Source organism: Sprattus sprattus (assembly GCF_963457725.1).
Source record: "Sprattus sprattus genome assembly, chromosome: 19".
In the NCBI taxonomy this organism is placed as follows: Eukaryota; Metazoa; Chordata; class Actinopteri; order Clupeiformes; family Clupeidae; genus Sprattus; species Sprattus sprattus.
The window spans coordinates 22,964,856-23,029,855 of record NC_137917.1 but is presented as its reverse complement, the minus strand read 5'-3'; the positions used below and the strand labels follow the sequence as shown (position 1 = coordinate 23,029,855).

At 43.9% G+C, this 65,000-nt stretch overlaps 2 protein-coding genes across 2 annotated transcripts; both read left to right on the top strand.

Moving 5' to 3' along the window:
• Positions 1-6,885: 6,885 nt before the first annotated feature.
• On the top strand, positions 6,886-14,865 carry LOC308380675 (cysteine-rich venom protein latisemin; the record flags this gene model as incomplete). Its single annotated transcript, XM_080858081.1, has 7 exons — positions 6,886-6,913; positions 12,775-12,875; positions 13,307-13,397; positions 13,593-13,738; positions 13,892-13,977; positions 14,486-14,580; positions 14,723-14,865. The coding sequence occupies 7 exons, from the start codon at positions 6,886-6,888 to the stop codon at positions 14,863-14,865; spliced, it is 690 nt and encodes a 229-aa protein (XP_080714207.1).
• A 2,287-nt stretch (positions 14,866-17,152) lies between these two features.
• Positions 17,153-50,661, top strand: plcl2 (phospholipase C like 2). Its single transcript, XM_080857920.1, has 6 exons — positions 17,153-17,504; positions 36,565-39,051; positions 40,361-40,564; positions 44,423-44,498; positions 48,792-48,901; positions 50,411-50,661. The coding sequence occupies exons 1-6, from the start codon at positions 17,265-17,267 to the stop codon at positions 50,633-50,635; spliced, it is 3,342 nt and encodes a 1,113-aa protein (XP_080714046.1). The 5' UTR covers positions 17,153-17,264; the 3' UTR covers positions 50,636-50,661.
• Positions 50,662-65,000: the final 14,339 nt, after the last annotated feature.

Below are 65,000 nucleotides of genomic sequence, written 5' to 3'. Positions count from 1 at the left end.
TGGAGAGAGGGAAGGAGGGATGGAGGGAGCGAAGAGAGGGATGACAGGGTGGGGTGCGCCGGGGTCCTTAATTAGGACCCCCTTGAAAGGCAGGGCGGATTTGTGGTGGCTGTCACGAGAACCGTCATGTGAAAATGATGGAGACACGGATTCCTGCCACGGAGCCCTGCGCGGACACTTTGTTAGCCTGCAGCCCTGCGTCCTCTCTGGGTCGGCCCTCTCTGAGTCGGCCCTAATGACATCTCACTTGATCAAACACGGTTGGTTCTTCATCGACTGTAGCGTTATGAGTAAACCACCGGGTGAGTTTGGCCCTCTTCTCTTCATGAGTTATATTTTCCACTTCTCTTTTCTCCTGAGGGTTCTTAGTCTCCGTGAAACAAGCAACCGAACGCACACAGGAAGAGAGAGAGAGAGAGAGAGAGAGAGAGAGAGAGAGAGAGAGAGAGAGAGAGAAAGGAAATATATACGTACTGACACCAGATCTTCTAAAAGTAATGTCTCCTAAACTGCCACTAAGGACTTCTCTCTGACACAACTTTGAAAACACATCAAAAAAACAAACCATGAGAGACTGACAGGATGGTCAGAAGAGGCACTTTATTTATTTATTTGTTTTATTTTTCTTTCGGTGAAAACTCAGTGTTCTTGCTTCAGACACATTACCACCAGGGGCAGCTCCCTCACCATGTTATCTACAGGAGTGGAGGAACAAAGGCAGAGAGAGAGAAAAGGAACAAGAGAGAGAGAGAGAGAGAGAGAGAGCGCAGAGAGCGATGCTCTGTTGCGGGGGGCTCCTATTAGCATACGCTTGGAGATGGGGAGCAAGCGAGTGAGCGAGAGAGAGAGAAAGAGAGAGAGAGAAAGAGAGAGAGAGAGAGAAAGAGAGAGGGAGAGGAAGAGAGAGAGAGAAAGAGAGAGAGAACTGAAGTGTGGAGGAACAGTATTTTTAGACTTGACAGAGGAAATGTGAGATGTTTATGACTGCGCAGAGCGACTGCTTTTCTTCTCCCAGATATGTTCGCTTTCACGCTGCCAAATCTTGGCAGCTTTGTTCCCGTGTTGACCGGCTACACCCCTTCAACCCCCCTTCCCCCCACCCCTTCACCCCTCTCCTGTCACCCCACCCCTCCCTTCACAAGGTTGGGACTGACAACACAATTCTGGTCCAGTGAACAACACGCCAAGGGAAAACAGGCTCGATTTTTTTTAGGTAAGTCAACAAGAATTGAAAGAGAGCCATTGTACTTACTCTAACACCTTCCAAAATCCTCCAGTCTACCTCTGTGTGCTTCAGCTTACTCTCGCTACAGTTACACAAATAAATCCAGGCTAAATCCCTGCAGCGGTATCAGAAGAGCGCTGTTGAGGAGACAACAAACAGTATTGTTGTTCGTGAAGATTGTACTAAGTAAGGCAAATTCTCCAGTTGCTTCTCAGCTGGAGAAAAAAATAACAGGAAGTTTCTGTAAGGATGCCAACTTCTGTGGAGAAATGACATCAACCAGCTGTGGATAGATATGATGAACTCACAGCTCTGTGACGATGGTGCTGAAATGTCACCAGCTGAAAAGCAATGCTCAACCCCCCCGTTGCAACTTCAATCGCTGCCCAACTGGAGAGGACATGCGCTCGCAGTCAAGGTCCTAATTTGTCGAGCCGGGGCCTGTTCAAAGCTTGGGCCAGAAACAAAAGCTATTAAAAGGAATGAGCAGAAAAAAAACATTCTCCACTCCTCTCCTCTCCTCTCCCCATAGAGCATGGCCGGCTACCCATGAAAGTGTTTTTGCTGAAACAGTGAGAGCCCTCTCGCTCTGACCCCTCCACCCTCCCTGCTCTGTGAAAGCGACAAATAAAGCTGTCCCGGTGCAAGGCGCAGTTTCCTGGCCCCGGCAATGTCGATTCAGCAGGGGGAGATGGCTCGCTCTGGAAGGGCCCAGAGATGCAGGGAATTCCCTGTTTGCGCTTCCTGCTTCCTGCTGGAGCTTCCTTCCCCCTTGGCCGAGGCGTCACCTCCTCACCTGGGCGGGAGAGCGCTCCGGGAGGGAGCGGAGGGAATTCGGGAATGGGATGTTGGGGGACGGGGCTCGTCTCTGTGGAGGAGTCACAGAGGTGATATGAAACACAAAAACAAAAAAGTGTGTGTGTGTGTTTGTCTGTTGTGTGTGTGTGTGGGTGTGTGTGTGTGTGTGTGTGTGTGTGTGTGTGGGGGGCTTTGAGATACAAAGCATGAAAATGAGTGGGGGGAGGGGGACTAGGGGCTGGACAGTCAATAATGTTTCCTAGTGTGTTTTAACAGCCATGTATAGATATACCAGCTGTGGCTGAGAGCAGATGGAAGTATGTGCTAGGAAAGCAAGTGCAGAAGCACTGAGGGGTGGGCTTGATGGGATATTGAGTTTGTTTGTGTGCCTTGGTGCCTACAGACACACCAGAGGTCAAAGTTTAAAACTCATAAATCTTCCTGGACTGTCTCTGAGCTCGCTGACCATAGACTGCAGTGAGCTTTTCACATTTCTCTTCGCAGATGTTTACTCTAAAGGGCTTTCTCTGGAGGGTTTGAGTGGTTTTTTTTTCTGACAGAGATGAGTTCAGCTGCCTTTTTTGTTGTACCAAAAAAAAAAATAGAAGAAATAATCTCCTTTCCTTGAGCTCGGGGATGGGAGGAGGACAGTAAGGACAGAAGAAGGATGACACACTTCACCACCCATTCAGTGCCAGCCTCGAGACTCCGTCCGCTCGCCATCTCAAGGCCTCACCACCGCACACCGCCGCTCTCACCATGCAAAAAAACCTGCCAGATGGGATTGCCATGGGAACCAGCCCCCTTGACAACGATTCCATCCAAGGGAGAATAAAGGACACCTATCTGTCTCATTCTGCTCCCTCTGCTCCCCAACCTTCCCCTTCCATTCTATTAAGAGCTTTCCAGCCGCTCTTATCTTCCTAGCATTCTGTCTTCTTTCACTTTCTCTCTCTCTCTCTTTCTCTCCCTCTCTCTCTCCTTGCTCTTGTGTTTCTCTCCAGCCTGTCTGTGAACATGAATTACAATCAGACATTTTTCCTTCACAAAGGTGATCCCAGTGGGATTCAGAAAGTGATGTAAAAAACACAAAGAACACGGAAAGAGCAGAAGATTTAAAAATAGGCTTAATTTTTCACAGGCAACATGTCTGCCTCGACAGCCAGTTGTGCACTGTATATATAAAGACCTGTGATTGGAAACATTGTGTGGTCTAAATGTACCCAAGTGTATTTGCCCATTGCCAATTTTTTTTCCTTTTTCTATTTCAGACGGAATATTGACATGTCCTTCGTGAACATTACTAGATCAATACCAGAGCAATTTCCTTGACCACCCATTACAGCGTGAGTCGATTTAACCCGCAAGAAAAATATCAAAGCCACCTTTCCACCCGCCCCCTCTCACTCCCCCGCTTCTTGGTACAAGTCTAACAAAACTGTTGCTCACTTTCGTCCACCTATAGAGCCGGCATTCTTTTCTTTGTTTACATCAAGGCCTTATCGCTGCATTCTGAAGGGGCACTTCACAAACCAATGGCTGTTGAAGAAACGAGAGCCTTAATCTTCTCAGTGTCAAAAGAACATAATCCTTTCACACTGCCATGTCAGATTTAGCCCTCTCATAGTTTCTACACGACCCAGAGCTGTCAAAATCCTCCCAAAGCTGATTCGGCTTCGTATGAACATACACATGTAAAACAGTTCCTCAAAGCCCTAAGGATGAAGAATGGTGTTTTTTGAGCAAACATTGGCATGATTCTTGATTTTGGGTGATGAAAGTAAGTAGGTAAGTAAGTAAGTAGTAAGTTAGACTTTATTTATATAGCACATTTCGTACAAGAGTTGCAGTTCAAAGTGCTTTCCATAAAATCAATAAAAGCAAGCAGCAGGAGCAATACATGGAGTAAAAATTAAATAAAAACTGATCAACATCGTATCAGAACTTGGTGTTCCGACAGGCTTCTTGGATTACTAAAATCATGATAAAAGGAATAACAGTAATGAAAGTATGGAAATAAGTCCTCCAAAGGCAACATGGGAGAGCCCAGTCCAGCCCAAATGTATGTTCCCCCTCACCATGCCTGGGGGAATGGTGGGAAAACGCCTGACACAGTATAGCTTTCGTTAGAGGACCTCTTATTGAGTTTTAAAAGGCCCCAAGGTGCTCCAATTAAGTCTATTACATTAAACTGACTGCAGAAGGAATGTGGCTCCGGACGGACGGAGCCCATGACAGTATGTGCTTTAATATGGGAGAACACACTGGTGGTTTGGGTTTCATGCCCTGTTTCAGTGCTACAGCCGTGGACTGAGTTTGACTCGTCAACCATGTTAGCGCTAGCGGCAGCAGCCCGCCTCATCCATCATCCTAAAGGGGGATTTATGAGAAGTGTGCAGACGCCTACTAGGGGGGGGGGGGGGGGGGATACCCCCAAATCTGAGCACTCTCGCCACTCTATGTGTGGGTATATATCTGCTCTGTGCTGGTGGTGCCTGGCTCATGACCCCATAGCCCCCCGATTCCCCGGTGACAACGCCACCTCTGTCTGGCATCTCCTGAGGGGCTTTAGGGTAAATGGCGTGTAGCGCGACCAAGACAGCTTAAGCCGGGAAGAACTTGAGACTGGAACTGATTAACGGTCCTCTCCTTCCTTCTCCTCATCTCTCATCTCCCCCCACCCTCTCTCTCTCTCTCTCTCTCTCTCTCTCTCTCTCTTTCTCATCTCTCTCTCTCTCTCTCTCTCCCTTTTCTCATCTCTCGCTCTCTCTCTACTCTCTTTTTCCCACTTCCTCTGTTGGTTGTGGACACACTTTTTTAAACATGTCATGCTCGGTTAGGGGTCAAGACTCCAGACCAGGCGCGGCATTGCTGGCATTCCTGTCTCCTCTCGGGCACCACACGCTGCACATGTGACCGCAGACTGACCAGGGCACTGATCTGTGTGATAAGCTCACTACACGCTAGACGTTACGAGGCACGCTCTGCCAGCCAGCCAGCCTGCCAGCCAACCAGCCAGCCTGCAGAGTCCACACGCACGGTGGCAAAGTTTGTGGCTTGTGGCTAACCACGACTTCATCACAAAAGAGCTACACCAATTAAACAGAAACAAAAAAGCCTTTCTGTGTAAACAAGCCGAAGACACGATCATATTTTTTTTGTTTACTGCACAGGAAGCTCCTCTATCCATAAAACACAAGCTAAATAAAACACAGAGACAGGGGGAATGGCGGCAGTTGAAACAGAGGAGAGGAGAGGAGAGACGTTCATTACCTGTTGTGAAAGTGGTGACAAGTGGCGGCTCCTCCAAGTTGGTCCGAGAGATCAGGAGTGGGCAAGCGGACCGGCGGCGCAACAGCCGGAGAGAGGCATGAAGAAGAGTGTGTGTGTGTGTGTGTGTGTGTGTGTGTGTGTGTGTGGAGAAGAGTGACAGAAGCACAGCACGACGCTGAGGTGGACGCACACAAATCCGCCGCGATCCCTGCCAAGAGCCGAAGGGGGCTCTGATAAGAGACTTTCTGGCAGAAAAAAATAAGAACAAGGAGCAAAAAAGGGGAGAGGAGGAAGCAAAAATAAAGACGGCAGGCTCTACAATCCAGCGGGATCAGGGGCACGGTCTTCTCTTGCTCTGCTGCTGAGTGGCTTCTTGCAGCTAACGGAAGGCAACAAACACACTTTTTGCGTGCTCTTGTTTAGGTCATGCTCAAAGTATGCCTGTGCGATGTTCTGCAAGCTCAGGAAAACCACATCCTCTGACATGTCTACCTCCTCTCTCCTGCTGAGCTTTCTCTCTCTCTCTCTCTCACTCTCTTGCTCACTTACTCTCTCTCTTTCTCTCTCGCTGTCTCTCTGCCCACCTCTCACTCTCTCTCTCCTCTGTGATTGTATGAAACGACAGAGCTGTCTGACCCAGACACCGCTCGACGTCTCCTCCCTCCACTCCCTCTCTCTCTCTTTCTCTCTTTCTCTCTCAGCTCTTCCAGCAGCCGCTACAGTTCCAGTCCACTGAGTGAAGAATCCAACTGAGGAGGAGAGGCAAGGGGAGCGAGAGCGAGAGTGTGAGAGAGAGAGAGAGAGAGAGGAAGAGGGAGAGGGGGAGGCAGGGAGGGAGGGAAGGGGAGAGGCGGGGGATGAACGAGGAGGGAGAGGGAGTTGCTAAATAAAAGGAGGAGTGAGAAGATAGGTAAAGAGGGGTAAAGGGGGAACAGTGAGTGGCATGGAAAAAAACAAGGTACTGTGAAGAGGAGTGAAGAGAGGAGAGAGCGAGCGGGAGGGAGTGGGTGAGTGGGAGGGGGGGAGTGAGTGAGTGAAGGGGCAAAGAAAAAGAGAAGAAAAGAAGAGGAAAACAACAACTCTGCAGACTGCCCAGGGGAGTGGAGGCTAGACGGATGGTGGCGCTCAGACGCGGTGGGTGTGGGTGTGGGTGAGAGGGTGCTCACGGGCTGACAGCATCTGTGTCTGCCCTCCACAACACTGGGATGGGGATGTATTTTTCATTAGCCCCAGACGAAGAACCCTCCCACCCAGCCCCCACACACACCTCACCCCACCCCAACACACACACACACACACACACACACACACATACACACACACACATTCACATACACACACACACACACTGACACACACACACACACACACACACATTCGCACAAACACACCATGCATATCCATTATTCAGGGCAATCTGTGTGAGAGGCCAGTCCAATCCTGACACAGACCACTGACACGGAACCAGTTTAGACACCCCCCCTCCTCCTCCCCCCAGTGGCTTGCCCCCACCCCCCTTTGGTCACACAACCGCTCTCCTCAAAACAGTCTGATCTACAACGTCCACAACAAAAACAAAACAAAAAGGCATGGGCGGTGTGGACCAACACAACCCCGGTGAGGTTGTCTCTTTGAAAACAAAAGTCCTCCTTGATGCGAACCAAAAACAACCGTGAAGCACTGGTTCACGAAAACAGCATGAGAAAACAGTCCAGCAGTGGCTCCTATGTTGCAGATGGACGGGGCTGTGCTTGCATTGTCCTCGCTAGTACAAAGGAGAACTGACAAAAAAAAAAACGCTCACCCCTCAACTCTCCCCTCACGCCAGCATCCTTCCATAAATCACAGATAAAGGAGATTCTTCTCGCCCCGGGAAACCGCTGGGCAGCTGGCAGATTCCTTTTCTGAAGCATTTATTTCAGTCGAATCTGACTACAGTGTACATGCCAATTTTCTCCACTCGCAGTGGTGCTCGTGTCAAGCCGCACTTCAGGCCACAAATTAATGATAGGGCGCATGAAAGCACTTCTTCCTGTCTGGACTGCCACTCCAGTGCCCTTGCAGGGGGGCTTCCGATTTTCATGCTTTTTTAGAGGACACATCGGCTCTTAACAGCCATCTTTTTTATCGCCCCGCAGTGTGGCACGGACGGCAGCCAAACGGAGCGGGGCGCGCAAAGCTGTACAAAAGCGCCGCTCCGAGAGGCAGGGATCCTGTTGTTTCCTTTCCTCATTAGAAACGTGATAAAGGCAGGAAAGAAATGCTCCGAGGCGCAGTTAGAGCTTCCGTGAACACCAGCCTGGAAAGCAGGGTGATGGTGGTGGTGGTGGTGGTGGTGATCTCCCGTGCATTGTCTAATTACTGCTTTCTTCCATTTCCAAACCTCTGAAACATAACGCACTGGGGACGAGGGAGAGTGACACAGCCAGAGTGCCAGTGAGCGCGTGAGTGGCAGTTGTGATGGTGGAAGGAGAAGAAGAGGAGGAAGAAGAAAAACAAGTAGAAGAAGAAGAAGAAGAAAAGAAAAGATACCAAAATGTACTGAAAGTGTGCCAGGAAGCACAAGGAGGAGAGGATATAGGCCTGCACCTGGGGCCACCCTTGGAGCCTGTCCGCTGGCTCCGCTCTTCCCCCCACCATCCCCCCCAGAGACGAACCCAAACACACATCCAGAGACAGCTACCTTGTAGCTTACGAGACACTATGCTTAAAAGGTGTAAGAAAAAAAAAAAACAAGACAACAATCCATTTCTGAGGGGTACATGGAGCAATCCAACCATATTAAACCATACTGAGCATGCTATTAGAGTTGCTCACAGGACTTCATGGCTCCCATCCATTATAACAGAACATACCAGTGGTCAGCAGTACAGTAATCTTCAATCCTTTTTGGCCAAATAGTGGGTAGACCTGTTTTTAGACTCGTTTACCTGGATTTACTATGGCAGTGGGAAGAACTTGTCAGTGGATGGCTTGTGCAATACACGGCACAGCTCTTATACTCTCTAGGCCTGGCCTTGTTCTTGAGGGCTGTCTTATTCTTATCAGCGCTTGCAAGGTAATCAATCTGATTTCATCAGATTCAAATGTTCCAGGTGCTTTTAATTACCAGTGTCATAAAGGTAACCGTGAGTGATGCCTTCTGGCAAAATGAAAACAGATGTGATTGCAGATGGAGCACACTCGCAGTATTTCTAAGGTTGAGTCGCCCCCTTGTGTTGAAAGCCCTAACTTGCTCCGGCAGTATACTACAAGAAAAGGACGACTGCAATCATGATCTCATCTATTCCATGCTGTGTAAGTGCTGATTAGAATCAATGGAAGGAGAAGACAAAAGGGAAATAGGTCCACTCACACTATACTCCTCTGTCTCTTCTTGATGACCACAATGTTCTGATGTATAGAGAGAGAGAGGTTACAGTGGACAGTTTTCTATGATCAAGACTGCGATCACCCATCAGGCAAAACACAGCAACCACAAGTCTCCTATTTCACACGGAGATACGAAACAAGTCTCTTATACAAACAAAACAACAACAGACAAATAAGTCTCCTATTTGACATGGAGAGACAAACACAAGTCTCCTATTTGACATGGAGAGACAAAAACAAGTCTCCTACTTCACACAGAGAGACCCATGTTCAAAATATATACAGGAAACATTAAAATATAAATTATATATATACTGTATCATTAAAGTTTTCTGTCTTCAAAATCCTAAGGAAGATTGAAGCGCTTGAGATAATATTGTGCACCAAGCCTACACACACACACCTCTAAAATAACACGTTAATTTATGTATCTGAACAGGGGCCAGCATATTAAACTATCAGAACCAGAGGAACACGTTAAATTGATGCCTTCTGGTATGCTGCCTGACTGCTCACTCTATGTAACCTGGCTTAGGCCTGAGGATGACAGAGTAAAAAGAAAGGAAGAAAAGCCTCCTCGCGAACGCTTTCATAAAAACACAAGTGATACAAGATTGTTTCAGATGCTAACAATTCAGCAGACAGACTGACACCTTGAGGAGAATATGGCATCAATTTGATCAGGGGCACTTCTCCAATTCAGTGTAGGTCAGTTCAGTGGCACTTCTCCATTTTAGTGTACGTAGGTCATTCCTTACGCATCCATAGCTGTTAAACCCCCACGGCCTCGATCAGCTGCAGTATATTATGATCGTTAAACCTGTGACCTGCAGGCACAGGAATCTCTGAGAGTTATCTTCCCAGTTGAGGCATTATGCGGATGCTCTGCTTACACTGACCGTAAGTTATATTAGACAAAACTAGACAATAACAATTCACTTTTTAATACACCATTCCAATGGACTCACATGTCAACTGAGTTCAGTTCCGCTCCACCACGCTCATGTATATGCTCATGTCTCCTGTTTACCTTTAGAGTTAAGCATCAACAATGCTACCAAAATCCTATACACAAAACAAACTGGCCATGTCATGATGGCAGGTTAGGGTTAGTGTTACTTACATATACAATTACCAAAATCATGCGATTATCTAGATAAGCCCATATGATTTGTAAGTCAGGCCATGTTCAGCAAACCCTGCGTCATTCCGCTCACCGCAAACATTCAACATGTGATACGAGTCAGGGGTTTGTCTGTTATGAAATCAGACTGGCGGGCAGGTGCCCTGGTATATGACCCAGATGACAATGCAAATTCCTTCTGAGAGAGGCCAATGTAAACCAACCAAATCTAAACCAACAGTGGGAGAAAGACGCGAGGGTGAAGCGAGTTGCTTGGAAATTAGCCATGTCCGACCACACAGCAAACACAGCTGATAAATGTGTTGCAAGTATTCTTCGACCACCAGGGTGTAATCCATAGTTACATTGTATATGCCATTAATCATTGTCCATTTGTTGACCCATACTTAGGGAGCACCCACTCCATTCATTACTGCTTTAATGCATAGTGATAGTGTCCCCACCCAAGACCCATGTTTACTCATTTACCCATTTCTTTTTCTGGATGTTGGATAAAGGAGTAATTACTTTATGGTATTAGTTCTTTATTCTGTCAAGTGTTATTAATAGAATAGGCACACGTGTACAGTTTCCTTCACTTCCCAGCCTATAAAAAGTGGGCAGACCGTACGCCAAGTACAATTTCGGAGTCTTCAGCGCATCAAAGCAGGTAAGTTGGCACCATGACCAGTTATAGAAATGAATTTCTTTGTTTGCATAGTATACAATTTTTATATTTATGTAAAAGATGAGGTTTTTCCTACTTTTCAACTTGAGCATGGATACTACATTCATATATCATTAAATTACTAAGTTATTTTATTTTTATTAAATTTGAGTCAATGGTTAGAAAAGCACTGCATAATTGTAGACCAGTGGCAGAAGTAGATGCAAACCTGTAGCATTCCTGTAGATGCAAACCTGAAGCACGGCTTCACTCAGTTTAGCCAGTTGACCAAGCGCAGCCTGAATTTGCATTTCCACACAAGAGGATATACTCGCTTGATGGTGTGTCTTAAAGAAACGGATAAAGGCTGCCGAGGTGTCCAGGCATACACAAATATTTGGCAGAATAGAGGCAAAGAATAACATTAGTTGTCTTTGGTTATACATCTGTTGTCATACAGGTATGTACATGTACGTATTAAGGTATTTTAGCCCACAAAGGGAACTTTTGTGTCTAAAAAGAAACCAACCTGTTTGATTTCCAGACTAATACTTCTTTCTTTAGCCAAAGATAACGGAGGTTGCCTGGTTAAAATTGATTCCATTATTTCTAAGTCGAAATTCTTGCTAACATTAATGTTTCTAGCTGTTTCTAATTCTATGTGGGCTAACTTTCCAGCTGCAATTGGAGTTTATACCACTTGAGAATCTATTCTAAGAGAATATGTTTCTTTTGTTTATTTAATGTCTGCCTAAAAACACTCACTGTGATAGAAATGTTGATGGGCAGTTTGCCATTTTCAAACTTTCCAGATTGAACGTTTTAATCATATCTGAACATGATATACACAAATACAGACACACTTTGGCAAGTGCTGAATGATGACTGAGATAATAAGAGATAGTAAAAGAGATAGTATCTTTGACGTCGTTCTGCGTGTTTGCAGGCGAACCTGGCATGGTTTGGCCATGCTCAGGAGAGAGTCCAAAACAGGCGTGGCCTGTCGCAGTTTGGCGCCGTTTAACTTGTAATGGAAATTAGCTCAGTAAAGCCCAGCTCAGTGTGACCAAAAGGGCCAATGAAAAAAAAACATATGTAGTTTCTTCCCCAGGCCAGGACAACAGACATCATGTTCGTGCTAATTGTCTGCACCCTGACAGTGCTTCAGATGTGCTCTGCTTGCAGTCTGGTGAGCACTCACATTACTCTACAAATTGTAAAGAACTCCATTATCGACAACTTAGTTGTAACTTATACCACACTTGTGTATAAACTGCTTATAAAACATGTATTTAATATCTATATGTATATATTTGTCATTCTCATGAATTACAATGACTGGACATACTCGACAAACTTAATTGTCAATTTCTCATGGTGCTTATTTACATTTATTACTTGTATGATATACACTTCACCCATAATCTAGGACAGTGGTTCCCAACCAGGGTACGCCTACCTCTAGGGGTACTTGAGCAGCTTGCAGGGGGCAGGTGGAAAGATGGGGGATTTCAATGAATCCCCAAAATGAAAAGAAAATATTCCAAGTCATTTCATCAGCCCATTGCAACCACTACTCTGTAAAGAGGTCATGTTTATGAATGGCAAAACTGTGCACAAACCAACTAGCTAGCTAACATGTATAAATGGCTAAAATGTCCAGTTGCTGTTGCTCTGGATTCAGGTTAAGGGGAGCCAAAGGACAAATGGCAAAAAGAGGCCAAGCTCAAACACAGACAGTTCTGTGAAAAAAATATTTATTAAAATATATTTAGAAAGGATTTACTTGTATGTTCACAAAATGTCTTTGTATTCAAATAATTGAACAAATTTAAGATAATGATTAACACACAATGATTGATGGGCTACTGAAGGCATGGCAAACAGCTCAAGGGGTACCTCAGACAAAAGAGGTAGGGAACCACTGGTCTATGACATGTGTCAAATACGTAAATAGTACGCGGTTTCGTAGTTGTTAGTGTTTTGATTCATTGCTGGTACTTTGGACGTTTGCATTTGTAAGAAATATTATTTAAATTACCATTTCTGTCAACCTTATTACTAATCAAACCACTTAACCGGTTTTTCTCTTTCTTACTCTCTAATTCCCTTATGAATTCACAGCCAAGTGAGTAATACATCAACCTTTCAACATCTGCAACTCTGCTCTGTTTAATATCAATATTTGTTTTGTATTTAACCTTCAAGAGTACAAATCATCAAATCTCAAATCAGTACAAAGAGTAAAAATCATCATTGTGTGTAACCGTTTTCTTTCTGTATGTGTGTGCATGCTCCGGGCCTTTCCTTGAACAGACGTCTGCACGGAGAATTCCACTATCCAGGAGGAGATTGTGAACGTTCACAATGCCTTCCGGAGGGGTGTGGTGCCAACAGCGAGCAACATGCTTAAAATGGTGAGTCCGACTTTTCACTTATATAGCCTCTCATTAACCGAAGCACTTTCTGAGTGAGCCTGGTGACAACATGTTGACTACTAGATTACCATTCTAACAGCATTTCAATAAAGAATGGTGGGCGCCATGTACCCACACTACTTTAATTATTATGCACTTTACACCATACATCCTTCATCCTACACTGTACATAGCTGAATTGTATTGTTTGTAATGTCTGTATATATTGTTTGTAATTATTGTAAATATGTGAGAGCCGCAAGATCCCAGAATTTCCCCACGGGATTAATAAAGTATTTATCTATCTATCTATCTATCTATCTACTGTTCCTTGGATACTCATGAACTGAAATACATTACATGTGTGAGTTGGGGACTGCCTGTCCTTACCTGTGTCCAGCTGTGCTCCTATTCTATTCGTTTCCCCTCAGAGCTGGAACCAGACAGTGGCAGACTCAGCCCAGCAGTGGGTGGACAAATGCGAGATGAGACATGGCCCAGCTAGCAGCCGCATGGTTGGAAGTGCGTCATTGCTGTTCCCCCTGCTGTAGATGTGCACTCTGCCACACACACATACACACACACACACACACATACACACACATATTCACACACACACACACACACACACACAAATACACACAGAGGAGACCAAACAGCTGAGAGCATATGAAAATAAATAGCTAATTACCTTTGTTTTTTTTTATGTGTGAACAGACTACCAAACCGGTGAGAACTTGTTCAAATCTTCAGCTACTAACTCTTGGACTGCGGTAGTAACAGCTTGGTACAGTGAAGTGGAGAACTACAACTACTACACTACTGAATCACACAACGGACACCCAATCGGCCATTACACTCAGGTAATAATTGTTATTTCATCCATATAAATATGGAGACATATGAGATTGATTCACAGGTCCATAATCTGATGATCATCTAGCACAAAGGCCTATTGTCCCTAATTATGACATAAAACTACAGGATATCCAGACACAATTGTCATTTTATTACAGGTTATATGGTACAGCTCCTATCAGGTGGGATGTGGTGTGGCCAAGTGCGGCGACTCTTACTTCTACGGCTGCCATTACTACAGAGCGTATGTCACACACAATTTTTTGTTCATTTCCACTTGTTATTCATCTTGCCTTTGCATGATTATCTGAAAGTATGCTTGTCTTCTAAAGAGGCAGGGGAACTTGTCTTCTAAAGAGGCAGGGGAACACTTAAAGGCACACTGCACATCTCAGTCCACTAACATGTGCAGTGTTGAGAGATAAAATAGGATAGGATAAACTTCTATTAATCCCGTGTGGGAAATTCAATTGCCAAAGCAGCAGGGTAGTGGGAATAGGAATCAAGTAGCTAAATACAAATTTGAATAAGAAATTAAATAAATAGATAAAATAAATAGACAAAATAGCAAATTATAGACAAATTATATAAATATTATATAAGACACTGAAACTTACAATACGATCCCATTACTTGTAGAAACACAAAGACAAATGAGAGGTCAATGAACACCTAATTGGGAATAGAAAGATAACAGCAATTAAGAATAGTTTTGTGAATGAATTTAGTTTTATTTTGTGTTGTTTCCACAGGGGAAACTTTTACAGAGGTAGCACCGGTATAGCACCATACACTGAAGGAGAACCCTGTGCTGCCTGCCCAAACTCCTGCGAGGACAAGCTGTGCAGTAAGTGTTTTAAAGCTTCTCTAACGAAAACAACACACAGAGTCAAACACCCTTCAAGGTCCGGTCATATAAGTATTTAAACAACTTTAAACGATTATGAAGAGAAAAAAAAGCTAACGTTTACCTCTCTTTTCTCTTTCAGCTAATCCTTGCCCATACATCAACAAGTTCACCAACTGCCCTGCCTTGAAGAAACAAGCAGGATGTACCAACTCTTATGTAAAGGCCTTCTGCCCTGCTCTTTGCCTATGTGACTCCGAGATTGTCCCTATTGCAAAGAAATAAGGATTTTCATCTATTCATGGCAGTAATTACCTTCAAAATTGTAGCATAAACTCATTACAACGCTTACTTTCTGAATATGAAATAACACAAACATTTCTTACCATGCTTCGGGGCTTACACGGAATTGCATTTGGAAGAACAGTTTCTGGACTTATGCCAAGCTGTGAATGATTTTAACAATGTACTTGACATATTAATTATTTCCTTCATCTGACTGTCCTGGCTCATTAATATGTTGTTTTACTTTCCTTTGTAACAGACACATAACTTAATGTGACAAGACAGAGGGGATGGTCTTTGCATAGCGTCAACTGCATATGTTGCCTGAAATTTTGCTGTACATCTGTACCCCTTTCATTTACGTGCCATTGGCCTAAAAGAGGAATGTCGAGACAAAAGATCAAGCATGCTGGTTTCTTGGTGTAATGATTTATGTTACTTTGAAAATGGTCAAAACTGTACTTATGACGGAAGGAAACACCAGTTGAAGCAATGCTACCTGAAAACAGAATTTAATTTGGTTGTTCATATGAAAAGCTGACAATTTCCTCAATATTAAGAATATATTTCATTCTAATTATTTGAATTATTTGTAGTAAAATTGTAGAACAATTGCAACACGAGTGAGCACTAATATGAGCCTTCAGGGTACTATCACTAAAACTTCAACAGCTAGGTGCCGCTGTTGTATAATTGAACTTGTTCAAAGATAAGCTACATAAAAGTCAATTGTACCCTTTTCTTCTCTTCTTGCCTTGCAGTCTGCCCTGAAATAGTCATGTATCTTTGTCGGTGGTCTTTGCACTTGAAATAAACTTGATGAAAGCATTAATGCCATATCTACTGAATTCAATTACTGTTTTTTTTTATTATTATTTCCCTTAACATACAGTTTAGACATGTCTGCATGGGTAATGGATGCATCTCAGCAGCAAATCTGCAGTTATTAACTTCCTGATATTAATGCTATATCATATTCACGTCAGACTCTGAAACGATTAACAACTATTTAAAGCGTGGTTGATACAGCCTGGTAGGTGCAATTGAGCGCTCTAATACATTGCACTCATGCATATGACAACAAGTGTGTATGGGCTTTCAGGAAGCGAATCTCCTTTCATATGCTTTGCTCATGCAAGAGATTTGAGAAACACTGTTCATCACGAATGAGCTGAAAATGTCTCGCATCTCAAAATGATCTTGAGTTTTGTGTAACTATCTTTGCAACCTGTGGATCAAGCATCATAGTAGGCAGCCAGGAGCATTTTTGAGCTCTTACTTCTGTTGACAATCCTGTGGTTTTCTGTAAGGCTTAGTTTCGAATTTCAACGTTAACCTACTCGTCGCCGTAAGTAACCTCACGTGATGAAGTTAGCTAGCTAATTACGTTACTGTGACTAACGATAGCTCGTGTAGCTAACTTAAACTAGTTTTAGGGATATTTGTGTTAAGTTAATATGTTGTTGGCAAAATGCTTGTAGTTACTAAAAACATCTTGAAAATTCGCAAGGGAACCTAGCATTACGTTGAATAGTTGTTTACTGACTCCTTGACATAAACGTCGTGGGCTGCTAGCTAGCTGGTGTAGTTGTCATGATTTACCTGCCACAATTTACGGTTTGTAGCCTACATTAGATTGCTAGCGTAACTGATTATTCTGAGTTAGCATACCTGTATATAATTATTGAACGGCGTTTGCTCCGTCACCCTCGTTCCAAAGAAATTGTGATTTTATGCAAAGTGAGCTCAGAGACCGCACTTTGATACTATCAGCTGCTTGGATATGTTATCGCTAGCATTTTAATTGGGATATCATGTTTAATTGACTCCCTAGTTAGACAGATTGGTTTAACACAAAGTTCACTCCGTAATCTTCTTTGAGGAGTGCGGTTGCCACTGGCCCAGGCTTTCAGATAATGTGATTAGGACAACGTTTTACAAATCTGTTGATGCAACGTTAACATTTGACGTTAATTGGCTAGTATAGGGAACCAGCTAAATCAATATATTTTTGGTTGCCTATTTCCTTCAAGTTTAAGTGCGGCTATTATGCGTTTTAGTTTGAATCCTAGGCGTATGGTATGAAGTAGGAAGCTTTAGAATAGGCAGCGTTCTTCTTATTATAACTGAGGAACGTTAGATGGCAGCATCAAGAGGCTTATGAATGTGATGCTGAAGAACAATGAGACTTGCAACAGTCAAAATGTTCTGCATGGGGCCAATTTCCACCTAGCCAACGAGTCGCCGCCAGTCTCCGAAAATGATTCGAGGGGTAGCTATCAACGGTTTTAGCTAACATCTTTGCTTGCAGATGTCGTTTCAAGAAGTTCAGTTACGCCATAACTGCATTATTACTAAGTAACCACTGAACAGACCCAGACATAGTCAGCTCTGTGCTTATGGCGGAGTTTGCAGAAAACTGCGGGTTATCTTCGTCGACTCATGGAGAGAAGGCTACCGTATTCAGTGATGAAACAGACGGGAAAGGGCAGTGCGAAGTATCGGTCTCAAACGGAGACTGTGGGTTACCGTCAGACATGGTCGTTTCTGCCATACCTGACAGCGAGGGACTGGAAACGGCAAACACCCCTGTGTTGGATGCCAAATCTGGAATACCTCGGCGGACCAGTATTATCAAGGTAAGGTTAAAAAACACACGTTTAAAAAAAGCTAACAGGCAAGATGAACGGTGGGCAAATGCTTATACGACCTTTTGGTGGCATCAACGTTGACAGTTTTTTGTCAGTATAACATGTTCATTACACTCTCACTAACCTCGCCCTTATAACAGACTGACGCTAACTAATAACGTTACTGAAAGAGAAGCTAGCGACAGGCACTAGCTGTGTGTTTGCTATAAAAAAAAAAAAACGTGAAAATGTTAGTGGGTATCCACAGGTTACAAAGCATCAATTTGATGAAGTGAATGCCTTGGTTACCAAATTGTGCTCATCGGGCCCCGCAAAATTAAATCTATTATGGTCACAATTCTTAGGTTGTTGTCGTAGCCTAGTATTAGTAGTTTTTCTGATGGGTTGTCACAGATAAAATGAATTATCACAGTTTGTATGTAAGTATGTCTGTGTGTGTGTGTGTGTGTGTGTGTGTGTGTGTTTGAGAGAGCGAGAGAGAGAGAGAACCATTGGTTTGTTGCAAGCCACAATGCTGCCATCATGTTTAACTAGTAATTACAGCCTGTTTGGCAAGGAAGAATTCTCCAGAGCAACTTCTGTCAATAAGAGTCCAACAACAATTCAAATCGTGAAGTGTTTTTCGTTAAGCCAGTAAACCGAATCATAGAAAATCTTGAGGCTGAATAAAGACAGTGGGGCTGTCAAAAATGTTTGATGTTAGTCAGTCCTGGACGACCAGACACTAAATTTAGACAGGTGCCTAAGTACAATGTCTTGACGTGAATTTCCATGAAGTCTTAACAGGTCAGGATGGAAGAAAATGCATTAAATAAAACTAAATCAATGTTGTAAAACATAAATTCATATAAATAAAACTATAAACAAAAAGAAAGGCGTAGTTGCCTCATTATAGTACAGTCAGAAAACATATCACAACAAAAACAAGATTCAGTTTAATTCAAATTAAAAAGTGTATCAGTGGTGTGCATCCAAGCTCAACATTATCAAGCACCCAACATTTTATTTCTTGTTTCCTGAATTGGGACAGTTTGACGGTTTGCTTCAGCAAGATTACAGTAGAAAATATTGCAATACTTCCTCATGCAGGGAACTGCACCCACAGCGCTGTCAAGTTGTGAGGACATGTCGTCCCCTCTCTCTCGTAAGACATGATTATCCAAGCGTATTTGTTTTACAGACTTAAGCCCAGTTATATTGCCTCAATGACATCAACACCTTGGTTGAACTCACCAAGAAGGATAGACTGTCTGGAACTGTGCTCTTTGGTTGTCTTGGCATCTCTACGTTTGGAGTTTTGAGTGCCAGGGACACGATTGGTCAACATGGCCTACTTGTGACTAATATGATTCAGGTTTCCTTAGTTGCAAAGCAGCTGCTGTGTTCTGCAGGATCCACGCTCTTCCGTGGATGTGGGTAACGTCACAATAGGAGCTGTCTTAGACAAACTCACTGCCGGGTATGTTTTTGGCATGGCTGGTTTCAAGAGTGTCAGCAGGGTATGTCCTGATTAAATAACCCAGAAGCCGTTTACTATAGAGCAATAGGACAGGAAATGCACTTTGAACGTATTACGCTACTAGCTATTTCCTGTATGTCTACCACCTTACCCCCTCCTCCCGGCCTAGTTTTAGCATATGTGTGCATTCAAGAAAACATTTCGAACTGCTTTATTAGAAGGCTCATCTCTCTAGGTTATTTGCACTAGGGTTTTTGATGAATAAGTCTGAAATAAAAGGAAACTGAAAAGATTTTGCAACCAGGCAGGATGTTTTCTTGGCCCACTAGAGGTGGTGAACTATGAGAAATGTTCTGGCAAGGGGATTGATGGGCTAATATCGACATGTCTGTCTTGTAAACTACTGGAACGCTCCAACTAATCTTTCTCCACAAAAGGGCTTGGCTCATTCAGTCCAGAATGTATCCAGGCTTTTAGTACCCCTGTTCCCTGCCATGTCTGTGGTGGGGAGAGAAGGTTTCTGTTAACCAACTTTGAACATTTAAACCATAATCATACACATTGATATTCAAGACAAAGCCATCACAGAGGAAAGGAACTGCTTCTGTTTCCAAAGATCTTATAGGCCTAAATGACTGGTTCAGAAGATGAGGGAAAAAATGTGCAATCTCTTTAACAGTAGGATCAGCGATTGACAAAGCTGGGTGAACTGTAGATAACCCTACCAGCAATTGTGCCAGAGGTTCAGAGCATTTTTATAGTGTGTAGTAAGCATAATGACATTTGTAATTAGGGCGGGAAAGGAAATCAATACAACAAGTATTTTTTTTGATGATTGTAATGAATAGCATTGTGTCTGCTATCAATCATTTACTAAACCTGTTAAAGGATTGATTGATTTTATATTTGTTTTTAGCTTATCGGGAAGCTAGTAAGATTACTACCCAAATCAGTCACTTTTGCAATCCATCAGTCTAAAATGCACTGAACAGCCTTTCTGTCAGATAAAAGGATGAAAAGATCTCATTAGGTTACAATGCCCTAAAGGAATGCTTTGCAAACAAAACATCAATATGTCACTGTAAATCATAATGTAGAATCGTATTCATAGCATTGCTGAACATATTGTACAGGTTGGGAAATTGTAATTTAATTGAACTGTGGCGACTGGTAATATAGTTGTGTGGGGTCTGTACTGATCAGGTCAAATGTTTTTGGTCACTTTCTGAAAGGGGTAGTAGATCAGACAAATCAGGGTGTACCAAATTGCCCTTAGCACAACAAGATGGCGTGTTCCCCGCCTGTTCCCCGCCACAGCAGACAGGCAATGTATGGTCAGCCATCATATAGGCTAATCCAGTTAGGTGTCACATATTGGTGGATGTGAAATAATTTCCTCTATGATGCACCTATCAGGGTATTAAGCAATGTGCTATATACAGCACAGTGTAACAATTCAATGACAGGCACACTTTTTGTGTCGCAACCCACACAACTTACTAGTGCTACAAAAAGCCATCTAGAGAGCAATGGAAGTACAACCATTCAGTCATTCAGCACTGCATTTAGCAGAAACCATGGAAGGTTCAAAGTGAAGCATATTTAAGAAAGATATATTCCAGCCTCACAAGCTAATTAAAATAGACAAATAACAACACATGTGGTAGGCCTAGACAAGTGGCTGTAGAACAAACTCTACTGGACACAAGAGCTTTCTGTACCATCAATTAAAACAGACCTGGTACAGCATACATTCACAGACAGTCAGGTTTGTTGTGTGTGTGACGCAAAGAGCAGGTCAGAGGAAACTCAGTATTTGTTTAGAGTGTGCTGAAGGCAAGGACGAATCCAATATCTTTGCATTTTCATTGGAGTCATGAAGGCTGTGTTTGGTTGCTAGGAAATGGCTGGATAACCAGGCTTCTGCAACACGCCACACGGAACATCCATGCATGTGCTTCTTGGCAGGTGTTGATTCAGACGTAACCTGAATTTGACCCAAACCCCCATCATTACCCAGTTCAGTTGATTCATCCTGTCATGTTTAGTTATAATTAGGCTTCTGCGCCGCTCTGGAAGGCCTTCCTGAGGGTCAAGGCGAGAGCAACCTGTAACCACCACACACACCCAAGCTGCAGTAACACGGGACCTCACCATGAAAGCAGCAAATGAGATGGAGTTAGGACTGAATCACTCGCCCACACCCTAATAGCTGCTCACTATGAGTAATTAGTTGTCATTACCTCTTCCGTCTTCCTACATCATTATGAACTGTAGGTTGCATCGCTCCGGGGATTTCAGAAATGGGCAGAGTTAGGGTTCTAAATCTCCACCTAAAACTCTCACTGCATTTTCATTTCTTAACACGATTCACAATAGAGGTGAACAATGAGTGAAATCATATTGGAACATGTCCATTGTGGATGTAAAGGTCTGAGGGCTCCCTCTGGTACCGAATCATTAAAACTCTCGGCTATGGAAAGGCTATTCAAAGATCACACTGCAAAGACCATCTTTTCCTGTACTTTCAGATTATTTTTATCTTAGGTTTCATTATGTCTTTTAATTACAAACCTCCTTGTACTCTTCTTAATCATTAACTGTAACCTATACGTTTCTCCGCCGATAACAGCACATAACATCACTTTGTTGTCAAAGTAAAAGGTAGACACTGAATATGCTTTTTAAATTGGAAATGGGTAATGGCTCCTGTCTTCAGGTAGCAATAAACCTACATAACCTATCTAACTAACCAACCGATTTCAACTAAATCATTAGGCTTTTCTTGGCGTCCAGATTGTATCCAGACTGGACAGCTAAAAAATCCACATGAAATAGTTTCGAGGATTTCTACTGATGTTTCTCAGAGTGTCCGGTTTTGCATCTCTTGCAATGCAACACACAACCAAGACGTGAGATCTACAGTGACGGGAGTGCTGGAGTTCATGCTACTGTTCATTAGCAGAGTGCCAAAGATCTTACACTGAAAAGAAAAACACCAAAGAACTTACATTGATTGATCTACTGCTTCTATACTGTTTGAGAGCGTTGTAGAGCAATGTCGGCATGACAGCATGGAGAACAACAGTCTTTGGACAAATGCAAGAAAAAATGGTCTGCTGAGGGAGGCTTTTGTCGAGGCAAAGCTGGAAGGAACCTATGGTAATTACTGACGCTTACATCGTTACCACAGCAACCCATGTAGATAGGTCGGTGATGTCTAGACTCACAAATCTGATCTGATCACTTGCAAAAACTAGCGCGGCCACTCGTCTCAAAAGATCTTATTTGAGAAACAAATCTGATTTCCCTGCGGTCAGAACATCTTAGTGGATCTGTCCGTTGTAAGCCCTTAGAACGGTTACCATCCCCTCAACGATGGCACTAAACAGGCAGCATGATACCATTACCTCTTAATTTACATTTTCTTTTTCACAACTTCTTCAGTAATTCTCATGATTTAGAATAGGTAGATATAATAATTTTGTGCTGTGAGATTAGGCCAACTTTGCATTACACTTAGACCTACGTACATGAATAAAAGCTACATTCAGAAGCAGGCTATACATTATTTCATAGTATGCTTCCGGTGCGAACAGTGAACTTGTGACTTCAGTGCTGCTGTTGGCTTCCTACATCATTATGAACTGTAGGTTGCATCGCTTCGGGGATTTCAGAAATGGGCAGAGTTAGGGTTCTTAATCTCCATCTAAAACTCACTAAAATATTCTCAAATAAGATATTTTGAGACGACTGGCCGCGCTGGTTTTTGCAAGTGATCAGATCGGATTTGTGAGTCTAGACATCACCGACCTATCTGCATGGGTTGCTGTGGTAACGATGTAAGCGTCAGTAATTACCATAGGTTCCTTCCAGCTTTGCGTACATGAATAAAAGCTATATTCAGAAGCAGGCTATACATTATTTCATGGTATGCCTCCGGTGCGAACAGTGAACTTGTGACTTCAGTGCTGCTGTTGGCTTCGGGGCTGACAGTGGGGGGTGTTGTAAGAGACATAATTATGTAATGAAAAAAAAAATACATCCTGTTTGTGGGAGCCGGGATTACGTTGATGTACCTAACCCTAGATGACATAAAATTAATAATAAATAGTGGGGGTTTTAACCTGTAACATGATGAAATTGTGCAGTAATGTCCCAGGAGAGCTTATGTTTATAACCCCGTATGAACTCCATATTTGGACATGGACAGGATAAGGATCCTGCATTGGTAAGGCTTTTACCACAGGCTCCATCCAGTCTATAAGCATTCAAACAGTTGAAAGTATCTGATTTTCTATCAGTAAAAAAAAAAAAAAGTTTTGATTTTGGGACATTGTTAATCCTGCTGTGCTTTAATATAGTTACCATAACCTTTCTTTATTCTTTCTCTTTGATTGTTATTGTTTATTGGATTCAGAATTCACGTGAGGCCATTGTAAGTTGACAGGCTTTAAATCTGAAGTACAGCTGTCGCAAAGGATGGAGTCTACTCTGCAAACATTGGACTTTAATGCTCTCTGGTGTCCAATGTATAGTATGCTTTTTCAAGAAATGGTTGAATCCCAAAAATTAAAAAAAAAAAATGTGTGCATCTTCATAAATGGTGAAAAAAAAAAAAGATTTTAAAGTTTGTTACTTAGATGCAGGCCCTTCTCACCTTTCAGGGCTTCCTTATCTTCTCACAACCTCATTTCACCCGGACTCTACAGCTTGACTGATTGCAGGTGTTTTTGTATGGCCCCGTGGCAAATGTTTTATTCACAGCACACATCTATAATCAAGCAAACAAAGACTTGTTTTGTTTTATTAAAACAGCTGAGCTCACCTTTCCTTGTGGCCAAAACAGTAAAAAAAAAAGAAGTGTGCCAGTAAAGTTCCTGACAAAGAAGTTTCTTTTCTTTAAAAAATTCACCTTAAAAGACTTGCAGTCTGCTTCATTTATTTGGACTCAACTTAAGCCTCAATTTGTTTAGGTAATGAGTTTTGTTGGGGCTTGTTGGAAGAAGGGGAGATTGGCCTTTAGTGCAGTCACCAGTTCAACTGCAGAGCCCCTGCCAGTGGGAACAAGAACTGCCTGTTCACAACAAAATCATTTGGCTGGAGAGTGCTGTGTGCTGAACTCGGTGTTCACAGCATTGCAGCGAGCCAGCCAGGCTTTGATCAGTGAGTGAGTGGCCAGCGAGTTAGGCCTTTGTTTAGCCTCCTCCATCTCCTTTATTTCAAGAACCTTTTCATATAAATGCCCACTAGTGAAAATCAATGTGAAGGCAACCACAAACGCATTCTGGCTAGATTTGATCATTATTTTATTTAGCAAAAAAAAAAACGATTATTTAATAACATTCCTTATCACCATTTGACACATGAACAAAACACTCTTATGCACACGAAAAGCAGAGAAGTTCACATTTAGGCCAGTGTGAAGTAGGAAACCTTAAGAACAGAATGGAAGATCTTAACTTGGCCAGTTTAATCAATGCCTTCACGTAAAAGCTCTGAATTACTAACACTCTGAAAAAGTGCCTGCCTCTCTGTGGAGTGCTTTATGTAGCAGAGGAACATGCCTGTTAGGAAAGGAAGCAGTTTGAGTGGTGAACAGAGCTTTCACACATCTGTTATGCGTGGCATGCTGAAATAAAAACTGATGAGTCAAGGTAATGCTACAATGTTAAATGTTCTATTATTTAGTCTTTCACCATTGTACCCTCTTTATCGGATTTCTGTATATTGGACCCATGTGGCATTCACATGTTTCTAATTTGATGCAGTGTTCCACATTTTTAAGCATATTGGTGCTCTGAATTTATGTATTATTATTTATTTAACTGGAACTGCAGAGATCTGCTTAGCATCTGCCCCCTGGACAAGCCGTTGTGATGGAAGACCGATTAGATTGAAATATAAACATGCAAAGTCATGCTGCCATTAGTGTTGTACTTTGTTGCAACTGACAATACAGGGCACTTAGTTGTAAAATGAAGTGGAAGTTACCATGTTTAGCTCCAGTCTGAGTTGTTCAGTTAGCCTGGAGCCTTGTCAAGTTTCACAGCATGCAAGAACCGCCAACACCGCTTGATATTGACTGTGCTTGTGGTTAAAGATTCACTGTCTTGATTCCGAGGGCTGGGTGCCCTCTTAAATCGATCAGCAGGCACTCTGCTTCCACCTGTTTATCTCACTCAGTTCAAAGCTCCGGCTTGCATTATTCATTCAGCAGCTTTAGTGTCATTTAATTACAGTGATGTGCATTTTACAACAAAAAACTTTCAGACATTTCAGGCCCCTCTAAAGTGGCTGTAGAATTGGAATATCACCTGTTTTCAATGTTGCGTTTAATCTTTGTCCCAGCTACACCCTTGGGCTTATTGTTTTTGCATATTCCTGCTGACAGACAGACAAACAGACAAATAAACCATACCAAAAACATAACCTCCTTGGCAGAGGTAAATACAGGTGAGAAACACAAGCAGACAGTTCAAAGAGACAATACTCAGAAAAGCATTAGACTAAAGGTCAGTTGAGATCAAAGACTTGCAAGGAGAAGAACTACTTGAAACCAGCAACTTGCTGCAACAAAGCATTGTAGACCGCTGGAACAGCTTGCAATAGTGCCAACGTACACGTAGTGAGGTTAAAATCATATCTAAATACAGTCTCAATACGAGACGCATTTTAATGATACGTGTAAATCAGGGATGCAACGGTACACAGTGTATTGTTGAACCGTTCAGTTCGCCCCCTGTGGTTTAATACTGAAAGAAATCGTTGTAGCTGCGGGGAAATGCCAAACAGAAGATGTGTTTGTAGATTTCCTGTGAAAACTCTATTTTAGCTCTGACGTTAGTTGCAGTTGCGTGATTTTAGCAAAGAACTCGATGGAATGCCTGTCTGATGGGTAGGGTGTCAGTTTATTCTCCACAACAGACCTCGAGCACACACAACACACTACAATGGAGAGAGAGAAGGAAAGATTAGGAGATATGGTCCATAGTGTAGTTTCTCTTCTTTGTTGGCCTTGTCCTGAAAGACTGCGATGTCTCCTCAATGCTCCGTTCTCTCACCACCCGTAGCGCTTGGTGTCTCTACGATGTTCTTTCTGCAACACAACACACTCAGCATACAAGTTACATTTGAGTTATAGTAAGCTGGAATACACAACTTAGCATAATGGGTGTGTCTGGGGTCTGGTTCAAGGTGTACGTTGGGGGCATGAGAGGAAGGGTGAACTGCCTGGGGTCTACCTAGATGTGAAAAGGTGTGAATGTCAGCACACAGGGAGGGTCTTGCTCCTGAGTTTTCAAGCAGCTCTTCACTAGGCTGCTGGCAAAAAACCTTGAACCACTAGAGTTAGGACAATGGACCCAACACAACAAAAACTAATAAAGAGCACAAGATCTCGCCTCACTTCACACAAATGTAAATCATAGTAGATATCATTGGAAACTTGCTGACCATTTGTGTGTTAATGAAAGTGGCGTGAATGTAATACATTCAAAGTATTTGAAAACCACGAATATTCTTCAGTACGCACATGTTAACCGTGGTATTATGGTATGCCTGTCAATTTTCAAAACTTTCTTTCTAGGAAATTTGGAGTTTAGACTTTGTGTTCTTCGAAACAAGTCAAGTAGTCTCTTTGCTGACCAAAATTGTGCCATGATGCTGTGTCTTGTGACACGAAAGCTGTGAGGTACAAGGGTTCTAAAACCTGGCAACTGCGATTTGGCACAACAAATATTTTGCAACTGCATCACATGGCTCACACCATCGTAGCTTTGTTGGTGGAATATTTGGCCTTACAACGAAATTTTCACAAGAAAAAAGTGCCAGATACCTGGTTCAACTTGAAGTGCACTAAGTGCTAAAATAGAGGAGGTTTTGTTCTGTAGTATTAAGAAGCTGAGTCCGTATGGCCTCATGTTTTTGTAGACTGACAGGGATACAGCAAAATGTAGCAATTCAGTTCAGAATGGATTAAGACTTGTCATGCGGTGAGACTGCCAAACTAGATGTCATTTTATTCTAAGATAGTGGTGAATGGGATGGGAAAGAGCTTCCAAAAGGCTGGAGTTCAGGTTGATTGCTCCAGTTCTTTGGTTGTCCTGTGGGCCAGCATTGAATACAGTGACAGCCGAACTAGATGTAAGCATTGAATACTCAAACCTGCTATGAGCAACCACGGGGAGCCAAAGGAGGGAGATGAAAAGCGATATGTCAGCTGACTGTAAACCAGGAACGCAATCATGTTTCGAATCATGTTCAGACGCTTGCCTTTGCATGAAAGTCGACTGGCCGGTAGCATACTGCAAGTAGTCTAGACAGGAGATGACCAGTGCCTAGAGGGCACGTTGCACAGGTCATTAAAGACAGGTAGATCCTAACTCCTCTGATGTTACAGGGAAATTCTGCTTTGCAGAACATCAATTTAAATGTGGATTGATACGAAACGTACTCACAAGTTTCTTGTACACTTTAATGACATGCTCATCATTCAGCACAACACAAACTAATCTGTGTTTGTAATCGCAATGACATGGTTGCTGAGATTTGGGAATTGGATATTTTCCTGTCCTACTCCTAATTTGGTTTCCTTCTCTGGCACGAGTGGGGAATGCTGTCAGTAACCAAAGCATGTTACCCTGCAAAGTCAACTATATTTTGAATCCCTTTTAATGAGAAATCCCAAAAAGCACCCTTCATGTCTCCTTCTTCCTATACTGTTCATAGTATCCTACATCTAGTCTATAACTTAGTGGAAGCAGTCACAGGGAATGGTCTGTGCGCTTGTCCCTGTGGTGTGGCTGAGCAGTCTCATTTTCTGATTGTTGATCGTTGTTAATGAACAATTGTTCGCAAATGTCTGATTGTATCTGATATTCCTGAAGATAGTGTCCCTCACTTGCCCTGTTATTGGGGAGATGTTTTCATCTCAGGAACTATGATCCTAAAGTGAAACATTTTGAAATGTCAGTGGTCACTATATTCAGTCTGACATTTTCTAGCAGTGCTGTTAAATATTTACCTAAGAGCTGTCCAACCATGAGTTTGCCTTTCTGAATGGGTTGAGGGTTCCTTCAAGCCTAACAGTAATTGTGTTGTTGTGGGAACATGTTGTACAGAATGAACAGTATGATGCCCTGGTAAAAAACTACCTCTGGAAGACTAGTTTTTTTTTACTGGTTGTATAAGTTTGAAAAGAGGTTAGAGAGGAACTTTTAAACAAGATAATGATAGCTTATAATAGGTTATCCTTCCGGCTGCAAAACCTAATGTCTATGCAATGTCTTTAAGAACCTCTGGGACTCGTAGAATATGAATTTACACTGTTGAGTCTGACATACAGTTTTTAATTGAGTCGGGATATTGGGCTCTGTCATCGTTCATCTGTGACCAGGGTCCATTACCACACAGGGGGTAAGTCTCACTATGAGACTGAAGTTATGAAATGATATGGCCTTTTCCGTTAAAGCTAGATGAGTTTGCTAGATGAGAAAAATAAGGGGCAGTCAATCAATGAAATCGATGGGAAGTTTTCCTGTCAGCACATTTTTGCCTCAATTCTGCTGGGATTAATTGTAACCCATAAAACAACTTCACATTAATGTAACATAATCTCTGGGCACCTCTTAATATGCGGTGAAAAATGAGAACTAATGGACAGCATATTGAATCGGCGGAGGGGTAGAGGGGAGGCAGAGGATTAGTGCTTTCTCCGCTCCACAGGCGTGTGCCTTTCAGACGGATTGCTGTGGCCTGTGTGAACCCAGGAGATGGAAAGGTTGCAGCATTCTTGTTTTCATCTCGCTGTTCTTAACAGAAAGTCACGGCTTTGATCCTGGAGAAGTTAAATGGGTCCATTTGAATTTGATCTGGGACACTGACGGGTTAGAGGGGTCAGGTGTAGTGGGGTTTTTTCTGCAGTGTTGTCAGTGTTTTCTAACATGGCATCAACACCACCACATTAATCTATATAGGCTGTGTTGAGTCTGAAAAAGAATACATATAGGCTAGGACTATAGCCATACCCTGATGTTTGTAAACATACTCACTATCTTACAGAATCCAACGGAATAATGACTAAACTAGTTGACAGTCATTAGCAACTGGTCTTTAGGTGGGTTCCTCACTCGCGCCTCCAGCCTGTAGTGTCCAATTTCATGAAGGTGAAGTGCAGGTTTCTCACAGTTTGTTTTCCTTCAGGGAGAGAGAAAGCTAGTCAATCAAAATGGAGCCAGTCAACCAATTGCATCACTCCAAAGTAATTTATGAATGATGGATGAATGTACTTATAAAGCAACTTGAAGGTGATTTGACCAGTCACACAGTGTTTAGACACCTTCAGTCAAAGATAAGTTATTGGAAGTAGCTAAGCTGCTTTCCTTTTCATCATTTATAAATGTTTGAGTAGTTGGAACATTTCAGGTATACATTTGTGTAGTCAAACTGAGTAATTGTATTGGTTGGATTGGTATTATTTTATTGTCCAACTTCTCTGTGTGATGTAAGTGGCCTTCTAAGCCAAGTTGGATTCTGAACTGATTTGCTCATTTTTTGCATATAAACTGTCCACATACCTTTATGCTTCAGACTAGACACAAAACATTTTGATTTGCTTTCTATTGTAAGAAGATAAATCTGTGTTTATGTTGAACACAAACTGACCTCATACAAACTGCATAGGTGCTAGCCTGGAGGGTATTTATACCAGCACCGAATCTTAACTGCATGTAATAATTTAGCTTGAAAAACATAACAGTCATTGCTCTTGTTCTTCACAGATGCCAGACTCACTGTTGGTCGTATACAAAGTGCTAGTTAATGATGCTATTCTGTTATTGATTAGTTTGCTCTGCGGCAAGGTTACCCATTCCGGTTCTTAGAAGTCAGCCCCTAAGTTCCCGGAAAGGATTGGCAGTTCTGAAGGGTCCAGTGAGCCAGAAATAAAAAAGAGCCGGCAATCCATTAGGATATTAATAATCGGATTGAAACAGTACAGTTTAGAGTCCCTTATCAGACACACCAGGATGAAATGCAGACAGAACTGAGGGGGGGGGGGGACATCTCTGCTGTCTGTCTGTCAACAGGTCTTTGGGGGATTAAGCGGCCGTACCTCAGTAGGCAGACCCACCTTTTCAGAATTGTATCCAGTGTGTTGGGGGGCACTGTAGCTCACACAGTAGCCTCAACCACATTCAGGCTTGAAGCACAAGGAGGTCACGAATCCGGCCCGATGCCATTTCTCCTGTCCACTCCCCACCTCTTCTCCCTATCATTTCCTGTCCTACTCCTCACTAATCTATCCATTAAAGGCATAAAAGGCCAAAAACAAATCTTTAAAAAAATAAAATAATTTTTTTTTATATCCAGTGTGCTCTATATGCTCAGGGATGGAGAGCCTGCTTTCAAGAGCACTGTCTTACTGTGACCTCTGACTAGACATCCTGTTAGCAAGCCACAGAAAATGAAAGGTGAGATTCCCTCGTGAGGTGTTAGTGGTGTGCGGGCCTGATAATTGGTAGAACTGCTACATGAGGCATAATGAATTCATCATGGATCTTCCAATAGCCGAGTTAGTAATAATAATCCATGTTAGTTTCACTTGGCTGGTCTTCTGTTCTGATGGTGCTATCAACTTGGCCATTATGGTATGACCTACCAATGCAATTGGCAAACCGTTACAGAAGCTCTGAGCTTATCTTGAAAACATTGCTGTTTATCTTCGTTTCAATCTGTGTGTGGATTTGGCAACATTGTTGTGCTGTTTCATCAACCTTACTCTTAATTCCACAGGGCATGTAAGGTTTTGACATTAGGAAGGTCTGCAGAGGTCGTAACAAGACGTAGCTGCCAAACCTTAATTAAATCATATGCATTGGAAGAGAGACAGAGAAGAAAATCTCTGAACCTTTTCTAAAGGTTATTACATAAGAGTATGAAAATAGACTTCAGGAAATAATAAAACTACTGTTAAGGCGGGGTGGGGATTTTTACAGCATTGTTTTCTTGTCCTGGAGGTTGAGGAGGTCGGGTTGGGGGGTGGGGGGTGGGGGGGGGGGGAGGGGGGGCACTGGTAAAAAGGAAATCCTGAACCTAAGCGTGTTGTCTGGAGGACACGTTCATACAACAGGAACCTTAGTCATTTCATATTGCATAGAGCCACACCTAAAAGTTGACCCATCTGAGACCTTAACTCCAGTAAAGACTTTTTTTTTTCAGATCAAAGTGATTAACTTCAATCACACATTTAGATTTTTTTTTAGGTAAGTCTCTTGAGAAGTCTATTTAAATGGAAGTCAGTGTACCAGTGACCTTTTTTGTGCTGCTTTTTTTCTTTCAGAATCTAGGCTATTTTATTTCAGCTCAACTCCAGTCAGTCTCCAGTCTAATATTAGTTCAAGTAGGCTCACAGTCCAGAGAGCAGTGGCTACATTTGAAATCAAATCAACAAACTGATATGGCAAAAGATATTTTCAGAGAATGAATGATCTTGCCAAAAGCATTCATTAGATTGTTTTGTTCATCACCTGTGGTTATTTCCATTGCTGTCTGTATTGTTTACCACTTGTCAATCATTTCCTGAATGCCAAAAGGACTAAATGTGACTGACACTTAAGACTGGAGAGATGCGAGACACATGCCTAGAGGCTGTATCCAAAAGTCACATTAGTGAGAACCATTGCAACAGGGTGAGGACCTTGAATCATATAACAAAGTGAAATCTCACATTTGGATTACGTGTGATATAATCATGGATGTCTTGAAGGTAGTCAGTGGTACAGGCCAGGGGGTAGAGGAGTTGTTTAGTAATGGGAAGGTTGCTAGTTCAATTCCCCACTCCACCTTACCAAGTGTATAAGTGACCTTGAACAAGACACTGAACCCCTAAAAACCTGCTCCTGATGTATAAATGCTTCACTTGGGACAAAAGCGTCTGCTAAATGTAAATGGAGGCTTTTTCAACTCTAATATTTGTGATCAACAGCCTGCAAACCGACGAGGCATTAGCCCCTGGGGCACCACTGAGAACAAGCTCCTCCTCTCTCTCTCTTTCTCTCTCTCTCTCTCGCCCTCTCTCTCTCCCTCTTCCTCTCCCCCCCTCTCTCTCTCTTCCTCTCTCCCTCTCTCTCTTCCTGTCTCTCCATCACTCACTCTCCTCTCTCTCTCTCCCCCTCTCTCTGTCTCGCTCTCTCTCTCTCTCCCCCTCTCTCTCTCTCCCCCCTCTCTCTCTCTCTTCCTCTCTCTCTCTCTCCCCCTCTCTCCTCTCTCTCTCCCCCTCACCCTCTTTCTCCCTCTCTCTCTCTTCCTCTCGCCCTCTCTCTCTCCCCCTCACCCTCTCTCTCTCCCCCTCTATCTTTCTCTCTCTCTCTCTCTCTTCCAGACTGGGCACTTATGTAATGTTCAGTCATGGGGCCGTGTGGCTTGACTGTTAACGACTCCATGGAGAGCACTATTGTGTGTTTTTTTCAGTCCTCATTAAAACCTAAGAAGTAGTTGAATGAGGACTGGAAACGAGGGGGTGTTAGCCCGGGCTGTGACGAGGTGCCGAATGTGTCCCCAGTGAAATAAAGCACCGGTTTTCCACAGAAGAATCACCACAAAGATCATAGGATATGCAAATGATTGATCTGGGCCTCAGATGTTTTTCTCACTGAATTGTTTCGTTTCCCTGTAATTTTTAAAGATTACTCTCACTAGATCTACACTATGATATGACTGAGTGGAACAGGGTTGCACTCTAGCTGATGGCTAGTATGCCTACCTGTTGAAGCTGTAATCCCACAATGAATTGCATCAAATCAAAAGCATTAACGTAATCTAAAAATCTGTTTAAAATGAGTCAATGTTTGTCCACCATCACGCTGGCACACATGAAGCACAATGTCAACAGAGCAAAAAGGGAATCTCTTATGCATTAGCCTACTCCTCCAAAGAGTCGAGTCCTGAAAATACTCAACCAATCCCCTTACACTGTGGTCGTGCTCACAGGAAGCAATCTTTTCTGTTAACGCTCCATGACTGATTTTTCCAATTGACCTCCAATCACCCCCTGGACTAAAGTGCAAAGACGTTCGTGTTAAGTCTCGGGAAGTGCACAATGGTTAGTGGAACCGTGTCACAATGACAGCACTGGAGGGACCACAGGGTCTTTGTTGAGAGTGTTTTACACCGGCTACACGAAGCATGCGCTGGCTGTAAAGGTTTGTGACATCCGCCCACGTGAGCGAAGGTGAGGTGGTGGATCCGGTGGGGCGGCACAAGTACAGTGGGAAATGTCTTGGGAAATATCATGGGGGCAGCAGGCTAACATGATGGGATGTGTAGGCTAGATGCTCCGGGGGAAAATCATCACAGCCTAGAGCCTACCCATAATGCCTTGTGACAGGCACCCTAAGTGAAGCGATGCAGTCACTCCTAGAGAGGGGGGCATCCGTATCTCTCAAGCCATGGCAATGGGAAGATGAGTCAGAGAGCAGCCACAACAAACTGTGTCCCTGTTAAAGTCACAGACGAGCATTTGTCATCTCTTGACGGATGCAGTCCTCATCATTCCAGAGCCCCAGCTTAACCTCCCTGTTCACTGCAGCCCTGCAGAGTCTGTGCTTCATCAGCTGTGCTGCAGTAAGACAGACTGTAGAGTAGGCACAATGTTGATATTGAAAGAGTCTGTCTCAGTCCTGGATCCAAGGTCAGGTTTGTAGATAATCAGGAAAACTCGGGAAAGTGTCCAACAGTAAAAATAGGTTTATTTCAGCGTCACAGGACAGTCCGATCGCATGTTGCACGAACGGTTGTTTCAACATACTGGCAGGAGTTCACGTCTTTTATGCAGTAAACAGTTGCATCTGGGATATGGGAGGGAATGGGTGTGTCTAGAGGTAGGTACTATTTTTGAGTGGATGATTGAACCTGATTTAATCACAGTGAATGAATACCTTGATTAAATCCCATTGAATAGAACAGGAAGCTAGTTTGAATATATCAACTCACCGACATCTAACAATATTGTGTTGGTTCGAATCACCTATATGTTCTGTTTCATCAGACTTTACATAAGGATCTTGTTCTGCACTATTGTGAATGCTGTACTGATTCTAATGACATAAGGGAGTAAAATAAACCTGTGGAATGTGTTAGGAATTGGAAACATTGGTATTTCATGTCTTGAAATGTTAGGCCTACTATGACTGTCAAACCATTCAGCAACGTTAAAGAGTGGGCACATCCTTTTTGTATGCAATGCTTATTTTGCATTTGTATTTCATTATAACATTTTAACTGTAATATGCCTCTCATAAGTCTATATATGGTAGTTTAGAAAGGTCCTCGGAGCATGCAAAATCACACTGTTTCATTCAGTCCACATCTTGCTTCCTCTTGTTTCCCACTCATAGTAGTTGAGGTATCTTCTGTGGAAAATGGGTGGCTCCACTTGTGAATGTTCTGGGAAGTGACAGCAGCACTGATGACAACCACAATTGTTTTCCACACCACAATACAATATGCTGCTGGCGGCAATAATGCAGCTGAATCTTACTGGGCCTCTCGTTGGGTCTCAGCACTGAGAACAAGACTATAGGGTGCGTCACTGCAACAGAATTACACCAATTCTGTTTGATTGGCCAATTGTATGTGCTGGTTGGGATGTGCCTAGCTTGGCCAAAAAGCATGTGAGGTAGGGCTGCTCGATTATGGGAAAAATCATAATCACGATTATTTTGGTCAATATTGAAATCACGACTATTCAAACGATTAATTCTGAGTTTGAAAACATGATGCATTGATTTACTGAGAACTTTGAAATTTCTGTTAAAAATTGTATTTGTTGTGTACACGCTATATGCGTTGGAATGCGTTGAACCGTCAAGGTTGACGGATCCCCATTCAAAGTGAATGATAGACAGCTCAGACACCTCGCAAATCCTCTCAGACATTATTTTGAGTTACAATAATGGGGATTTGACATTGTGCAGTGCTTATTTCTCGGTAACTTTATAAAAATATAAGGTAAAAACAACCAACTTTTAGGTGCAAATGAGACCATCTACGGAGTTTGGTCACCCATCTTTATTTTTTTTTGCTTCGCTTTTGAGACGTGACCAAAATCGTGATCTGATTGGCTAGAGCCTGTGCTGTCATGAACATCTGTCAACGGTCGATGCTGCTGATTGGCGGCTCACTGGCATGTCCCGCCTCCGGCTAGTCGCATATAAGTCACACGCCAGTTTAAGATTTAACTCCCTCTCGCCGCGTTGAATGCTTTTGGGGGAAAGACTGAATTACGGAAATTAATCATTTCAAGTCAATTATATGAGTTTGGAGATCGTTTGGCCCAAAAATTGATATCGCGATCAAAATTCAATTAATTGCACAGCCCTAATGTGAGGACTCAAAAGAGGCTCTTACAGAGTACGGCGTGCGTGCATCAGTGCAATGCTCTTCTCAGAACAGATCATACACAGCATAGTTCACTGAGTGGCTTCTTTTTTTTTCACCCAAAGAGCATTTTTTCACCTCATATAGCAAATCTGCACAGTACTGCTGCCCCAAGCTTAATGTAGCCTCATTGTTTTCACACATAACTGCATTTGTATCCATCCAAAGGGAGTCCTTTGTTTATCAGAGAAGTAAGTTGTGTTTTTGGGTCTTAAAAATGTTTTGATTTGAATTGCAAGCCTAAAAGACTAAAAATACTAGTTTAAACTGTCGTTTCACCCAAAAAAGGAAAATCTCATGATGACATGTTGTCCGACCGCATAGCATTTCTTATTTTGGCTGCACTATAAAGAGAGTGACATTCTCCTTGGGCAATGTTGTCAAGTCAAGAGTTTAAGTGTGTTCACGTTACGGAAATTGTGTGATTGTTTTCTTAATTGAGCCACATTAAGTTTGGTGTTTTCCTTACTCTGGGCCTTTGAAAAGGGAGCACGTAATGAAAAAAAAAATATGATGAAAAGTATGTCTACACCACATGGTAGCTCTACACAAACTGAAACTGACACAGAGGCCGTACCATTTCCTGTTGGAGTGGTGGTTTTTACACATAGGCTTTCTAAATTAGGGACATTCTGCTCCATCAATATGCTTTGAGCTATGTGTAAATGGTAGAAATGTATATATTGGTCCTTTGTGACATCTTCAAATAATGAATCATAAGAGTTATTAGTTAACAAGTGCTAAGAGCATCCCACTAATGATACATTGCAGAAATAAAATTATCTCCCTTAGTGAGCATATCGAAACATAAACAATAGTCACAGTATATAAAGACACTTCATGTTTTCCTCATTTAAACATTATTTTATAGTTACCGGCAAGATTGTTTATATTTGGCATTTTACCTCCAGCGATCAGACTCCACAACATCATGCCACATTAAATCATGTTTTACTGTATACATTGTTATTCGGTAGTGTCATCTGTGGTGACTGTTTTTTTTTTTGTGATCAATTTTTTATTGACACCATTTATGCAGTCAAGACATTCATGCAGTTACAACATGCAAGACAAAAGTATATCAGAACATAATTTCCATTTATCATCTGGTGTACATCTGTGGTGACTGTTTGACCTCTTGCTCTTTTTCAGGACGGCACCAGGCAGCGCAAGGAGAGGAAGAAGACCGTCTCCTTCAGCAGCATGCCGACGGAGAAGAAGATCAGCAGCGCCAGCGACTGCATCAACGCGATGGTAGAAGGGTCTGAGTTGAGGAAGGTGCGGTCCAACTCTCGCGTGTACCACCGCTACTTCCTCCTGGACGCCGACATGCAGTCCCTCCGATGGGAGCCCTCCAAGAAGGAGTCCGACAAGGCCAAGATCGACATAAAATCCATCAAAGAGGTGCGAACTGGCAAGAACACGGACACCTTCAGAACCAACGGTGTTTCCGATCAGATATCGGAGGATTGTGCATTCTCGATCATCTATGGAGAGAGCTATGAATCCTTGGACTTGGTAGCAAATTCTGCAGACGTGGCCAATATTTGGGTGACTGGGCTTAGGTATCTGATCTCATATGGGAAACACACCCTGGACATGATCGAAAGCAGCCAGAACAACTTGCGCACATCCTGGCTGAGCGAACTCTTTCAGGAAGCTGATGTCAATGGCAGTAAACACATAGGTTTGTGTACTGCTGTGCAGCTGATCAAAAACTTAAACCCTGGACTCAAAAATGTGAAGATCGAGCTGAAGTTCAAAGAATTGAACAAATTAAATGAAAAGATTGGATGTGAAGTGAGTCTGGAAGAGTTCACTGAGGTTTTTCACGACCTTTGCACGAGACCAGAAATATACTTTTTGCTTGTCCAGTTCTCTAGCAACAAGGAATTCCTAGATACTAAAGATTTAATGATGTTTCTGGAGGCAGAGCAAGGCATGGCCCAAGTGAGTGAAGACACCAGTCTGGAGGTCATACAGAACTATGAACCCTCCAAAGAGGGGCAACAAAAAGGCTGGCTCTCACTCGACGGATTCACCAATTACCTCATGTCGCCCGACTGCCACATTTTTGAACAAGAACAAAAGACTGTTTGGCAAGATATGAACCAGCCACTGTCTCACTACTACATTAATGCATCCCATAATACCTACCTGATTGAGGATCAATTCAGAGGGCCCTCTGACATCACAGGTTATATCCGCGCTCTAAAGATGGGCTGCCGGAGTGTTGAGCTGGATGTTTGGGACGGGCCCGACAACGAGCCGGTCATTTACACAGGCCATACAATGACCTCACAGATCGTCTTCCGCAGTGTCATAGACGTCGTTAACAAATACGCATTTGTCGCTTCAGAGTACCCTCTGATACTCTGTTTGGAAAACCACTGTTCCTTAAAGCAACAGAGGGTCATGTTTCAACACCTCAAAAAAATACTGGGAGATAAACTCTACACAGATTCCCCCAAACCTGAGGACAGTTACCTACCCTCTCCCTCAGCCCTGGTAGGCAGAATCCTTCTGAAGGGTAAAAAGTTGCCCCCGTCGTGCACTAGTTCAGAGGGCGAAGTGACGGACGAGGACGAAGGGGCGGAGATGTCCCAGAGAATGAGCATTAGCGATGGTGAGCAGCAAACAGTCGCCCTGCCCAAGAAGCTTCAGCTCACCAAAGACCTGTCGGACCTGGTGACTTTGTGTAAATCCATTGAGTTCAAAGACTTCCCCGCTGCGTTTCAGAACCAGAAGCATTGGGAGCTTTGCTCCTTCAATGAAGTCTTTGCTGGCCGATGTGCCACGGACTTCCCTGGTGACTTTGTCAACTACAACAAGAAGTTTCTGTCTCGGGTGTACCCTAGTCCAATGCGTATAGACTCCAGCAATATGAACCCTCAGGACTTCTGGAAGTGTGGCTGCCAGATAGTGGCCATGAATTACCAAACCCCTGGTCTAATGATGGACCTGAACATTGGCTGGTTCAGACAGAATGGTAACTGTGGCTATGTTTTGCGGCCAGCGATTATGAGGGAAGAGGTGTCTTATTTCAGTGCCAATACTAAAGATTCAGTGCCCGGTGTATCGCCCCAACTCTTGCACATAAAGATCATCAGTGGACAGAACTTCCCTAAACCTAAGGGATCGGGTTCCAAGGGGGACGTCGTGGACCCGTACATATATGTGGAGATACATGGCATTCCGGCAGACTGCGCTGAGCAAAGGACTAAAACCGTCAATCAGAACGGGGAGAACCCCCTTTTCGACGAGAGTTTTGAGTTCCAGATCAACCTCCCGGAGCTGGCAATGGTACGGTTCGTGGTATTGGATGATGACTACATTGGGGACGAGTTCATTGGCCAATACACCATTCCGTTTGAATGCCTGCAGCCTGGCTACCGGCACATTCCACTGCAGTCTCTTACAGGAGAGGTCCTCCCCCATGCCTGGCTGTTTGTGCATGTGGCCATAACCAATCGGCGAGGTGGGGGCAAGCCCCACAAGAGAGGCCTGTCAGTAAGAAAGGCTAAGAGGAGTCGAGAGTATGCCACCATGAGGATACTGGTCATAAAAGCAGTGGATGATGTCTTCAAGACTGCTACTCTGCCGCTGAGAGAAGCTACAGACCTCAGAGAGAACCTGCAGGTAAAGATTTACATACTAAGTATCCTCATTACTTTTTTGAAAGATGGGGTCGTTTCAAACCATGATCATACAGAATCATTGTTAGGAGAGGTGAATGATCCTCTTATTTTGGAATTATCGGAAGGCACGGTGTCTTTCTTCTTTATGAAAATGACCTCAGTGTCAAGCATAGATCACAGCCACGTCTACTTCAAAAGACCCTGTGCATCTGTGGTGGAAACCCCTTTTGGCAAGGCAAAACAAAACCCCTTGGCTAGATTTAATCAGAGTTGAAATAACCTAATCCCTTGATGTTGTGCAACTGGCAAGACAGAACTGAAGGAGACTTCAAAGCAGAATGGTACCTTGGTAAGATCCCACACCGACCAATTCGAAGTGGGGCTCTGTTCAGAACCACAGGTAGCTCCCAGCAGCTTATCAGAATTCCTTTTCATATTTAAAATAGTAAACCTCTTATATAACACGGCCTGGTATGCCTGCAAGTACCTGTAGGTAATACATTTATAAAGATTAAGCTGTCTAAAGGATGGCAGGGTTACCATCTTAATATGCGGAGAGACTGGGAAAACAAGGGGAAACTAGGATATGCTGTTGTTCTCCTACCTTCGCTATGGAAGCCCAAAGATATTGCTTTCTCCTCTTACTCTTCCAAAACAGAATACCGAGTTCTAATACCTTTTATATTAGCTCCGTCACATACAACATTCATTCGAGATCTAGTTCTTTTGAAATCCCTCAAACATTCAGCGAGTTCCTCAGGGCAATCCCAGTTCCCTTGGTGTCTGTTTCCTGACCTGGTTGCTGTGTTTTGGTATTTCATAACACATTGTCTATCAGAGTTTATTTTCCTAGCTTTGTTTACATTGCATTTTCCATTCAAAAACAAACCGCCAACCATGAGACTTAATACACGTCTTGGGCGTTTTGTCCTTCACTGTTTATCCTTGCCATTGTTTATGGAGTTTGTACATTTGGCTGCCTGCATATGTGTGCAAGCATGTGCTTGTGTTGCCGTTGTGGATTATAACAGGCAACTCAGTGGACAGACTTAGTCACATCAAGTGTATTGTCGATGGGTTCACAGGCAACACATGTGCAAACCACTTCCTGTTAGAGCTCTTGTTGATTTAGAGATCAAAGATGCTGCGTTTGCGGAAGCTGGTGAATTTACAACATAGTAGAGTGTCTAAATAATTCTAAATGAACAAAACTGCCCTATGGTAAATGTAGTGAACTTTAAACATATTTATTTATGTCTCAATAACACTACAATGACACTGCACAATATTCTCTGTCTTTGACCCTGCAGAATGCAATAGTGTCCTTCAAAGAGCTCTGTGGTCTGTCGGCAGTGGCCAACCTCAAGCAGTGCATACTGGCTCTGTCATCTCGCCTGACGGGGCCCGACAACACTCCCGTCCTGCTGTTCAACCTGAAAGACCAGTATCCCTCCATGGAGCCCCAGGGGGTTCTTCCCGAGGTCCTGAAGAAGGTGGTCATGGCCTACGACACGGTGAGAAGCTTATCCAGTTAACCTCAAAACACTCAAACAGAACACGTCACTAGGTCACATCACTGCATAGTATACACACACTTTTATGAGTAACAGCATCGCCTCAGGAGAAGAATCAACAATCCTAATTTGAATTGTATGTCCAACAGTGGTTATTGTATTTCCATAACAGTAATGACACAGAGGGTGACCCTGCTGAGGCTTCTGCTTGTTAGCACAGAACTGATTTATAAAGTATGCTTGACACGTGGGTTTGTGCTTTCATAAGATACAACAGACCATAGCAGATTCAGGTTTTTACCGTTCTTTGTTGTCTAAGCTCTTTGACAAGGGATCAAAGGTGGTGCTTTGCCAGATTTTTGATTATTTTGAACATACTGGGTGTTGGATAAGAGGAATGATGTTGTGTTAAAAAATACAGATGCTGTTTGCACAGTAGACTGTAGTTACGTAAGGTATCATTTTAGCCAATCCAATATGGATTTATCCTGCCTAAATGCTTACGCCATTAACATTGACATGCCTCTTGACAATATTAAGCTATTTTCCCGTACAAAAGCTACATTTGATGGAGTGCAGTGTGTTTTATTGTATTTATTTGAAACAAAACTAAAAAAACCTGAGAGCGACATCACGCTAACCGACAGGTCCATTTTGTGCTAAGGTCCGGAGAGTAGATAGCTCATTCTTTAAATATCTCATCCAAAGTTGAGTCATTTGCAATTATAATGCATTATAATTTAACCTAAAATATGCACACTTTGACATTTCCCTTCAACAATGTGTTTTGTATTAAGCACATGATGTGATCCACAGGGAGGAGTGTGAGGGTGACAAATGGGTGCATATTGCTTTAACAGTGAAACAGCGGAGGTTAGAGAACTACTGCCTGACACAGAATGCCATTAGCATAGTTCTGAATTCCATTTACTTAATGTGGTCATAATGGATCTTTCTGGAGAATGGAAAAGGCACGCTGTGTTCAGAAACTAAAGGGATGTCTAAATTAAAAAAAAAAAAAATCAGTTAATTGTTCAGTAGGGGGGATTTGTCTCCCATATAAGAGGCAGTGTTTAACTACAAAGCCACCTCACATTAATGCTCTATTATCTTTGTACACTATGTGATTAGTTTGTTAGTCAGTGAGTATATACGTCACTCCATCAATTTATAATGCTGTAATCAAAAAAATGGTTGTAAATTCATGAGGATAATCAAACACATTTGAAGACTACAGCGAAACTGTCAGAATCTGATGTGAGTGGGAGTCACTTAGAGATCAGAGACAGAGGCAGTACTGTGAAGGGCAGTGAGATGTATTGACCGATTCACTGTGTGAGTTACACAACACTGTCAATAAATCATGAACCGCAAGATGGAATACTATAGCATGCCCATTTAAAGAGATGCACGAGTCATGATCCTGAGCCATAAAATAACTGTGAGGATATACACTCGAGACACGCCACTGTTCTGCATTTCAATAGGAACCAACTGGATTGTGGTCTCAAAGTCCCCGATGGATCATTAGTCAACTGGCTAACAATGACAAGACACGGTCGCGAGCATGAAACAAGTCTTTTGTTGATGGGATTTAGCTATGAACAATGGACGGCGGCGACACTAACTACATCAAAAGAATACCACCATAGTCCACGGCCCTGGAGCCAGCGAGTTCGCTTTTGTGTCTCTCCCCCCTGTGCAGTATGATCAGGGCCTGTCCCATACATTACAGCCTGTCCTGGTGCAACCCTGGCTCTGGAGAAACTACAGGCTACATCAAAACAGCGCGTTGCATTCTTGTGAGGCGGCGGATCCCACAGTAACGGGATACTGGTTCGTCTTGCTCCAGCACATGCTGAGCTGAGGAGGCACGCTGCTGGGCTCACATCCTCCGCCCTGTGGCCCTGTGTGCCTTTGCACTATAAATACCCCCGTTGTGGTGGGTCAGCCACCAAGGCCTGTAATTTCTTCACCCATTAGTAGCGTAATCACAGTGGGCATGTCAGCCTTGAATGTGTCTCTGCAGCTGTGGAATGTCACAAACAGCCCCCTTCATGCAAAGCTGATGCCATACTCCCTCTTCTCTTCACCACCGCCCCTCCCCCCCCCCCCCCCCCCCCCTCCCACAAGTGTGTCTTCCTGTCTCACAGCTAGAGTGTGTAAGGCTTCTGACCTGAATGGTAAAACTGCATGGGTCACAGGCCTGCCTGTTTGCCTGTTTGCTTTCCCGCCCTTCCCTCCTACCCCCCCCCCCCCCCCCCCTCCTCTTTCTTTCGCCCTACCGGGCCAGCCTCGGGGATATGGGTTAGCCCTGTTTGAGCTGCATTCTGCTCAAGGTTTCTTTTCTGTTAAAAGACTTTTTCCTTTTTTACTGTCCCCTTACGCGCTTGCTGCAGGGGGTTTAGACCTCGGGCTCTCTTAAGCACATTGAGACCAAGTCAATTGTTAATGGAGCCATATAAACACAAAAGAAATGTTAATGATTTGAGATCCACTTGCCGAACCAAACACAGTAACGTCTGGTAAACCCCGAGGAGAGTAGAGCCATAAAGTGATGGCTGTCGACCTAAGCCTGCTGCCTCTAAAGACGCTGAAGTCATCACGACTTAGACCAGGCCAACCTGAGCCTGCTGCCTCTTAAGACGCTGAAGTCATCACGACTTAGACCAGGCCAACCTGAGCTTCTAATGACGCTGAAGTCATGACTTAGACCAGGCCAACTGGAAAGTGAGCTTGATCTGTTGATTTCATGTATTTGCCATACCACTGGGCACAGCTCCAATACAGCATGAGGCTGACACACAGAAATGTACTCCAATAACTCAGTTTATCCAGGTTTTCTCTCTTTCTTGTCACACACTGAGGGTACCATGCCCTTTTAATACATGACCTTTTGGCACTCTTCAGTCACTATGGGGATATATAAGTCAATTAGACTGACATTCTGTATATAAAGAGCCGTACCTGTGGCACTAATTAAATGTTAAGTCGAACAACCATGTCAGCTTTGTCAGGATCACTCTGAAGTCCTGTCCCGTTTTAGATTATACACGAACACCTCCAATGAAAGCAGACGGTGGGGATCCTCACTGGACTGATAAATTGGCCTGACACAGATAGGCGAGATTGGCCAGACAAAATTGAATTTGATTTGCATTTGATTGCGTTATTTTGCTGAGGTCCAATTTTGCATGATTGGTTGAAGTAGGGCATATTTTGAGATGTTATTTTTCGGGGTTTAAGTAGCGTAAATGTATTCCCAAGGCCTTTGGGTCTCTGATAAGAGCCACCATGGGAACTTAAAACCGTCTGGAGGTCAACAAGAGTGTGTGCAGTCAATTAAAGTGAAAAATAACCTTGGCAGATAAATGCTGCTCTTTTTTACAAGGCAGTAAAAGTCCAGGCGATCCAACTAAAGCATAGCTCAAACTGTCATCTCATAACAGGACCACAGTTATTTACATGCATCCCTGTGTAGTTCTGTCTGAGGGGGCTGTGGGACGAATGTTTCCTTTTTATTTATGATGTTATTACAGATCTCTGCCTCTAAAGCAGAATCAGGAGGAGTAAGTGAATAGTTGGTAGCTCGTATCTGGTACAAGGTCAACTCTGTCGATTCTGAAGTCATTATGAATTAGCTGCCATTTTGTGAGCTCCACAATACGTCTTTCTGTGATAACATCCTTTAATGTTCCTGAACACTTCTAGGAACTAAGCTTTTAGAAATACCGTGCTCGTCTTTCTCATTCTTGATAGGGAAACAATGATTACCTCAGGCCCTTTTCTGGGAGTAGATGCCATGGATTACGCTAACTTGTGAAATTCCTGTTTATTTCCTATCTGTCGTCTCTGTAGATGATCCAGACCTGCAGAACCCTGTTGGAAAATTCTGAAGGGGTCTATGAGAGGATTCTCCTAACTCAGAAAGCAGGTGAGTGTGTGTGTGTGTGTGTGTGTGTGTGTGTGAATGTAAATGTGAGTGTGACTGTGAGTGTGTGCTGTGTGTGTCTGAGTGTGTGAGAGAGAAAGTGTTTGTGAGTGTGTGTGTGTGTGTGTGTGGGTGCATCTGTTTGTGTGTGACAGAAAGGGAGTGATGGTTCATGGGATGATGAATGTCAGGTGCAATTCACACGTCTCAAAAGGGCTAAAACATGAATGAGTTCAGAGAAATATCAAAAGAGAACAACTAATTATCCCTTGCCTGTTATGTAAGTATTATTATGCATTGTTTTTTGTTCAACCTGTGTGAAGCTCTGCTTTGAAATACGTTTCAAACCGTGATTATCACTTCAATTAAGAGGGTCACAATCTAGCCTTGGTTTTTGAATGTCAAAGTTCTTTCTCTTTGTGGTTACCATAGTTATCGAATTTGCCTCAAAATATGACACTCAGGTATCAGTGATAAATGATGATGGGTGAAAAATTCTCTTTAGATTTTACGTTGTTATTCTGGGATACGGTGAACAAAGGATTTAGTTAAAAAAGTACTTCATATGAAGGTGATTTCGATTAATTTGTGTCCCTAGTAGCCTGTTAGATTCTACGCATCTGTAAAAGTAATAATTACAACACAATTGATTCTTGATGGTGATAGTATCTGATATATCAGTGATGGCGCACATGGTGTATATGGTGATATCTCGAACCTCAATATACTTATTCATGTTTTACCCCAACCCCTCAGATCATTTGGTTTGGTTTGTTTGTCCTCCTGTTCCGTAGAAATCTTAGTGGTGTGGCTATTCGCTGACTGCATTGAGTGTATTAGTAGGGATAGGCGCGGTCTACTTCAAAAAAATATAAACGCGTTTTCGGGTGTGAGTAAAAGATTGTTAACTATGAGTAGAATAAAAACCGCACTCTCAAGCTTTTCTCAATGATATTAAGACACACTGACGATGGCTTAAGGCCGAAACGCGTCTGTGCAAAATAAACAGGTCTTAATATTATTGAGAAAAGCTTGAGACTGCATTGAGTGTATTGACTGTATTTTATCATCTGCAGCTTCTGTGTTCATTTTGTTTTTATTTGTCAGCGGACCACTGTGACTGGCAGTCCATTACTCAAGCTGCATGGATGCGTTGACTCACTTTTCCATGGTGATAGAATCTTGGCTCGGCCAAATATCAGAATTAATTTACGGTTCAGTCTCCTTGACTTTACAGTTAGCGTGTGGGGTTAGCTTCAAGGGATTCACTGGATGCACTAAAGTAATTAATGCGTACGTACGGACATACATTTTCAGACATTTATTTAAAAAAAATACATTACATCACAGCCAATCCCATACTTGTATCACAATGAGGATTTTACTTCCATTCATACCAAGATATCAACCTGAAGCTAGAAGTGTGACTTTGATGCATAGGAGCTGAATATGGATGAGCAGTCGTCTCAAGTGTCTGCTTTCAAAATGGCACAAATGTTCCTTTTTGCTGGTCTCACTGTCTTTTGGTTCCAAAGCCTCTTGGATAAGCAAGCTGAGCCTGTTTTCATGAGGCTCAGTATTTATTGATTTGCAGGTAGTGGCCGCATAAAATATTCATCCGCTGTTGTCCTGGCACAACGGCAAAGAAAATGGGATGTGTCTTGACTCGAGCACACATTGTAAATCAAACTCCCTATGCAGTTTCCCACTCTCTCTATTGACTTGGCCATTGTGCAAGAAAAAATTATAAATGTGAAAGAAAAATGTTAAATCCGATTCAGAATCCGAATTATATTACACATACAGGAAGTATATTTAGTATATTTACACATACAGGAAATGAACCTGGTGTGGTTGGTGCATAGGACAGAAAACATATAAAAATAAGAATCAGATGTAACCCTGTATGCAAGGCATGTCCATTGGCTGTTTGGCTTGTTAGTCTTAGACCAAAATTCAGGTGTGTGGCATTAAAGTGTTGTAAAGCGTTATAAATAAAGGTTACAGTATATATGTATATTGGACGGATAATTTTTGTTTCCATGAGAAACTGTTCATCAACCAATCAAGTACCAAAGTAATTCATTTGTGGAAGTGAATCATTTTGTAGAAGTAACATCTCTGAATTGCCACTTTTAAGGAACAATAAACTCACTGAAGGATGTTGATAAATCTGTGCTGCCCTTTGTAAAAGGAGACAGCTACAGATTACTGCCCAGCTGTTGGCATTCACTGTCAGGACTGTAAGTGGGTCAGTACCCCATGGAAACCCAGCAAATACTAAGTTCTGAATAATCCATCAAAACTGCCCTCCGAGGAAAAAAGCCTCAAGGTATCATCTTTCTCTCATTCTCTCCCTTGCACTGTGTGTGTGTGTGTGTGTAAGAGAGAGAGAGAGAGAGAGAGAGAGAGAAAGAGGGTAACAGGGAGAGAGAAAGAGAGAGGGAAAGAGAGAGAGGGAAGGAGAGAGAGAGTGTGTGTGTGTGTGAGAGAGCTGCTGAGAGCAAACAGGCACCACATTAAGCAATTAAAGATCCACACAAGCCTTCGATTGCACACACCTATTTTAGAACCGGAAGCCTAACAGCCCCAGATGACGGCACAGATTCCAGCCCCTTTAACCACCATGTCGATATCCTGTTCTGCCAGGGGATTAAATTCTTACAGCGTACTTACCTTATCTAATCATTCATTGCATTAGCAAAGCCATGCCACTGTGTTTAAAGCTGACCACCAATGAATAACAAATGCTGACAAATCAGGTCCGTGCAACCGTGCACTGAGCAGATCAACCTATACCGTGTGACTCAGACCGAGAAATGTGTGATGATGATTTAATCAGATCCCGTTAACAGCAAACAACAAAATGGTTAAATATCTAACAGGATGCAGGAAAAAATATACACGGCTAATAAGAACTTTGCCCTAAAAGCACTTAAAGAATTAGGGGAATCGTAGGTGCATCTAAAACTCGGACAAAGGAGAGGCCTCGAAGAAGGACGTTATTAGCCACAGGTTTCGAGCGTATCAGATTGAAGCGGTCGTCAAAGGGCACGGGCCAGCGTTCCTGTCGCTTGCCACCACTCAGGCGCTGGCAGAGGGGCTTGGGTTGTTATAGGGCTGCTGAGCACAGGCTAACAGCACGTGCTTTCCCTCAAAACCTCTACAGCACTGCATGTTGCTAGGCAACAGCTGCCGTGTGGAGGAGGAGGGAGGCTGTGTACATGTGCCATCGCATGCCATCTTCAGGACAAGTCACGCGTCATTAGAAACAACAGTGGCACTCTGCCCCCTATCCTATTCCCCCAGTCCACACAGTTCCAGAAATGAAGCCACTTCATGGGAGAGAGAGGCCTCAGCCAAAGCTGCCACTTCAACTCTCTGTGCAGTCACTGCAACCTGATGAACGTCGGCAGCCTGTTAGATGAAAGTGTGGAACTCTGTCTCACTGAAAACAGGATGGAAAGAGGGTCTTTTCCAGAAGGAAAGAGAGGAAGCAGAGGGGGGAAAATCAAGAGCTTAGCTAGTGCCAAATGCGCCCTCTGTCCCATGTGTTGATGCTAATGCAGTCTGAAAGGATTTTATGTCTGTCTGACGTGCCCACGCCTTAACCCCTGTAACGGGGACATTCTCATTCCTCTCTCTCTCTCTCCCTCTCTCTCTCGCTCTCTATCTCTCTCTCTCTCTCTCTCTCTCTTTCTCTCTCTCTCTCTCTTCACACTTTTCTCTATCTCCCTTTCTTATTATTTTTTCTTCAACCACTGCTCTTGTTGTCTTGGACACCTGTTTCCTTGAGGTGTCAATTCCACTTACAGTCCTCATTTGCAAACACAGTGCTTAAGGAAGGAAATGACTTATTCAATTTCACTCGAGATCCCTTACCCGTATCGGTCTGGACACAAAACATCCAAGCGCTGCAAGACAAAAGCAGATCCAGGTGTCACAATAAGGACATCCTCATCTGGCACCTCAAACAGAAAGATAGATAAATAAATGTGCCTCATTCTCACCTTACCCATGTTACAGTAGTTTGCTGAGCATCACATGATCAGGCTTTGGTAAGGTCACGTAAGGGTGTAAATGGTTCATAGCACGGCGGCCTCACAGGATTCTTCCATGAAGCTTTGATCTTAATTTTGAATCCGACCTTCAAAGGGGTCTCAGCAGGTAATCACCAGTGCATGATGAAAGGTCCTTATCCTCCTCTAGAGCAGAGATGGGGTAGAAATGTCTCCCGTGTCAAAGGGGCGCTGGTGGCAAATGGATAACTCTGCCCCCTTTTTGTAATTCCTCTAGCAATGGAGTTCCACGAGAACCTCCACGACCTGGCCGTGAAGGAGGGATTAAAGGGCCGAAAGCTGCCCAAGTCTGTGGAGAGCTTCGCCTGGAACATCACCATCCTTAAGGTATGCGCACACACACACAGGCCTCCCATATCGTAACGGTGTTAATTAACGGACAGCCTGTGGTTTCGGCAAATGTTCGCATTGTCATGTTAACCCATTATTAAACTCGGCATATCGATTGGTAATCCATTATTAAACTTAACATTTTGATTGTTTAACAGAATGGCCGATGTTTGACACTGTTCGATAATTCACATAGCTACGCTATATATCCATACTGATATCACCATCACTCATCTTTTTTACGACCGTTATTGAATACCAGTAAGCTGTCAATCAATCAGCCTCAGTCAATCTTTTTAAAAACCATCACCTTTCTCGATCTTTTTTCCCCTTCTCCAAAAGCGGTAGAGGTAATTATCAGCCACTGACCCTTTAACATATTTATTTGTTGATATTTGCATGTGGTAATTAAGATTGGGGTGGTGTGCCGCGTTACGCATTGTTGCCACAATGAATGAATCTGCCCCCCCAGATAATAGAGTGTCCTCCTGAGCGAGCCGCTGAGATAATTACACACGGGTTGCTCCGAGCCCCGTCACCTCTGAGTGCCCCCTCCAGGCCATAGACCTGCTGCCTCGCGTTCAGCTCCCGCCTCAGTGCCCCGCATGCAGTCCTGAATAGTAACTAGAAGTCACCTGAGCGGATCATGAGCCGCCTGTGGACTCGCCCGCTCAGCCCTTCGATGGCTGCTGCGCTGTGTTAGCTTGAATAACAGAGGTGCATAATGGGAATGTCGCAGACCGAGAGGACAAGCCCTGAACACAACATCAGCCAAATGTGGCCGTCTCTCATGTGTGTCCTCAAACACACGCGTTAGCACATGTTGTTGGCCTCCTGCTAGCGGTGACCATGGCGGCGAGGGGGGGTCGCTGTGGAGGACAGCACAGAAAGGCCCGCAGACTTGCCTTCCCATCGCCCTGACAGCCTGCTGATTTGATGAGCATCAGCTCTGGTGTGTGAGTGAGTGTGTGTGTGTGTGTGTGTGTGTGACCCTGCTGTGGCATCTCACACCAAACCCCTCTGACCACTCTCCTCCAGGCTCAGCCTGTTCCAGCAGCTGCTCAACCGTTTCTCTCACTTTCTCTCAAATGCTATGTGCTCTGTCTGTCTGTCTGTCTGTCTGTCTGTCTGTCTGTCTCTCTGTCTGTCTGTCTGACTGTCTGTCTGTCTGTCTCTCTGTCTGTCTGTCTGTCTGTCTGACTGTCTGTCTGTCTGTCTGTCTGTCTGTCTGTCTGTCTGTCTCTCTGTCTGTCTGTCTGTCTGTCTGTCTGTCTGTCTGTCTGTCTGTCTGTCTCTTTCTTTCTTTTTCTCTCATGCGTCCCCCTTTCTGAGGGTCTGGTTCCTCTGCTGTCTCTCTCTACTGCCTCTTTGCCATCTTTCACGGTACATGTCTGTCTGTCTCTTTGTTTGTCCCTCTCTAACCATCTGCTCTTTATTTCCTCTCTCTCTCTCTCTCATTCTCTCTCTCTATCTCTCTCTCTCTCTGTCTCTCTCTCTCGTGTCCAGGGCCAGGCTGACCTGCTGAAACACGCCCGCAGCGAGGTGTTGGAGAACCTGAAGCAGATCCATTATGCCGCTCTCACCAGCCAGCTCTGTAAGGGCGGGGGCGTGGGGGGGGGCTCCAGAGGGGGCTCGGCCAGGGGCTCCGAGAACAGGGGCCCCCGCAGCCTGCAGGCCATCCCAGAGAAGGCGGCGCACGGAGAGGAAGACATCACGGACGAGGAGAACTGACGGGAGCGAGACGGGAGAAGCGAGAAAGAGAGAGCGTGCTCTTCTGTCCTCTTATTCATCAGTGTCAGTGCCCCCACCCACCCCCCACCCCTCTTCCCACCCGCCCACCCAGCGCTTAAGCCCCTCGGAAGCCGATTCCAGGTTAGGTGGGAGTGCTGCTGGCCGCAAGCAGCAGGATCCGTCACAGAGCGAGGGGGCCTGTGGCGTGTACAGCCGAGTCCTCATGAAACCCCCTCCTTGCATCGATGATTTCATGGGAGAGGAAAAAGCACAAAACAGAGGGGATTTGATTTGGGAGAGGTGGCAAACAGGAACAGTGAATGTACTAGAAAGCTGAGTGAGGAGAGAGCTGTTTACAAATGAAATGATGAACTACTTCATGTTCTTTCTGCCATAGTAGTATGAGAGTCTGGGGGTGTGCGTTTGTCTGTGTGTGTGTGTGTCTGCGTGCGTGTGTCTGTCTGTGTGTGTACATAACATGTATATGTATATGGAGATACCTGTTACCTTTTTTGGAAATGTGCATCATTTTATTGGATAAGATTTTATTTTGATAAAAGAGAGATTGCTGTCCGAAAAAAAAGTGGATATTTTATTTTGTCTGTACAGAAGGACTCAAGGAAGTGTGCGGGGGCTGGACATATTTGAAAAAGTTTATTCCGTTAAGTGACCCTTGACCTTTGATGGTATTAAGAAGCGATCTGTTCAGCCGTTGAAACAGATATCGGAGAATGTGTGGGTTAAAGATGGCCAAGAGTTTCTAGACCCCCCAACCAGCAGCCATTGTGAATAGGGGCCCAGGCTGGGGCCTCTTCAATGCTTTAAAACAAGGTTCTCCAATTTGCTGTTGGTCCCTGGAGATGCTCTATACTTAAAGATTATGAGTGATATGGTGTTGTATATGCTTCTAAGTCATTCCCGAGGGGAAATAAAAGTAACCCTATTTATTGATACTGTTAAACAAAAGAAAAATGAAAAACAATAGTGCCTCGTTGCTAAAGTTTCCAATTTTGCCTCCAAAGAGGCAAGAGGAAGGGTTCGGGGAAAAATGGGGATCTGTTCTCTGTTTCTTTCTCTCTCTCACTGATGCTCAGCGTACCTTGTAACGCCAAATGCCTCCTCTGTCCAGTTTGCTTCTAGTTCCATTCTTGTGACTTGCACGTCCTACCGGTTCCCTTGGGTGTGTGTGTCTGCCGTGGCGACCTGCTGTGGGGCCCATAGTGAACAGTGTCTTACCTCCATTTACTCTCACTGCTCGGAAGCAGAAACTGGAAAAGTCGAAGAAGAAAAAAAAAAAAGAAGGAGAAACAAAAAAAATACATTTCAGTGCTGTGACAATTGGTGTATTTATATCTGTAGTTAACTGTTTATACTGCTGGGGGGTTGGCTTTTAATCAGACAACCAGGTTTTGTTCTAATCTGTTAACACCCAAGAGCTCCGAAATAAACAATGTCCAAAAAACTAAAACTCTGTGGTGTCTTGTCTCCACAGATTCAACACCATCTGCAAGCTGCACGTTGTTGAAAGAGGTTGCACATTTATATATACGTATATAAAAACATGAGCACTAGGTTTTATGGTCACTTTAGTGTGTTTCCAGGTAACGGCTTCAGATTGGCTCTGATTGATTCTGTTGTCTCTCTAACCACAATGTCCTTGCTCCCACACACACAAACACGCACACACACACACACATGTTCGCTTGTATGCTCTGCCTGAAGGTCATCAGATTGATGACACACACACACACACAGACACACACACAGCAGCTCTCTTGCTGGACTGTGGGCTGATGAGTGCTGTACATAATGAAGACTGCTAGATGATTTACGGGGCCGTTACACAGGAGGGAGACAGGTCTCTCTGGCAGGAGAGATTTGAGTCGGGGGGGGGGGGGGGGGGGGGAAGGCTTCGCTCAGCCACAGCAGCAGAAGAGCAGCATCACTATTGATTAGATTCCAGGTCGGTGAGAACAGTGGAAAAAGCCTGGGGACGTCTGGGCAGGGGTCAGGGCACAGACAGCATGTGTGCTCTCATCAACACACACACACACACACACACAAACACACACACACACGGAAAGCTTTCTTCCTTGTACATACACACAAACAAATGCTCATTGGGGTGTTGAAGCTCAGTGCCGACATTCAGAGCAGTTGCACCTCTATTGCCTCGGCGGTCCAATGTGACTCCTGCGTCTACGCTAACACAGAACTCCTATTTCTGATGCCAAGCAGGGCAATGAAAAAGTAAACCACATTTGCCTCACATTCAGCGCCACTCTTGTGACACCAGTTGTTGTTGTTGTACACCACACAAAACAAAAAAAACTCACAAGCTGGTACAATACCCAGAGTGAATTTCAGTTTCACTACAGTAAAACACATTCCATATACACAGCTATATGCCAGCTCTGCAGAGGACAACTCCCAGCCGTACCATCTTTTTTCGTCTGACGTTTACAAGGCTATAAATATCAATAACACAAGCTTTCCTGGTTAACGAGCTGACAGAGTGGGGCTAAAATGGATTCCATTAGAATGCCACCCCTGGAGCAGACGACTCTGGACAGTGTCTGGGTTTTGTCAGTCTTGACATGAACAGCATGTCCAGCGTGTCCAGCCTCCTTCAAATACTTGGTTTCTGCCGAGCTCCAGTGGTCACTGAAAACCAAGTCTCAAGTGGTCCGTTATTAATATTATTAATAATAATAATAATAATAAAAATAATAATAACTAAGATGTATGTGTATGTACGTATGTATGTATATGCTAGTGTGTACATAACATCACATTTAGAGTGTCGTACAGTGGTCATACTTCGTGCCAGGTCCCAGAGTACATAGTTTTTTGTTGTGCATTAATTCAGGACTTTTAAATCTAATTAAGTCATTAACTAAGTTTAAACTTTAATTACGTTATGGGTTTTAAGAAACAGAGACGACAACAATGTACCCTGAGTAAAGTCAAATTGTACATTTTTAAATTGACTTTTAAATTGAAGTTTTTGATTTTAATTTGATATGGTACACTATCCTGTTGATAGCAAATACAGAGTTGGCATATTATTTGTGTGTCATTCTGTGGTGAATGTTTGTGTGTGTGTGTGTGTGTGTGTCAGCTACTGACCCTGTCCTTGTACATCTGTGGTGTCTGTGGGAATACTTCATGTTCATGGTTCTGCAGATGACTGCACCTCTATTCAGTTTGCACAAAAGGGTGGGGCACATCCTTTCTTATTACACGCAAGCTAACTTTCCCCTCGTGTCTTCATTGTGTGTGTGCATTCGAGTGTCTCCGTGACTCGACACAGGTGGCCGAGAAGAGATGCAAGAATGCCCCTCCCTGGCTCAAAGCAGCCTCAGTGTTGAGGTAACTTAACAGATCAAATCCTGAAATGGACGGTTAATAGCCATCGGTTTTTAATAAGTTAATGCTTGGTGTGCCGTTCAACCCTTCGCCTGTTCCTCTAATCCTGTGTTTGAAAGCCGTTTTAAAGAGAACACACAAAAAACCGCATCGGTGGGTTAGGACAGGGAGTGCGTGCAAGGTCGAGCTGTGACCCGGCTTGTTGCTCAACCCTGTGGCAGGCGAGGCAAGAATAACAGGAAGCAGCTGACTCCTCACTACCTGAAGGAGTAGAGCTACGCTACACTACGCTGTGCTGTGTGAACTCCACCTGAAGGAGCAGAGCTACGCTGCACTACGCTGTGCTGTGTGAACTCCACCTGAAGGAGCAGAGCTACGCTGCACTACGCTGTGCTGTGTGAACTCCACCTGAAGGAGCAGAGCTACGCTGCATTACGCTGTGCTGTGTGAACTCCACCTGAAGGAGCAGAACTACGCTGCATTACGCTGTGCTGTGTGAACTCCACCTGAAGGAGCAGAGCTACGCTGTGCTGTGTGAACTCCATCTGAAGGAGCAGAGCTACGCTGTGCTGTGTGAACTCCATCTGAAGGAGCAGAGCTACGCTGTGCTGTGTGAACTCTACCTGAAGGAGCAGAACTATGCTGCACTACGCTGTGCTGTGCGAACTTGTCTTGCGTCTCTCCTTCATCACTTCGCACTCCGCTCCAGGTCACATCATCATGCGTCTCTAGACTCGCTCTCACTTTCGCTGTACTGCCACCTTTGTGTTTGTATGCGCGGGATCGTTTCTTTGTAACTCAGACAGTTTTGCAACCCTGTCGAATGGAGGCAGGCAAGGCCAAGGTCCTTGCATGAGACCCCACTGGCTCCACTGACACAAAAGAAACGTCCATACCACAGACAACATGCTGCTTATGTCCAACATGTATGGGCCTTTTCCTCTGAAATGCTTCCCCACTGTGCTTCATATAGGAGAACTATGTAGCCTCAAGACCAGCACTAACAAGAGAGAGAAAAGAGAGAAAAAAACCTTTGCACTGCCTCTCAAAACTCTTTGAATGAAAATGTTCATATACATTTTTTTAATGATCCTTCGGATGTGATCCTTCGGATGTTTTTTCCATTATATCTTCTACAGAGAAAGCCTTTTGTTATGGGGTACACAAGCTAAAAATGTCTTGCTGATGCGAGGCCTTTTTTACAGCAGGTTTTTATACAGTCTCAGTCGTTCCCCTGCGGACTGCCAGGGACACCTAGGAAGGGGCAAGAAGGGGCAAGGACATTTACGATTCACACACTTCCCAGCATTAAGTCAGCAGACTGGCTTGGATAGTCTATTACCCCCTTTGGAGCTGTTAGTGTCAGAACATGTTTGAAATTGTAGCCTTGGCCAAATTACCATAGGCTTTCACGATTAGTCTTTTGAAAAGAAAAGTATGACGAATGTTGCAACATCTTCACTTTCGAAAGGATTTTTTTCTTAAGGCATTAATCCTGTTGAGGAGGAAGCTAACTGGCAGCAACCTATGCAAATGGAAGCAACCTATGCACAGATCTTATCTCAATGAAATATTAATGGAAACAATCTATACGTCTTAATTCTTGGCGTTAAATATTAATGGGGGTACATGCTGGGGGCTGTTTGACGCATAACGCACGGCTTGCCATACCTGCCCCTGAGGGGTTCACACTGAAACAAATAGTTATTGCCCTGCCTGTATGATGCATATGAGCTCTACGTGCTTTGAGCCCGTCAGTCACGCATGCCGAGCCAACAAACAAAAGAACATATGACACATGTACACATTTCCCCATAACTTAGTTGCACAGATACAACATAGTCAGCCAAGAGGATAATTTGGACCTCTCCTTGAGATTCGATAGTTCTTGTGTTCTTTTGAGAATGGTCCGAGGCTATGTGTGGTGGTGAGTGGATGTGTGGTGTGTGGTGGTGAGGAGACGTGTCAGTGGTTGACATGAGGTCCTCCAGAAACCCAGTCATGAGGCCAAACCCTAGCAGTACCCCCCCACCCCACCCCCCCATCAGCGACACAACGGTCGGTTGTTTTGAACACTGAGCCCCTTTCTTTGGGTTGGAGGTTCAGCAGTACTCCGGTCTGGGCTTCATCTTTCTTCCCCCACCCTCTGGACGACACGCTGCAGACAACCGGATCAGCGGCCCAGGATTGTCTCTTGACTCGCTCCAAAAGAACAAGCGACATTGTCCTCCCAGACAGTCCTGGTTGGGGAAGAGGTGCATTCCAAGGTCTGGCTCGTTTGTCATTTTTTAAAATTAAAAACATGTACAGTACACTAACTGTAATAAACGTTTGTTTCAGTAACAGGAAATACGTTTTTTTTACAACATATTGGCAATAATGTTGTTTCCTGCGTCTGAGTTTTCATGGCCCGGTGAGCCATTAGAACAAGGAAGGATGTTACAGTAATTACTGGGGCTTCCATCGCTCGGATTGAACTGTCTCCATTGTTGTGGTGTGGGTTCAGGCCGAGGCTGGAAGGCAGAAAACTAAACGAAGCCTCCGCCATTTTACCTCATACACCATCCCTATCTGTGTCTACGGTTTCTGACACAGGCGCTGTCTGTTCCACAAGTCCCAGACCACCAATTGTTTTCGAGTTAAAGGCAACACCAAAAAATGACTTGAGAGTCAAATCAGTTTTAGTAACAAAAAGGTGCTTTAACATTTCCTTTTACAATCAGTTGGGTGCTGGAGCTAATAATAATAATGCTCAGAAATGGCCACATTTAGCAGTCATAGTCAGGCACCCTTAAAGTAACACTATGCAACAATTTCACCCTTTTGAGGTATGGTTTTATAGGCAAGTAGTTTTGGTATCATCCTCAAATTCATTTTGGTAGCATATGGTTATGTGCAGGACAGATAAACACCTGTGTCAAGGAAATGCACTTTTGTAGTTCTGTGTTTCCTGGCGTGGACACCTTGCAAAAATGGCAGAAAAGCTTTTACAGCATGACTTGCCTGCTGCACTGCCAAAAGATACCAGATAGTGTGTTGGCAAGATTCTATCAGTATCAGCTGGGCTGTTGGTGGTGTTTGCAAGGTTTTTGCATGCCTTTTAGGTAGCTAGTTTTGGAACAGAATCCTTATTGCTGCTTTAATAGCCCCTAAGCACTCTGTGACGGATGTCAGGGCTGTGACACATGCCTCCATACTACAAAGGCCTGAGGAGGATCATTATATTGACCCATATTTGGACAATTATGTGCCATCATGTTCATCACTGCAGATGGACACTTACGTACAATTACTGCCTTGTGTGATGACACAAGATTAGTAGACTTCATAAAACACCAGGGGAAACAAAATGCTATTGAGCATGGCCACTCTCTCTCTCTCTCTCTCTCTCTTAAATTCTATAGTATTAAACAAATCAATCATGAAATGATTGACTGAGAGGACATCAGCACTACCCCAGCAGTAGCTTTCTATGCACCCATGCCCTCTCCTGTACCTCTGTTCTGCTAGAGCCATGACTAAGAGTCAGAAACTTGTGCTGTGCTGCCATCATGTGGTGTCAGTGTGGTACTGCAAGAGATTTCCAGCAGCGTTTACATGGTCACCTGTCAACACATACTATAACGAAACTGTCGGCAGCAGTCATTTTTATGGTACAGGCCAGCAGGTCATTGTATATCCCTGGTCACACATGAGGACTCTTATAGGTATAGGGAAGTAGAGGTAGTTGCAGTGTTGCAAAACATTAAGGAAGTTCATGCAAAGAAACATGCTAAAAATAACAAAGAAACATACTAAAGATTAAAAATAAAGAACAGCTAAAGATAAATGAACTACACGCAGTATGGACCTAAGGTCACAGAGAGCCGCGCTCTTCAATCTTTGGTATAAACTGCAAACAGAAAAAGGATTAAACCAGATGTATGCTTTGCATATACAGTATATTTCTAGTACATCACATTGGTGCAGTGGATATGTGGCCTTTGAAATCCGAAATTAGATCATGTAATGTTGGTATTTGCCTGGCATTGTTTAAGGTTGGTTAAAGTTGTTGATAGCAGTCTTGACACAAAACTGACTTTTTGAGGGAAGGGAACCTAATCAAATCTATGTATCTGATGCTCCATCATTCACTGCAGCATTGACGATAGAAACTGATATGGACATACAGTACAGTATGGGCTTCAGTAAAGCAAGAGACACCTGATGGAAAAAGTGCCTCCTGCCTTATTGTGGAAGACATCTCTGTTCCGCTAGATGGCAGGTGGAGCTCAATGCAAAACCTCTGTGTGTGTGTGTGTGAGTGTGTGTGTGTGTGTGTGTGTGTGTGTGTGTGTGTGTGTGTGTGTGTGTGTTTGAGTGTGTGTGTGTGTGTGTGTGTGTGTGTGAGTGTGTGTGTGTGTGTGTGTGCGTGTGTTTGAGTGTGTGTGTGTGTGTGTGTGTTTGTGTGTGTTTGTGAGTGTGAGTGTGTGAGTGTGTGTGTGTGTGTGTGTGTGTGTGTGTGTGTGTTTGAGTGTGTGTGTGTGTGTGTGTGTGTGTGTGTGTTGTGTCAATCAGTGTGCATGTGTGATGCTGAAGTTTGGCTGTCTAATTACAGCTTATTCTACAGGGACCTTCCTCTGAGAAAGAGGCCCCACACCTGCCCGTGGTGGTGGGGGGGCTGGGGCCCGTGTCTGTAGGAGGGAGGGGAGAGATGGGGGGGGGGGGGGGGGTGACCACCCACAATGCCTTGCAACTGTCTTAATGCAGAGAGACATGGAGGACTGCAATGTAAACACACGTGTCACGTTAGCAGAGGCAGCGCTATGCTTGAGGGTGTCGCCTTAAACATCATCCCCACAGGCCTCACCTGATCACGCCAGCCAAGGGAGGGGAGGAGAAGATAAACACCCCCCACCCTCCACACTCAAACGCTTTGACACTTAATGAAGCACAAACAAGCTCTTTTCATCAACCCCCCCCCCCCCACCCTTCTCTCAGTTTTCTCTATCTGTTCCTATGAATCACTTGTCAATCCTTTTTTGTTCCTTCTCCGTCCATCTGTTTTACTTATTCTCTCCTTTTTTCTCTCTCTTTCTCTCATATCCTCTTTGAGGTCCTGCAAGTCAAACACAAACAAACTGCAGTTCAGTGTGTGGCTGCTGCACCTGCGTTCCACGCCTCTCGTCAGGTCCACCTCCTCTCACCTGGTCAGGTGGTCACTCTCACGCTCTCACAGACTCTGGCAAACACAGTCTGGAGCTGACGAGAACATCTACCCCCACCCCCACCCCCACCCCCGCCCCCACCCCCGCCCCCACCCCCTCTGTCCGTGCATGGGGACTCGCTGATTGTCTATTGTTTGTCAGGAGCACTGTGTGTGGCCGTGCGTGTTCGTCTCTTTGCGAGTGTATGTGTTTGCGAGTGTGCGTGTGTGTGTGTTTGTGAGTTTGTGTGTGTGTTTGTGTGTGTGTGTGTGTGTGAGTTTGTGTGTGTGTTTGCGTGTGTGTGTGTGTGTGTCCGTGTGCGTGTTTGTGAGTTTGCGTGTGTGTGGGTTTGTGAGTTTGTGCGTGTGTGTGTGTGTGTTTGTGTGTGTTTGTGAGTTTGTGTGTGTGTGTGTGTGTGTGTGCGTGTGTGTGTGCGCGCGTGTGTGTGTGAGTGTTTGTGTGTGCTTATTTGTGGCAGAGGTGGGTGTGATAAAATCAGAGCCGCTGAAACTACATTAAAATGGAAGGCAGCGCCGAGGTGACTTTAGCGCCTAATTAAAAACAGATGTGTCCATTTAATATTCTTAATACTTTGCGGGAGAGAGACAATCACTGCAGAAATATCTATTTGCCTCATTAAATCCGCAGGCTTGATCATGATGAGGGAGAAAATAATGAATTAAGACAGGCATGTTTACCAGGTTGTTTAAATAGAGTTTGCCAGAAGAGAAGAAAGAACACAATGTGCCGTTATTTTCTGAGTGGTGAGTCCACAACAGAGGGAGATTGCGTTCATTATGAATGGCACGGCGAGACCTGAGCGAGGGTTTAAGTGTTTGGGACAGCCTTGGACAGATGAAACAGCTGTCACTAAACACGCAGCTATTTATCTTTCTGACAGACAAAAACAGGAGAGATTGGAAATTGAAGGTGTTTGTTGAGTGCAGGTGCACTTCTGAACCGTAAAGGATTGTTAAAGGAGCATTTGACTGACAGTATTCGGTTGTATGTATTCGCTTGCTTGCATTGTTGCTCGATTATTTTGCGGTATTCTGGATATCCTGGAGGGATGTTGTTAGTCAGAACATACACTACAAAAAAATAGCACTCCTTTGCAAAGTAACAAAATAGCATTGCTCTAATTTGATCAGTTAACACCGAAATCCAAGAAAACAGATATACAATAAAGAAATAGTAAAGATCATAATATCGGAGTCAAAATCCATAAAGTCACAATTAACATTGTGTGCCAAAAACGAGCTGTCTACCCGAACTGTCATAATCTATCCCTAAACATCTAAACTACGAGAACATGTTGATCTAGACTACCAGGAATCAACATTAAGATACTATCCTATAGAACACTAGCCATATACTATATACATTTTGGTGATCTCATCTCCTACAGAACTGTACAAACCAGCCTCACTTCATATGAAGCCTCAAGTTTCCTTTTCCGGTGGCCCAGCATATAGTGTGAAAGAACACATGCGCAACACACACTAGTCTAAACTAAAAGAGTATAGTGATCGCACAACACACGCTACTCTGAACTTAAGGAGTATAATGATCGCACAACACACACTAGTCTAAACTAAAGGAGCATAGTGATCACGCAACACACACTAGACTAACCTATAGGAGTATAGAAATCGCAAAAAACACGCTAGTCTAACCTTTAGGAGTATAGTGATCGCACAACACACGCTAGTCTAAACTTCAGGAGTTTAGTGATCGCACAACACACACTAGTCTAAACTAAAGGAGCATAGTGATCGCACAACACACTATACTAAACTAAAGGAGCATAGTGATCGCACAACACACACTATACTAAACTAAAGGAGCATAGTGGTCTAGGCTACCGCATGACAAACTGGAAAAGGCTCGATTGCCTGGGTCTTCCTTCCCATGAGACCACAAATTGCTAGGGCCGTATCCGAGGCTACAGCCAAAAAGGTCAGAGTTCATCTGTACCTCATCAGCCTTTCTTAGACACCCACTGCCAAAGTGCTTCTTCGTGAAATGTAGTACTTAATAGGCCTAATCATGTTCCCATTATGCTAGATAATGAGACCAATCGATAAATGTGACGGCCATGTCATATGCATCGCGTGTGAGGCATACACTCGTTGGGGCACGTGCACGCACACACACAGACAGAATTATCAATCAGGCTCGGAGTGTGGTGTGAATCCACTCATGTCTTTGTGATGGGAGCAGAAATGTGTGTGGACACCTCCTCCTTGTTGTGGGATGTGCTGTCACATCTAATCTGCTCCATCACACAGCACATCTCTGCAGCAGTCATATTCAGAGAGAGAGAAAGAAAGAGAGGGAGAGAGAGAGAGAGAGAGAGAGAGAGAGGGAGGGAGACAGAGGGGAGAGACAGAGGGGAGAGAGAGAGAGAGAGTGGGGAGGGGGAGGAGAGAAAATCCTAAAGAGATGGGAGAGAGGAAGGAGAGAGGGGGGGGTGGGGGTGCAAACATTTCAGGGGCAATTTACCTCCTGAGCTTCACAGCCTGTTAAACTATCAACCATATTGATCGGGACGTCTGAATATGTGACGCTACAGAGGGGCCTGGTGGTGTCACGGAGACCAGTCTGATTGACTGCTAATGGCAGGCCCTCTGGCAACAGCAGGTGTTGTAGTGCTGTGGAGAACTGCCTCTCAGCTCACGCATTACAAGGGCTATAGGAGCGCATCAAAGCAGGGAAGTAATTACATGTAATCTAGATTTTGTGATCAGATTACAAAAACGAAGTAGATGACAACTCAGACGCAGTCCAAAAGTAATCAGATTACATTACATTTTAAAGAAAATTGATCAAGTTACAGCTGGCATCTTTGGTTATTCTTGTTGCAGATTAGATTTTTTAGGTAACCTTGACAGCATTTAAGAATATCTTTTTTTTTTTTTTGCGTCTCTGATTATTTTTCCCACATTGAGAGCAGGGTTTTTAGGGTTAACATGAGGGAGTAAAGCAGTGTCGCAGTTGATTGTCCTTGTATACTGTACATTCACTTTTTGAGCAGCACATATCTCTCTAGATTAAAGCCTGGACAATTCAGCGAAATCATAATACATAACGTAAACACAAACTATCCATGTAAGGTATTCGATCAAAGAAACGACGGGTCCCTCATGCTAATCACCCTGGCTCAACACAGACAGATCCACTGACTGTCTGTTTTGGTGGGATGGGAGTGTGCGACGGTGTGTGTGTGTGTGTGTGTGTGTATGTGTGTGTGTAAGGTGTGTGTGTGTGTGTGTATGTGTGTGTGTAAGGTGTGTGTGTGTGTGTGGATGTGTGTGTGTAAGGTGTGTGTGTGTGTGGTGTGTGTGTAAGGTGTGTGTGTGTGTGTGTGTGTGTGTGTGTGTGTGTGTGTGTGTGTGTGTGTATGTGTGTGTGTGTGTATTGGTGAGATGGGAGTGTGCGGCGGGTCTCAAGGGTGATCCCTACGCAGACGTAGCCCTCCCCCAGGAAGAGGACCGGAGCAGCTGAAGCAGAAGCAGAGCATTCACTGGAGCAGAGCACCTCCAGTGGAACTGAGGGAGGAGGAAGAGGAGGTGTGTGTGTGAGTGTGTGTGTGCGTGTGTGTGTGTGTGTGTGTGTGTGTGTGTGGTGTGTGTGTGTGTGTGTATGTGTGTGGTGTGTGTGTGTGTGTGTGTGTGTGTGTGTGTGTGTGTGTGTGTGTGTGTGTGTGTGTGTGTGGTGTGTGTGCGTGTGTGTGCGTGTGTGTGTGTGTGTGCGTGTGTGTGTGTGTGTGTGTGTGTGTGTGTATATGTGTGTGTGTGTGTGTGTGTGCCAGTGGAACTGAGGGAGGAGGAGGAGGTGGTGTGTGTGTGTGTGTGTGTGTGTCAGAGGCAGCGGATCCTCCACAGGGCTCCCCGTCCGTCACAGAGTCTCTTAGGAGCTTCCTCAGCAGGTCTCTAGGCTCAGCGCTGCGTTCGGGAGATGACATCTGCTCTGCCGAGGAGCTAATGGCTCCGCTAATATCCAGTCGCCCTGGCAGCAGCAGTCAGAGCCTAGCCGTCTACAGAGAGTCACCTGCCAGCCAGCAGACCCTCCAGAAGAGCCCGTCAGGAGAGACACACACACACCTCCGGCTGTAATTACTAGCCAGGGCAATCAAGGATCACTCTGAGGAGCAGGCACGGGGGGAGGCAGGGACACCGGGGCCTAACTCACTAATAATTATTAGCAAGGAAAACAATAATCCCCCGTACCCACGCCCGTTATTCTATTAAAGGAAGCGTCCGTGACTCCTGTAGGGAGTGCAGTGCGTCGTCTCAAGAATGAAAGTCACAGTTTGATCTTGGAAGTGGTACAGGAGGTAGAGAAGTCGTTTAGTAATCAGACGGTTGCTAGCTCGATTCCCTGTCGAAGTGTCCTTGGGCAAGACACTGAACCCCTAATGTGCAGTGTGCCATCAGTGTATATGTAAAATGTGTATACATCGTAAGTCGCTTTGGATAAAAGCGTCTGCTAAATGACAAAATGTAAATGTAAGTTGTGGGACTCAGTAGGCCGAGGTCTGTGGATCTGCTATGCCAGAGGCCAACTCTGTACAAGATTCTGAACAAGAGGCCATTGTGTGAGAAAGGGGTTTTGGTTAGGACACATCATATTCCCCATCGCCGCCAATTATCATATTGCTACAACTCCTCATTAAAATGGTTTTAGCTGTCCTTTTACCACTTTACCATGGAACATGACTGAGGGAGGCTATGCGGTCCAAGGCATGCTGGCAAGCACAAAGTAAGAAATAAGACAAAACAAGAGAATCAACTGAAAATACAAACAGACAAAACAAAAAAAACTAAACTCGCAAAGCCACTGAAATAACACAGCCAATTTCAGAAATAATGAAATGGAACAAACCTCTTTTTTCATCGTTGAGTAAATTTGCAGACAACTAAAATGAGGAAACAAATGTCATAATAACAAATAAGCGAGCTACATGATAGGCATACAAAACATCCCCCCCCCCCCCCCTCTCCATTTCATACCCTCCTTGGGGGAAAATGTCTGAATGGCTGCAACAGAGTATCCAAAGTTGAACTCTCGGTGCACCGCGCCAGGGGGCTGATGGGATATCTCGGGGGAGCCATTAGTGCTGGGATCGGCGTCGGGGCGCAGGGGAGCCGGCGCGAGTCACGGGAGAACACTAAAAAACTCACAACACACTAACAACACCTGTCACCCCTGCACCTAATGAGAAACACAATTAGCAATTAACACTGCGATCTGTCAGCACTAATACCTGCCTCCATGATTTGCGGAAGAAAAAGCCAGATGAGGGTGGAATGAGGAGAGCCCCTTTTTTTCCCCCAACGCCAGAGCTGTTTATCGTTTGCACCGATTCCTGCAATGCGATTCATGTGTCAAACTTACTGCTTCGGATGTAATTGGGCTGGACGATGTACTTTTATTTCATATAGTCCAGAATGTATCGAACTATACTCAAACTGGCCGAGATTTCGATTACTTGAGTAGATTAAGATTTCTTGAGAAGATTAAGATTTCTTGAGTAGATTTAGATTTCTGAAACAATCCACATTTTTACTAGTAGCTTAGCTGTTAGTATGGGGCATGTTTGTGGCCAGACAGCAGGAGTATAATGTGTTTTCTCCATGAACACCAGAGTTTGCACCTTGATAGATTAAAATACCTCAATAGCACTGATGATCAAATTAATCAGTTGGAAAAATTAGTAACTTTCACAATGCACCTAATAGAGAATAATGTGCTGTGATAAAAGAATAAAAGGTACTGACGACAGAATACAGTTTAACGTTTGGGAC

Coding starts and splice junctions, on each gene's coding strand:
- plcl2 (XM_080857920.1), top strand. CDS start 17,265: ATGGCGGAGTTTGCAGAAAACTGCGGGTTATCTTCGTCGACTCATGGA. Junction 40,565..44,422: donor TGGTCATGGCCTACGACACG/GTGAGAAGCTTA, acceptor TCGTCTCTGTAG/ATGATCCAGACCTGCAGAAC. Junction 44,499..48,791: donor TCTCCTAACTCAGAAAGCAG/GTGAGTGTGTGT, acceptor TAATTCCTCTAG/CAATGGAGTTCCACGAGAAC.